This window comes from Humulus lupulus, chromosome 1 (assembly GCF_963169125.1).
Source record: "Humulus lupulus chromosome 1, drHumLupu1.1, whole genome shotgun sequence".
Lineage (NCBI taxonomy): Eukaryota > Viridiplantae > Streptophyta > Magnoliopsida > Rosales > Cannabaceae > Humulus > Humulus lupulus.
This window is the reverse complement of record NC_084793.1, coordinates 144,638,644-144,710,732: the sequence shown is the minus strand read 5'-3', so window position 1 is coordinate 144,710,732 and position 72,089 is coordinate 144,638,644. Positions and strand designations below refer to the sequence as shown.

The window sequence follows — 72,089 nt, the reverse complement described above, 5'->3', positions numbered from 1 at the left end:
TGTGTTGACTTCTCAAAGAGTCATAGCTCCATACCCAGCTCGTATCGCGAGCTGCACACTGGACTCGACCTTTGGCCTTCAGGGGGCCTCCTCCAGTCTTGGACAATGGAGGCGAGCCCTTGGGGCTTCCTCGAACTAACGACAGAAGCTCCGGTCTTAGGGGAATCCATGAGATAATCATAATTAGTCTGCAGCTCGGCTTGCTAATCAGCCCGTGGGAAAATCAGGGCGTACATCTGCCCCCCAAGCTCCTGCTCGTGGTATACCACGTCGTATATAAGACCACAGTAGGGGCTTTTAGACTTCCCCATGAACTCTTCATATTCCACTTTTTACGCAGGCGCCTGATACGTGGAACATCGTGGGTGGTGACGGTACGTCTTACGAGAACCGCATTTAATGGCCTAGCCTATGCCCAGCCGTCGTTTCGTATTTCGAGTGGAAGGCCTCGGATCCCTCAACAGGGTCATCCAACGGCCATACATACGTGATCCTTTATGCATATAAAAAGGGGTGGCCACCCTACGCACGGGCCACCCTTTCATTCAAAAATTTTCAAGCTTCAAATTCCTCTTCTTCTTCTCTCTTTCTTTCAAAAGAACGAAACCCTCGACTCTGTTACTGCCACTTTCAGCGTTCAAGAAGCTTAGGCGCACGGATTTCCCCGAAGTTTTGGAAGTTACTACACCGACGAAATTCTTACCAACGCAACACCTTCGTCCACCTCCCAGCCACATACTGTAAGTTTCTTGACCCTGTGTGTTTTGAGAATGTCACTGTAGCTTAGGTAAAAAAATTTACTGTAGCCGCATGCAAGGCTTTACTGGATTTTGTGGATACGGGGGGTGACATCCTTTTTAAGTCAGGGTATATTTGTTGTAGGAAATCGCTTTAGAGTATGGGTTTCAGGGTGCTTTTTCTGGGGAAAATTTCTGGGTAGGCGTTTTGGGAATTTTGGATGCAAAACCGGGTATCTTAGGGAACACGCCTCACAAGCAGTTTTGTAATTTTCTGCCTACTGAAACTTTTTCCCCCAAGGAAAATTCTATCTTGACCCTCCTGACACACGAATCCCGAGTAATCGGGGATCGGTTGGGAGCACAGGCGCGTGTTCCCATTCTCCACGGGCTGGGCTTACCTCAGCTCGTGCAAATAATAATTGCCTTTTCCTCATGCTTGGGTCGGCTTTTTTGAAATGTTTTCTTTTGTTCGTTAGGCGGCCAGATGGCTCCCAAGAAGAATCCTCCACAGAAGAACGTCAGCAGCTCGGCCTCCCAGCAGGATAGAGGAAAGGCGGCGATGCCTAGCTCCCTGATCCCTCGATTCGGGCCGGCGGTGGAGAAGGAGGTCGAGGTGGCTCCAGACGCATTCTTTGAGGTGGAGAGGATCGTCTCAAAGATCACCGACCAAACGAAGATTAACAAAATCTTCCTTTCCCACAACATCGCCCTGGGGAAAGCATCCGTAGTGGCCCGACCTGATTCAGAAGACGAGCGGAGCTGTGCGCCGCTCGACGAGTCGTTCGCGGCCTGGAGCGGTGAACATTTTAAGGCAGGGGCCTTCCTTCCACTGGATCAGTATTTTGCTGATTTCCTTAACTATGTGGGGTTGGTCCCATTTCAGCTCCCTCCCAACTCCTACCGTCTGCTGGCAGGGTTGAGGTATTTGTTCCAGAAGCACGAGTGGGAGGTCCCCACTCCTGCAGATATTTTATATTTCTTCTGCCTCAAAGCCAACCCGGACCAGCGGGGGCGAGGCGACGGGTTCTACTATTTAACCCGGTTTCCCAATACGGCGGCGTTCATCGAGCTGCCCAGCCACCCCAATGACTTTAAGGACCAGTTCTTCATGTCAACTGGGTTCCGGAACTGCGAGAACCACAACTTCAATCGTCCTCGTAAGTTTTCCCCGACCTTAGCTCGTACTTTAGGTGTCATTTTAGCTCCTCCGTACCCCATTTTAACTCAGACTAATCTTGCAGCCATTTTTGCGAGGACAGAGAAATCTGTGACCCTCGGGGCTCAATATGAAACGCTGGCAGGCTTGCCCCCCAGTGAGAAGGATTATCGCGTGCTCGTGACGGATGAGACGATGGTGTTCTGCAAGCTGATTTTTCCAAATCAGACCCTGAACCTAAAGAGGCCCCGGGGGCTGCCCCCAGCTCGTTACACCAGACCTATCATCGTGGAGGAGGTCGCGGGAGAAGAGGATGAGGAGGACGAGGGCGACAAAGTTCCGCTCGTGAGGAATAGGAAGAGGACCTTGGAGGTCGCCCAGGGGATGGGCGAGGAGAGGATCCAATCAGGAGCAGCCGCAGGTCCTTCTGGCCAAGGTAACCCTTACTTGTTTAGGAATTTAGATAGGGCCACCGCAGACACTCCTGCTCCATTGTGTCGACCGGCTCGTGCTGGATCACCAAGAGAGCCGACCTAGGGGTACCGTAGTAGTAGATAACACCCTAGCATTTAGGTCGATCCTATTTGAGGAATATGGGACCACCCTCTGCACATGGCCATCACTCCTGAGGGGTACCTTAGCTCCGGGGCTTAGGCAGTATGTAGGAGAATCTAGCCCTGAGTCAGAACCGGACCCAGAACTTGCACCAGTTTGGGAAGTAATCGTCCTAGGTTCCTCCAGCTCGGGGGGTAGGACTCCCTTAGTATCTGCATATTTTTTTATATATAACTCTTTGTCCTTGTCTGTATGGATGCTAACTTGTACTAACCATGTTTTTGTTTTGACAGAAGAGATGTCTCAGCCCGAGGATAGCTTGAGAGGCGCAGTCTTCGGAGGAAACCCCTCAGCCGGGCCAAGACTGAAAAGGCTCCAGGGGTCCAAGAGCCCCGCTGGGGCCTCCACCAAGTCTCCGACAAAGGAGAAGGAGAAAACCCCGGCAGCCCAGGACACGAGAGCAATTTTTCCTGCTGCAGGAGCAGGCCAAATGCCTCCACCACCTCCGCGAGCTCCAGCCGCCACTCAGGATGCGGGAACGGAGTTCGGGACTCCCGCCGAGGTGGCCTCCGACGTACGCATCCCAGTTAATCCCCAGGACCTGGAGAAGATCCCAGAGGCCTTCCGGGGAACGGTGTACGAGTCGGCGAACTACGCCATCAACCATATTTATAAGTTCACCGAGAAGGAACTTCGGGCCATTGAGACAATGAGCCCGGTTGGGGTAATGGAGTCTTCAGTGGGCATGACCCTAACGATAAGTAGCCCTGTTTTCTTTTTAAAGCTTTTTCCCTTACACTTTGCCCTATTTTTTCTAAGGCAATTTATCTTTCATTTCTCACAGGGCGTCGTCGCTCTTCACCGGAGCATCATCAAGGCCAAAACTCAGCTCGAGGACATGAGGGCCGAGCACCAGGCCTCCCTTCAGGAGGCTAAGGCGACTGAAGATGCCTTGGCGACCGCGAAGGCCGAGCTGGAGAAAACCCTCTCGAAGGTCCAAGAGCTCGAGACCTCCCTTGCCACCTCGCGGACAGACCTCGAGGCTGCGAAGACTGAGATCCAGGCCGCCCAGGCTGCCCTGGAGGCCGAACGGACCACTTCGGAGCAGTCCATGCAGGATCTGTTCTATCACTGCTGGGCTTACAATCCGGAGGCTGACTTCTCCTTCATGTCACCGAGCCTTTGGGCGCGCTTGCTGGTGAAGTTCCAAGCTCGCCTTGAGAAAGAGGCACCGCCTTCGGAGACTGGGGAAGCCTCTGGCGCGGTGGAGCAGGATGAGACAGCGACTTCCCGGGGGCCGTCTGGTGGAGCTTAGGGCGTTTTTCTCTGTTGCCTTTGAATATTTTCAAGTATATATTTTTTTGTAACCTTTGCATGAGGTGTTTTCACCTCAAGACAATTTGCTTTGACATTTTTAATTTATGCCTTTTTTATGCCTTTAAGCATTTCAGTGATAATTTATTAAAAAACCTAGTTCGCGTTAACTTTAACCCATATTTCAAGCTCTTTAGGAAGAACAACGATCAATAGATTTAAATCAACTTCTAAGTTTTATGACCCGGTTAGAACCAGGAACTTAATTTGAAAACTTAGTTCGTGTTAACTCTTATCCATATTTCGAGCTCTTTAAGAAGAACAACGATCAATAGATTTAAATCAACTTCTAAGTTTTATGACCCGGTTAGAACCAGGAACTTAATTTGAAAACTTAGTTTGTGTTAACTCTTATCCATATCTCGAGCTCTTTAAGAAGAACAACGATCAATAGATTTAAATCAACTTCTAAGTTTTATGACTCGGTTAGAACCAGGAACTTAATTTGAAAACTTAGTTCGTGTTAACTCTTATCCATATCTCGAGCTCTTTAAGAAGAACAACGATCAATAGATTTAAATCAACTTCTAAGTTTTATGACCCGGTTAGAACCAGGAACTTAATTTGAAAACTTAGTTCGTGTTAACTTTTATCTATGTCTCGAGCTCTTTAAGAAGAACAACGATCAATAGATTTAAATCAACTTCTAAGTTTTGTGACCCGGTTAAAACCAGGATAGGACTTAGTTAGCGTTAACCCTTATCAATATCTCGCATTTTTAAGAAAACAATGGTCAATCGATAAAAATCAACATCTAAGTCGTTAAGGAGACCTGGTTATATCCAGGTACCATATGCCCCCCAAGTAACTTAAAAATGGTCTTTCGTGGTTACTTTAAGATTACACTTGCAAATATGCGTAAAAAGCTGATTTTCATTGATACATAAAAAGTGGCCTTCCAGGCCTTACAAGTGGATCATTGATAATATTTCTTTAAGTGGATGGCGTTCCAAGTCCGCGGGACCGCCCCTCCATCAAGTCGAGCTAACTTGTAAGTTCCTTCCTTGATGACTTCGATGACCTAGTATGGTCCTTCCCAGTTCAGTCCCAAAACTCCATCTTTGGGATCTTTTCCAGTGAGGAAAACTCTCCTCAGGACCAAGTCTCCCACGCTAAAGGCGCATTTTTTTACCTTGGTGTTGAAGTAGCGGATGATTTTCTGCTGATAATGGGCGAGCTGGAGTTGCGAATCTTCTCGCCTTTCATCAACTAGGTCGAGGGAATGGCACAGGAGCTCGTGGTTTCGATCTTGGTCATAAGATTGGATTCTATGCGAGAGAACCTTTATCTCCACGGGGAGGACTTCTTCACTCCCAAAAGTGAGAGAAAAGGGAGTATGACCCGTAGGAGTCCGATGCGAGGCTCGGTATGCCCATAGGACCTGGGGGAGCTGTTCTGGCCAGACCCCCTTCGCTTCACCTAATCTTTTCTTGAGGCTCTCCTTTAAGGTCTTGTTGACAGCTTCGACCTGGCCATTAGCCTGAGGATAGGCCACGGAGGAGAAACTTTTTACAATCCCATGTCTTTCACAGAACTCGGTGAACAGGTCGCTGTCGAACTGGGTGCCGTTATCGGAGACGATCTTCTTGGGCAGGCCGAAGCGACAGATGATGCTTTTAACCACGAAGTCAAGCACCTTTTTAGACGTGATTGTTGCCAACGACTCTGCCTCAGCCCACTTAGTAAAGTATTCAATGGCTACCACGGCATAACGGACCCCGCCCTTTCCAATGGGGAGGGCGCCAACCAAGTCTATCCCCCAAACGGAAAACGGCCATGGGGATGAGATCATCTTCAACTCGAATGGAGGAGTTCGGGCAACTGCAGCGAATCGCTGGCACTTGTCGCACTTCTTCACGTATGAGATCGAGTCTTTGGATAGAGTCGGCCAGTAATACCCTTGCCTGAGAACCTTTAAGGCCAGGCTCTGCCCCCCAGTGTGGTCTCCGCAGAATCCTTCGTGAACTTCCTGCAGGATTGCCTTCGCTTCACTTGGAAGAACGCACCGGAGGAGAGGTAGGGAATGCCCACGTCGGTACAACACCCCCATCGACCATTGTATATCTCGGAGCTTGATACAGGATTCGCCGTGCGTCGTTACGTCCTTCAGGCAGCTTGCCCTCGACGAGATACTCAAGAATGGGGGTCATCCAGGTCGGCCTAGCGTCAATCATCTCGACCTCCGCCCAATCTCCTATACTTGGTTTTTCCAAGAATTCTATTGGCACCAAACCCAAGGTCTCCGTCTCTCCCGAGGTGGCGATCTTGGCAAGAGCATCTGCATTAGCGTTCTGTTCTCGAGGTATCTGTTCAATCGATCCTTGCTCAAATGCGGAGAGCTCGGCTTTGACCTTTGCCAAATAGGCGGCCATCTTGGGTCCCCGCGCTTGATATTCGCCCAGAACCTGGTTTACCACGAGCTGGGAGTCACTGAAGCACTGGACGGAGCTCGCCTTTAACTCCTTGGCTATCCTCAGCCCGGCCAACAAAGCTTCGTACTCTGCCTCGTTGTTGGAGGCCTTGAATCCGAACCTTAGTGCCGAGTGGAATCTATGTCCCTCGGGGGATATCAGAATGATTCCGGTCCCGGAGCCGTTCTCATTGGAAGAACCATCCACAAAGATCCTCCACAACGATTAGGGCGAGGTGACCTAGGACGAGCCCTCTGTTGGATCCTTCTGGAATCCCGTGCATTCTGCCACAAAATCGGCGAGGCCCTGACTTTTCATTGCAGTTCGGGGAGTGTAGAAAATCTCGAACAGACTGAGCTCAACCGCCCATTTTAACAAACATCCTGATGCTTTAGGTTTTTGCAAAACCTGCCTTAAAGGCTGATCGGTCATGACATGTACTGAGTGAGATTGGAAGTACGGCCTGAGCTTTCACGAGGCCGTGATTAGGCAGAACGCCAATTTTTCCATCAATGGGTATCGTGATTCTGCCCCGAGAAGTCTCTTGCTGATGTAGTAGATTGGCTTCTGGACTTGGTCTTCTTCTTGTACCAGTACGGCACTAGATGCATCCTCAGTGACAACCAGGTAGAGAAAAAGAGGCTCTCCTGCCTTGGGCTTGGATAGCACGGGCGGTTAAGCCAGATGGGCCTTCAGGTCGAGGAATGCGTTTTCGCATTCTACTGTCCATTCAAACTTCTTGTTTCCTCGGAGCAGGTTGTAGAAGGGAAAACACTTATCGGTTGATTTGGAGATAAACCGGTTGAGCGCTGCCACTCTTCCTGTTAGGCCTTGGACATCTTTCCGCGACCTGGGTGAAGGAAGCTCGAGCAGAGACCTGATCTTACTGGGGTTTGCCTCGATTCCTCGGGTATTGACTATGAACCCCAGGAATTTCCCTAACGCGACTCCAAAAGTGCATTTCTGGGGATTGAGCCTCATGCCGTATTCTCGTAGTATTTTAAAACATTCTTCCAGGTCGGAAACATGGTTATCGGCAGTCTTTGACTTGACCAGCATGTCATCAACGTACACTTCCATGTTTTTACCAATCTGGTCCGCGAACATTCTATTTACTAGCCTTTGGTAGGTAGCTCCGGCGTTCTTCAGTCCGAACGGCATGACCTTATAGCAATAGACATTAGTCGGGGTCATGAAGCTGGTGTGTTCCTGGTCCGCCGGATTCATCGCGATCTGATTGTAGCCTGAGTACGCGTCCATAAAGGACATGAGCTCGTGCCCCGCCGTGGCATCCACCAGCTGGTCAATCCTTGGCAATGGGAAACAATCCTTAGGGCAGGCTTTATTCAGGTCGGAGAAGTCGATGCAGGTTCGCCATTTTCCGTTGGGCTTTGGAAATAGCATGGGGTTGGCGACCCAAATTGGAAACTTGGCTTCGCGGATAAAGCCACATTTTTTGAGCCGGGCTACTTCTTCTTCTAGGGCTTCAGCCCGGGTTGTTCCTAAACGTCTTTGCTTCTGAGACTTGGCGGGAATGCTTTTGTCCAGATGAAGCGTGTGCATGATGACACTCGGTCTAATCCCCACCATGACCTCGTGGGACCAGGAAAATACGTCTAAGTTAGCCCGCAGAAACGTAGTCAGCTCCGCCTTCCTCTTGCCGCATAGGTTTTTCCCGAGCTTGACCATTCATGATGGATTTTGTGGATCAAGGTTCACCTCCTCGAGCTCCTCAATAGCCTGGAGCTCGGATCTGTCTTCGCCTACTCGGGGGTCAATATCCTCACTCAAAGCGACATTTCCCCCTTTGGCGCTTTGAGGTTTTTCAATCTCAGGGTCCGCTGAGGGTTCCTAAGATTCCTCTTCAGTCAGAATGGCCATAGCCAGCTGCCCGGGTTTAGATTTTCCCTTCATGGAAATGCTGTAGCATTCCCTGGCAGCGAGCTGGTCGCCATGGATAGTGCAGGTTCCCGTTGAAGTAGGGAACTTCACGGCGAGGTGTCGAATGGAAGTGATAGCCTCGAAAGCTATAAGCGTAGGTCGGCCCAAAATGGCGTTGTAAGCAGTGGGGCAGTCTATGACCACGAACTCGAGTAGTTTGGAGACTGTCCGAGATTCTTCCCCTAGGGTGATCACCAGCTCGATCGTCCCTATCGCCGCTGATCCTTCTCCCGAAAAACCATACAGCATCATGGAGGTTTCCTTTAGCTCGGCGACGGTCAAACCCATCTTCTCTAAGGTGGATCGGAATAGGACGTTCACCGAGCTCCCGTTGTCTATCAATACCCTCCTCACTCTTCGGTTGGCGAGCTAGACCGCTACAACCAAGGGGTCATTGTGAGGGAACTGGACACGGCCTGCATCTTCCTCCGTAAAAATGATTGGGTTCCTCTCCAATCGCTACTGCTTCGATTGGCGCTGTTCCGGGACGAAATCCACCCCGTTGTGAGCCTTTAGCTCATTCACGTATCTCTTCTGGGCGCCTCTGCTCATGCCAGCCATGTGCGGACCTCCAGAGATGGTGGATATCTCTCCTCCAACCACGGGGGGAAGGACATCCTGATCTACCCGAGACCCGGGCTGACCGGCTGGGATTTCTGGAGCAGGTCGACTCGCTGGGACCCTATTCCGCGAGTATTGAGCCAAGGGACCAGCTCGGATGAGAGTCTCGATCTCATCTTTCAAATGCCTGCAATCATCGGTATTGTGGGCGATGTCGTTATGAAAACGGCAAAATTTGGAAGTGTCTCTCTTTCCCTTGTGGTGCTTCAATGGCTCCGGCCTCTTCCAAGGGACCCGAGTAGAGTTGACCAAGAAGATACTTTCTCTGGACTGGGTGAGCTCAGTATACGTCGTGAAAACGGGCTTAAACTTATCTACGGACTTATTCTTCTTTTGGCTGTGCTGACCGTTTTCACCATTGCCCTTTCTTTTTCCTCCACCGGGATGGTTGCTCTGCATGACATCGGGGGTTGCTGCCATGAACTCTGTCCCAACGGGCTGATCGGGAACCTGGCTGGTTCCCGCCGCTGAGGCTTCAGCTTCTTCCAAGTTTATCCATTCTTGGGCCCTGTTAAGGAATTCGTTGACCGAGCTGACTCCCTTCCTCTGTATATCCTTCCATAGGTCTCCTCCGACAAGGATTCCAGTTCTCATGGCCATGAGCTTGGAGCTATCATCTGCGTCTCTAGCCCGAGCAGCGACGTTCGCGAATTTGCTCAAGTAGGCCTTCAAAGTCTCACCGGGCTGCTGTCTCACGTTAGCCAGGGAGTCGGCCTGAACACGGGCGACCTGGGAGGCTCGGAATGCCCTTTTGAAGTCGGCTGAGAAGGTCTTCCAGGAACTGATTGATTGTTTTTTACTTTGCTTGAACCACTGCCTGGCAGGTCCAGTCAGTGTGGAGGGGAAGTTCAAGCATCTCAGCTCTGGGCCAATGTTATGGGCCATCATTAGGGTGTTGAACATCCCTAAATGGTCCGACGGGTCTCCATCCCCGTTGAACTTTGACAAGTGAGGCATACGGAAACCAGATGGGTATGCCGTTGATGCTATGTTGGGGGCGAAGAGTTCTTCCAAATGAATCATACTCGTCTTTTTCTTTCTCAGACAGGAGCTTCCTCATCAGATCCTCCATCTGGGTCAGGCGATCGAGGGTTTCGTTATGAGGTCCTTAGTTATTCCGGGGCTATTCAACAGCTCCGGATCCATTGTACATATTAGGTGGGTTATTGCCCCTCCTATCTTGAGATAGGTTATTTGGGACATTCCCTCTGTTACGTACTTTGGACCGGGCCCCCCCTGAGCGAGCCTGGCTACCATCTCTAGCTCGGTCCTCTCTATGAGAGTTGAGGCGATCTCGAAGGTCGCCTCCCTGGCTGGTTTGGTGACTTTGTGCCGAACTTAACCGCTGACGCAGGTCTCCCCCAGAGAGATCACTCCGGCGACTGCCGGTCCAGTGGCTCCTGCTGGATAGGCTTGGAGTCCGCCTTTGGTGGTTACGACCCGAGCTTTCCCCTGGCGCCCTGCTACGCCAGGAAGGTCCAGTTGATGGAAGGTTTCTCCTACTACTCCCATAGGCTGGGATGTCCCGGACGGGCCGAGGAGGAGACGGATATCTGATCGGAGATGGAGGATGCCTGACTGGGGAGGCGATCCTAGTTCCGTCTGGATGGATCAAGTTTGGTGGGAGCCTCTCGGCCCTGCCAACCTATTGGTCCCGCGTCGGGCGATCTGGACGAGGCGCAGGATGGTCGTCAGGGACGGGCTGACGTCGCGAGCCTTCCCCGGATCTCCTTCGGGAATTTCCTGGAGCTCCCCTGGGCGTTCTCGAGGATGGTTAGGAGCTAGGAGTCGACGTCCTGACCGAACGGTTGTATTACTGTTGTCCGGTCCTAAGAATTTCCTCGAAGTTTGCCTCTAGATGGTGTGATGAAGGGGTGGAGTTGGCTGCCGGAAGTCTATCCGAACGGCTATGCCTGGACCGGTTACCCCGGCGAGACTTAGGAGCCTCGCCTTGCCTCTCTCCGACGTTAACGCCGGTTGTGAGAGGGGGTAATCGGCCCAGGATATCCTGGATTTGCTGGCTAGCTGTTGCTAACTGACTCTTCAGTTGAGCGTTCTCCATCTCCACCGCAGTATAATAACATGGGTTCGGATTAGGTGGCCGAGGCACCGAACTACCGGTATCATCTTGGCCCACCGGCTGTTTTCCTGGCCGCTGTTGGACTTCAGGAACTTGTTCATCAGGGATGGTAGTATGATGAGCCTCCTGCCCATCATGTTGTTCTGTCTCGTTTCCATGCCTGGATCGAGTAGTCACCATAGTTGGATGTTTGCAGCAGCACTAATCGAAAAAGCTCTCAATGAAAGCACCAAACTGTTGACGCGGTTCTTCGCCAACAGGTAATTAAGAGAAGAAGAGAAAGGGATTAGTGCCAAATATAGAACCGAAACAGATATATGATCTTAGAGGATGAAAGAGGTGACTCAAGACACATTTTTTAAGTGGTTCGAAGGTTAAAATCCTTCTACTCCACTAGTCAATATTATTGATCTATACTGAGTATTTGGTTACAGAGTATTTCTTACAATAGGTTATTTTTTTCCAACCCCTATCAACTCCCAGGGTCTCCATATTTATAGGAGAAGGCACCTGGAAGTTGGTAGGGAGGTCATCCCGTGACCTTCTTACTTGTCGTATCAATTCTGTGACATTCATGATTAATTCCTAAACCTGACACATAAGTGTGGTCAAATCAATAGGTAATGAAGTAATGGGCCGCACGGCCCAACCCAATCGTGGGTGTCTGAACACGCACGTTCCTGGTGCGTGTCCGAGAAGTCAGGGGGATATCAGACACGTGATGCCTGATATATGCACGTTTACCTTGCGTGTGTTGACTTCTCAAAGAGTCATAGCTCCATACCCAGCTCGTATCGCGAGCTGCACACTGGATTCGACCTTTGGCCTTCAGGGGGCCTCCTCCAGTCTTGGACAATGGAGGTGAGCCCTTGGGGCTTCCTCAAACTAACGACAGAAGCTCCGGTCTTAGGGGAATCGATGAGATAATCATGATTAGTCTACAGCTCGGCTTGCTAATCAGCCCGTGGGAAAATCAGGGCGTACACACATAATTAAACAATAATTATGTTTGATACATAGAAAAATATTTTACTTATCACATAAGTCCTTTTTGCCCATTTTTGTATTTGCCTTTGACAGTGATTGTTTGAGCCATTTTGGGGACTATGGACCTATAACATTAAGCTCCAATAAATTGAAACTAAATAATTAAACTCTTTAATTATAATAGTTAATTTATTAATTCTGATATTACTCCACTATAAATTCAGAATTGCACTCTTTATGTTATAGATATACTTTTACAGAAATCTTTTTCTTAAGTCGTCCATTGATATAATCATCTTACAATAGTTCAACCCTCTAATTAATTAGTTCATAAATTAGAATGGGAGAATTACCATTTAACCTTTCTAATTTACTTCTTATTCCTTAAGTACCATTAATTCACTAGTAAATAATTAATCTATAATCTAATTATAGATCTAAGCTCAAAATCATTCAGTTCCAGAATTAACCGTTAAGGGAACTAATATACGATCCGTTAGGAAATATTAGATTCTGTATTGTTGATACATGTTCCCAGCCATCCATGATATTAAATCTCCAAAACAAAAGTCATTAGCCTCATACTTTTGTAAGAGACCTTAACGAATGAATCAAAAGATTTAATAAACATGAACAGGAGTTCATGAACACTCAGGATTTAGGTTGATCTATAAATGATCATCAGTTATGATATGAATTACAAGTCTTTATTGTTAAATGGTTTTTGGATAAAGACTTTAATTCATATCGGTCCATGTCATATATAATCATATTATATAAAGCACATTTACCAATATGTCTTACCACATCAATAATCCGAATCTAGATTATTTGTATCATTATGATACTCAGTAAACCGTACTTACAACTCCAATTAAAGAATTCCATAACTTTAATTTGTTGTTGTTGACTATTTTTATTCATTCATGTGATCTTAATTCTCTCGTACTAATACAAGATCACATCCTCAATAATGAATATGGAATTTTTCTGATATTTACAAAATTATTCAAACAATAATTTAACAATCTAAATATGACAATAATAATAAACCATTGTATTTATTTATTCACAGAAAAAAAAATGTCTTTACATGCTTTTAGGACACACTCCTAACATGATGGACAGTCTGAGAGGACAATTTAGGTGTTGGAGGACATGCTTAGGGCGTGTGTGATCGATTTCGAGGGATCTTGGAGTAAGTATCTACCATTGATTGAGTTCTCGTATAACAATAGTTAGCAATCCACGATTGGAGTGGCTCCTTATGAAATGTTATATGCGAGAAAGTGTAGATCACCCATTCATTGGGATGAGATGGGTGAGAGAAGGTACTTAGGGCCAAATATGGTTCAGAAGACTAATGAGGCTATTGAGAAGATTCGAGCCAGAATGCTCGCTTCGCAGAATAGATAGAAAAGCTACGCTGATCCAAAGCGTAAGAATGTGGAGTTCCAAGTTGGGGACCTGTGAGTCTCACCGTTGAGAGGGGTGAGGAGATTTGGAGTAAAGGGCAAGTTGAGCCCCCGGTTTGTTGGACCTTTTAGGATCCTAGAGAGGATTGGACAGGTGGCTTACAGGTTGGCCTTGCCACCGTCACTGTCAGGAGTTCATGATGTATTCCATGTCTCCATGTTGCGAAAGTATGTTTCAGATACAACTCATGTGCTAAAACATGACGACTTAGAGTTACAGACAGATTTTTCCTATGAAGAGCGACCAGTTCAGATTTTGGATCAGAAGGAGAAAGTTTTACAGAATAAGACAATTCTGTTAGTTAAAGTGTTGTGGAGAAATAACAAGGTCGAGGAAGCGACCTGGGAGTTAGAAATAGCGATGCGGGATCAGTATCCCGAGCTATTCAGGTAAATTTCGAGGACAAAATTCTCAGTAGGAGGGGATAGTTGTAACGACCCAAAATCACTAATATGGCTTAAGAGCCTTGATTAGTGCGCCGGGAAGGCATAATTGGCTTATGTGTGAATTTATTGATTTAATGCATGATTATATGATAAGCATGTTTGTATGATTATATGAATATAAATGAGGTTAAATGTTATATATGTGAGAACCACATTATTATGTGGGTATATTAGCAGTGCGCGACTTGATGCGATCCTAGGGAGCTAGATGGCGGGAAAAGTCATAACGGGGCTTAATATTTGACTTTGGATAAGTCAGGGTATTTTAGGTATCGAGTGGTTATTTAGACTATTGGGTTATGGAAATAAATATATGGAGATATATTTGAGGTTAGGAGACTTAGGCGGGAATATTGGGAAATTTTACCGTTTTGCCCTCGGGGACGTTTCCGGTACCCCGAGCCTCGGGATTGACTTAACAGACTAAGATTAGACTAAGTTAATGAAAGCAGTAGAACAAAAAGACCCAAACCGACCTATTGAGCTCTTCTCTTCTCTTCTCTTCTCCTCTCTTCTCATTTCTCTCCCAAGAAAACTACAGAAAATCTAAAGGAAATCAACTGGAAAATTATGTGTTTGAGCTGGATTCATGAAGGTTTAGCTTAGTTCAGACTAAGGATCATTCAACCAAGATTAAGGTAAGAGTTGAGTTGTGTTATGGGTGTTAGAACTCTGAGTATTTTGCTGAATATTAAGGTGTTTATGATTTTGATGTTTAAGGGCTAAATTGAAGCTGAGTGCTTGGGTTTTAGCTCAGAGGTGGTCAAGGAAGTGGTTCAACAAAGGAGGTAAGCTTCAACTCGTAATTTAGAGGTTAAAATCTGAGTTTTGCATGACTGGTTTTGGTGTTTTGAGTTGCTGGGTTTTAGGAATCAAAATGGAATTTTAGTAGGTTTTTAAGCTGGATTTCTGTTGGATTATGTTGTTAGAAACATGTTAAAGGTTTTGAGATTAATGAGTTTTAAGTTAGGGTGCTTTGGGATGGTTTTGGATGAGGTTAGGATGCTAGAAATGGTGGATTTTCTGGGCATGAATGGTAGGGTCGCGACTCTGTTCTAGAGCGCTGCGGCCTTACGAAGCAAGAGAGCCAGGGAGGCTCGACCATGGGAGAGCGTCGCAACGCCATTGGGCAGGGCTGCGGTGCGTGTCTGCTTACTGGGGGCCTTGGGCTCTATTTTAGGGGCGGGTCGCGGCTAGGTTTCAAGGGCCGCAACCCTTAGGTACATTCTTGATCATTTGGGGATTTTAAGCACGGGAATCTAGTCTAGGGTGCTCGGGATCGATGTCGCCACCGTGCTTGGTGGAATTCGATGTCCCGGAAGCTAGTATTGTACCCGGAAACCTTTATTTGAATATTAATGGAATCCATTACATTGGTTGTGGCTAGGTGTTAAGCTAGGGCTCGGGAAACGGATCGTGCTCGAGGGACATCGCTCGTAATCTGTGAACGTAGAAATTAAAGGTAAGAAAACTGCACCCGGTTGTGTATTTGTAATGGGACTAAGGGCTCCCTAATTTGTATGCTTGAAAGGATGGTATTATGCCATGTAGACAGTAAACCAACAGCGTAAGGGTGCCGAGGGTTACACTAGCGCACAGGGCGCGGCTTGGCCACTGGTAGCCGAGGACAACTTATTATGCACTGAGATCGGTTTAAGCGGGCCGAAGTCAGTGGGGTAAACAGAGGGTGCGGCCTAAGTTGTCGGCCCTGACTATTATGTGACTTGATTGTTATTAGTAATTAGTTGCATTGTTGGTTCTAAATGTGTGTTGAGTGGCTAATGTGGAGTATTAAGTGCTTGATCATGCTTATAGGATTGATTACCTATTGTTGTTGTTTGTGTTGCATATTATGTTTTCTTGCTGGGCCTTGGCTCACGGGTGCTACGTAGTGCAGGTAAGGGCAAGGGCAAGCTCGATCAGCCCTGACTTGGAGAGCTCTGCGAGCTGAATGTACATGACCAGCTGCTCAGCTGCCACAGTTGAGGGGAAGGTAGGAACAAAGGAACCAGAAATGTCTGTTTTGCCTTAGAATGGCTGATGGTTGCCTGTATTTTGGAAATTCTGTAAACCAACTTTTAAACACTGTTTCTTTTTAGGATCCCATGTGTAAAACTGTTTAATTGTATAAAATTGTATCTTTTGAAACCAAAACCCTTTTTAACCCTAGCACATTCATGGTTAGTGGCACGTTTTTAATTAAATGACTTGATTAGCGAGTCATGCACCTTTATAAGTACACAGTGTAGCGGTCTTGGCTATACATGGTGTTACAGATTATGCCCTGAAGTTTGACAGATTAGCAAAGTTTTCCAAGGATCTGGTGCCCACTGATGGGACCAGAAGAGAAAGGTTTCTCCAGGAGCTACAAATATTTTTTTATTATGCCTTAAACATAAATATTTTTTGGATAAAGTTTTGAAAACCTAATTGATAGAGTAATTCAAATACTTTAATATGAAATTTAAAACATATGCGATGAAAAATTATTATGGCTTGAATTTTTTTATTTATCTTATTTAAATGACTTTATTATTATTTTATTTATTTTGACTTATTCAGATTCCTTTAAAAGTAATTGTGTTAGAAAACAAATATTAAATTTAGCCAAAATAATACAATAAATTTATGTTAAAAATATATTTATAATATATAATAAAGATATAATTCTTATATTAATAGTATCTTGTGACTAAAGTGTTTTTTAGTTATATATAGTAAAATTTTGGTTGTGACTAATAATAGTAATTTATTAAAAAAAGAAATTGTGTTCTCTCTAAATAATGGCATTTTTTTTAGTGGTGCTCATTTCATTTTGGCACTTAATTTCTAATTTGTCAAATTTGGTAAATTGTTTTCTTAGTTGAAGTTCGGAAATATTATTGATCAATAGATATCTTATTGCGGTGTGTTCATTTGGATTGCATCTTAATTTTGTTGGTCATAGTTATCACCACATTTTACTTGTTAATGCTGAAGACAAAGCCAAAGTGTGGGAGATTGGGTTTTTTGAATCTCAAAGTGGGGTATATGCTTTGAAAGATAGAATTTCAGTGTCACTATAAGAAAATAACAAATAATAAGACCATTTTTTTTTTTTTTCAGTAGTTTCATGTCGAACTATCGATAATTGTATAAAAACAATTATTAGCAACTATACAATCAACTGTTAAAGGAAAATCGAATCGAGAATTGTATTTTAAAAATCATTCCTCGGCCTTTTTAATTAAAGGAAGCGAATATTTAAAAAAAATTGACAACCTTTCTCCACAGCATTAAATTATGGGAAATTTCAGTTCATATGTTTAATAATATCTTCTATTAAATAGACATCCCAAATGTATACAATTTTGTATAATTTTGACTATAATACATCTTTCATTAAATTTCACACCCTCTCTCACATTAATGTGCACTCATGATTAATTTTTGTATTATACATCAAAAGTTTAAGACTATAAATATATTAAACATGTAGATCTAAAAAAAAAATACTAAGAAAAAAAAAATCTAAAACGAACATCTAAGCAAAAAGTTATAGTTCACCAAAATTTTCGTCAAATTTCAGCGCAGAGCATCGATATAGCATTGATGTACCATCAATTTTGCATCATTTTGGCCAAAAATTAAGTTTTCATGATTGAATCGTAAGAGAATAAAAAAACCATCGAAACAACATCGATTTACATCGAAAAAGTATTGTTTTGGCAAAAATAAAAACCAAGTTTTCAATATTGCATCGAATTTGCACAATTTTATAATTGCATCGAAGAAGCATCGTTTTCATTATTTTTTTTGTACAAAAACGATGTAATTTCGATGCATTCACAAAATTTGTTTTTTTGCCAAAACTGTGCAAATTCGATGGAAAATTGATGCAATCTTGAAAACTTGGTTTTTTTTGCTGCCAAAATAATGTTTTTTCGATGTAAAATCGATGCTGTTTCGATATTTTTTCGATGTTCTTGCGATGCAATCATGAAAACTTGATTTTTGGCGAAAATGATACAAAATCGATGGTACATCAATGCTCTACGCTGAAATTTGACGAAAATTTTAGTGAGCTATAACTTTTTGCTTAAATGTCCGTTTTAGTTGATATTTTGTAATCTTATTATTTTTTTCGAGATCTACATGTTCAACATATTTAAAGCAATAAATTTTTTATGTAGAACACAAAAATTAATCATGGGTGCACATTAAAGGGAGGAGTGTTTATGAAAGGGATATTTTTGTCCAAAATATGATTGGGGGCACATTAATATGAGTGTTTAAGTTGTTATATTATAAAAATTTCCTATGCTGTGATGCATAGAACCTAAAATTTCTATAAATTATTTGCATTGAATGGAAATAGGTACCTTTCTTTGGGAGTTATTATATATATATATATATATATGACAATTATTTTATATGGGCTACACTTTAAGCCTTATTGGTGGGACTCTCAGAATTTTGTCGACCCGTGAATAGTTTTCGGCGCGGTTTTTTTTTATGACCGTGTATATTGTAGCTATTTAGAGCATCCTGCAAATTTTCAGAATATTCTGAATAGTTTACAATACCGAAAACTAGGTTCAAACATGTTGTTTTCTACGCGCATAAAAAAATTAGTCACGCGTGCAATAATATGCTTGAACTTAGTTTTCGATACTGTAAACTATTCATAATTTTTTAAAAATTTGCAGGATGCTCTAAATAACTACAATATACATAGTTATAAAAAAATTGTGCCAAAAATTATTCACGAGTCGAGAACACTGAGAGTCCCACTAATAGAGCTTAAAGTGAAGTCATATGGGAGAATTCTCAAATATATATATATATATATTCAAATGCATATATACTCCTCATATTCCTGAAAATAGAAAATATAATAATAAATTAACTTAATTGAAACATTTTGGTTGCTCAATGAAAAGGATTTTAATGGTGATTACAGCATTCTAATTTTGATCACGTCTCTGTGTACATTAATTAATTTAAGTAGTAAAACGTAACGGCCATATTATTCTACATTTTTTCCCTTCTAAATATTATTAGCTAGGAATAGGAATCTTGTGTTTATGTGTATCGATCTGTGGACATGAAAAGGATTAATATAATATTAAACTGATGAATACACCTAACACTTGTTTTTTTTTCCTTTGAAATGTTACACCGTACACTTGTTAATAACATCGCTAAATTATTAAACTTCTATCCTTATAAACTGCACCAACAGATGCGAGGCACATACCTGCATGTTTGCATACGTGCCCTACAAAATATGATCCCCATCCATTAATTACAATCTGTAGAGCTAGCTCAAACTCAAGAGACAACTTAAGAAAAAGTTTTTTTTTCTTTTTGCTCCTTTTTTCCTTTTCGTTCTTTAGTATTCGATTTTTATGAGTAGAGTATAATAAAACCGATATACATATGTATAAATATTTGTATAATGATATCCAAATATATACGTACATAAGAGGTAATAATTAATAAATAAAAACCTGGCAGCCATTATTATTAAGGGAAGAAAAATCGAATAAAGACAATTGACTAGTTTATCGTATTGTGCACATACGACTGGGGAGTGGCTTTAGTGTTAACTGGATCAAAACTTCAAAGATACAACGTCATTCAACCAAGAATATTAATCCATTTTTCTGTTTCTTTGGAGAACGGATAGCTGGATTGTTTGACTTATTTGAGTAAACAATTGAGACAATTGACCCCAGAGAGAGATCTAGAGAGAGAGAGAGAGAGAGAGAGAGTGGGTCGTTAGCTAGGACAGATTGGCTAACGTGCTCCTTTGAATAGATAAGTCATATATATATATAATATCATATTCAAAATAAATACTTCAATATATTATAAGCTAGCTAAGAAGATTAATATTATTAATATATAGACTCATATATATAAAGGTGATTTATAAATTATCTTTAGCAGTCTCATTTGTTTTATGTGGGTTGAAGATCTTTAGTTGGGAGGATAGGCAGCGCAGAGAGATTCATTGGACCAAGCCTCTGCTCTATCTTTTATAACATTACCGATTGGAAAATTATTTTCTCATCAGAAAGCATCATATATATATATATATATATATATATATCTTCTATCTATCTCTTCTATATAATAAGTGTTAGGAAATTTTTGGTTTTAATTGTTTTTTATGTTAACTTTAACAAAATATTTTTATATTTAATGGTAATTTGTAAACTTAAATAAAATAAAATAAAAAATTAAAATAAGATATTTTAAAGATATTTTACCGTGATAACAAAAATAAATAAATTATTTAATTAAAATATAATATTTATTTCAAAATTTATATGACATTAATATAAATTTAATAAATTTTATAAATAAAATTAAGCAAACATGCATATTGCACGTTGTTTGTATCTAGTATATATAAATATACTAGTTACAAGCAACATGCACATTTGCTTAGTTTTATTTATAGAATTTATTAATTATTTTTATTAAATTTATATTAATATTATATAAATTTTGAAATAAATATTATATTTTAATTAAATAATTTATTTAGTTTTGTTTAAGTTTATGTTTGTTCTAGTTTTTGAATTTGAGAGTGACAACAACAGATTATATATTATATGTTTAATGTAATATTAAATATTATACGTAGATTTTAAATTTAAGTTTATTGTTAATTTAAAAAAAGTATTATTGCTAATTCACAATAGATTATATTATATGTTTAATATGATATTATTATAATAAGTGAGTTTAAGTTTAAGTTTAATTAAATTTTATTTATGTTATAAAATGTATGATTTTATTATTTTTAAATAATTATCATTGTAAAATATCTCAAAAATATTATATTTTAATTTTTTTAATTATTTATTATTTTAAAATAATCATCATTGTAAAATATTTGAATAATATTTTATTTTAATTTATTTAATTATTTATTATTTTTAAATAATTATTATTATAAAATATTTCAAAAATATCCTATTTTAATTTTTTTAATTATTTATTTTATTTTATTTGAGTTTAAATATTTACAAACTGCTATTAAATATAAGAATATTTCTTTAAAATTAACATTAAAAAAAATAAAAAACTGTTAAAATAAAAAATTTCTATTATCTACACACTTGTTATTATATAAAAGAGATATATATTAAATAGTTTATTTGAATACTTAATAATAAAAGGATAAATTTAATTCTGAAGAAATAACAGGCTGAAAGTCTTTTAAGTTTGGAAAATTAATACTAAAATACAATATAGAGCAATATTAATAACCTGCTGGCAAATAGTTCTTTATAAATAATCATATACAGTCACGTCTCTCTGAATGGCTTGTATGATCTTACAACACAAATTAAGATCCAAATTTAACGTTGGCCCTCTATTTATCAACGTAAATCCTAGCTATATATCTGAGTTAAGACAAACGTATATAGAGTTGAGATCACGATTGAATAAATATTTGCAAAGAAAACAATAATACATTTAAAAAGAAAAAAGAAAAAAGCTCGCCATTTAGTCACAACAAATACGAGAAAGATCATAATGGTATATTTTCAAAATGTTGTATTTTTATACTCAATTTTTTTTTTTTTTGCAGTAAGTCTAGAAAATGTTATATTTTTATACCCAATTTTTTTTGTGGTAAATATATCTAATTAATGTTTTTAAAATATTGCACTTTTATATATATTTTTTAAAATTATTTTGATAAATAATAAAAAAGTGAAGGAAAAATATAAGGTTTTAGTTATTTTTAAAATTTTAAATTATTTTCATTTTCAAAATAATAAAAAAAAATTAGTAAAATTAATCAAAATAATTAAACTTATATTTTTTCTTTACTTTTTTTTAAAAAAACTTATATTTTAAATTGATGAAAATATATAAGTTTTTAATTATTTTAAAATATTTTTATTAATTTTAATAAAATATTTATTAATGTTTAATTTTAAAATAGTTGTTTTGAGAAAGAATAAGAAAGAGAAAATAATTTAAATTTAAAAAATAATTAAAATTTTATATTTTTCCTTCATATTTTTATTATTTATCAAAATAATAGAAAATACGTATAAACATGCAACATTTTAAAAATATTGAGTATATTTAAGACAAAAAATTTTTTTGAATATAAAAGTGTAATATTTTAAAAACATTAAGTATATTTACTCAAAAAAAAAAAAAAGTATAAAAATATAACTTTTTGAAGAGATGTATTTTAGCCACTATTTACTCAATACTCTTATTTAATTAGATTCTAAATAATACTATTTGATATATAATTAACTAGTCCTATGATTTGTTAGAAAAAAAATAATCGAAAATCGTAATATTTTAAGTATAATTTTTTAGCTTCTCAATATCTCTAAGTACACTAGGTAGATTATTTTAAGTATAGCTTGCCGGAGTCATCGCACATGAATTGAAAAGTCACTTTAAAAATAGAATAATAATGGTAAAAGATTCACGAGATGAGTTCGTGATTGCTACGACATCTCCTCTGTATATGCGTTGTCGGGACAGCTTAACATTGTTATGAGTACTTCATCCATGTATTTTATATATTGTATTAGGCTAATGGTTAAAAATTATTATACAATTAAAATTTTTGTCAATCATTTAAATTTTAGTTTGAACGAATGTGTCACAGTTAGTCATTCATTAATTACATTTTAAAAAAATACTAAAAATATCAGTAAACAAAACTATAGGAAATTAATTACTACTCGTAATAACAAGTTGTTTATAATTTAATCATCTAATTGTTAATCTACTATATATATTTATCTGACTAGGCAGAACTACTCTAATCAACTAGCTAGCTAGTTAGAATTTAATAGATCATCAATTGACCTTTATATGACAATCAGATGAATCTAAATTTTCAATCACAAAATTACATGTTTTATCTTTGTCCTATTACTAAAATTTAAGACTTATTTACTTAAATTTATTATCTCACATATTTATCTAAATACACATTTTTTACATACTAGATACAAACAACGTGCAATATGCACGTTTGTTTAGTTTTATTTATGAAATTTATTAATTATTTTTATTAAATTTATATTAATGTCATATAAATTTTGAAATAAATATCTTATTTTAATTAAATAATTTATTTATTTTTATTTTAGTTTTTGAATTTGGGAAGAACAATAAGAGATTATATATGATATGTTTAATCTAATATTAAATATTATACGTGAATTTTAAATTTAAGTTTTGCTGATGCCGTTTTTCGTCAACAGTGAAATAAGAGCACGAAAACAATAATCAGTAATGACCAATAAAAATATGATAACACAAACGAGATTTTTTACGTGGTTCAGCAGTTAAATCTGCCTAGTCCACGAGCCTTTGTTATTAAACTTAAGATGATCTCTGAAAATTCTTCAAGGATGAATTCTCCAGAATTTCTCTCAAGATCACAAAAATTCAGTCCTTTACAATGGTGCATGACCTCTCTATTTATAGAGAAGATTTCAGAATACTATCCCACATATTTCGGGAAGTTATTCTGTATATGCAAATAAATTTAATGGCATTCAAAGCCTGTAATCCTATATACAAGGAACCGTCCCCTGAAGATGAGGGGGCGTATAACTGAACAATTAATATCCCTTGATTTATAGTAATCAATGTAGACCGTGTCTCTCATTGATGATTCACTAAGATACTCAAAGTTATTATCTTATATCGCCAAGGCCCTATTCACCCAGGTCTCTTATCGATTTTCGAGCTATAGCATCTTCCCGAGATCACATGACTTCGAGCTCATACTTGTGTCAGGCTCGGAGTCCCTGATTCGAGGCCCTCCTGAGAACAGACGTACTTCGGTGTCTGTCTTTCGAGCTCGTGAGGATCTCGAGGCTACCATCTTCGAAGTCGTCTCTGCTTCGCAGGGTTGATGCCTAGGCTGCGGACACGTTCCAAACATTACGAGTCCATTCATTGCGAATCCAGCTTTCGAGATCACAATCCTAATGGCTCGAAATCTAGGTGTAACATTTTGCCCCCTCAAAAGTATTTGTTCGAATCCTATGAGAAGGAAACTTTTGAACTACTTTCTTCGGGAACCGCACCGCCACACACTTGAAAATGGACACGTGTCAGTTGGGTATTGCTCATTCAAGGTACTCGAGTACCTTGGAAATTCGCCCATGATCGTTCGTCTGCCACCTTTTCGGTACCATCATGTCATCAATCCCTGACCGTTGGATTTTATGAGGATTCTGGCCAATGGCTCAGATCAATCCTTTTTTACAATCTATATATAAGACCCCAGTCATCATCTTCCTCTTATTTTACACGCATCAGAGACAAAAGAAAAGAGACGAAACCAGAAGCCATTTCAGAGAGCTTTTTGCTTGTGTATGTTTTCCCAGCCGAAGAAACAAAGGACCACTAGTTTGCTCGAGACCGTAAGGTTATACCTGCAGCCTCTCCTTCAATCAACGATTTCTCTGTAATCGCCATCAGTGTGTAAGTATCCGATGATCTTTTTGTTTTCCTTTATGCCAGTTTCTGTCTATGCTGTTCTTTTATTTCTGTGAATGCACTAGTTTATTTTCTTAGTTTGTCACGCTAGGAGATTTTTGACTAATAGGCTTTCACGTTTAAGTCTCCATGCTAGGTTTAAATCACTGGTTCTAAATCCAGTTTTTGTGTAGAACAAGGTCTTTTTTTTTTTTTTTTTCTGGGTTTCAAAATTTAAAAGACATATCTTGCACACCAAGATATCGGGTACAAAATCTTGGTTTTAAAGAACGCACGATACCCAAGATTACCATTTCTGAATAACTGCCACCCTTTTTCCCTGATATTTTAGGATTTTCAAAAAAAAAATTATCCACTCTCCTCCTTTTTCTCGTAGAATTCACGTTCCGACTCTCAATCGGAGTCTTAGTATCGAGCTCGTTTCGTTCTTAAGCATTCTTCGAGCTTGTCTTCTCAAGCTCGCAATTCTTGAACCCTTGCATGCATGGCCCTCACCATTTTTTCTTTCTCGCTAGATGTCACATAATCTGGAAAGATGGTGGGGGTCGTTGCTGGCAATCCCTTACTCGCCAAAAACCCCGAGCCCAGAATCGCTGTTTGCTTGGAATCAACGTTTGATTCGCGAGTACGATCTCGCGCGCGAATAGGAGGAGACCCGAGCTCACTATAGCTGCCAAATCGTTGAGGTCATAGAAAAGAAGAGGAGAACTCTTCGGGAGGCTCTTTATCCGGAATCATATTTAGGACCCAGGCCGATCCCCCTCGACTCTAAATTTAAAATCACCATCGCATACAGTCCGGGAGAGCTCCAATTCTCGTTGATGGGTGAGCCTTCTACCTCGCAACCGAGGAGAGAATTCTTCGAGGCCGAGCACTACTGGAGCTCGGTTACCTCACTAGGCCAGATAACTGATATCCTGGCCTTCCACGGTCTTAGGCTGTCAAGCACCCTAAGGTGTCGAGCCCCTACCTCCAGTGAGCGAAGCTGTCGTGCCCCAGGAGATGGAAATCCTGATAACAAGCTGAGGTACGCGGCTTGGAGCCAGGAGCATATGAAGGCAGGAGCGTTACTGCCTTTGAAGTCATTTTTCAAGGACTTCACGGACTTTGTTGGGCTGGCTCCATTCTAGCTCAACACCAATTCTTATAGGGTTCTGTCTGCCCTGAGGTCGTTATATCACGAGCTGAAGTGGAAAGGACCTTCACCACAGGAGATTTTATATCTCTTCTGTCTGAAAAGCAATCCCTCCCGAGCTCGGGGAGGAGACGGCTTCTACTATCTCTCGAGCTACCCCAAAGAGAAAAAGATGTTTGAGGACCTTCCTAATCATCCACCTGACTTCAAGAAGGCCTTCTTCTGGACAGATGGCCTGTCCCAGTCTCGATATTACTCATTCAGACGGATCCGTAAGTATCCCAACCTTCTTTATCTCTGTGCTCGAACTTTTGTTTGTAGGTTCACACTTAGTTGAAATGTGTCTTATTTTCCAGCCAACTTTCATCGTCCTACTCCTGACGACGCGATGAAGGAGCGTAGAGAGACTCTGCTCCAAACTCCCTTATGGCAGGAGGTCTCTCTCATATCTTTTGCATGAGAGTAAGCTCCGAGCTTATGGGCTTTTGGGAGATGGCCAATCCACCTCGGATTGGTCCAATAAAAAGTACCACCTTTGGGAGCTCGTGCCACTGCCAACTGGCATCCTCCCTCCGAGGAGAGAGGTGAGGCCCCCGCCTCCGGTTCGCCGGCGGAGCCCGCAGTCGGGGAACAAGGCCAACGATGAAGCTTCAAGCTCAGGCTCGGATGATCAAGGTACAGTCATCCTTAGCTCGAAAATGTGGTCCCCCACCTTATTAAAACACAAACCCGATAGGTTAGTTTTATGCCCAGATGATAGGGACCACTTCTATATATGGACTTGGGTAGATGATCGAGTTCATAGGTTTGATAGTTGGCTCGGGAAGTATGACATTGTGTACAGTCTGAACGAGGTGTGGGACGGGATAGCCGTCCAATATGGGACCAATGACTATAGGGACCTTTCGAAGTTGACGTCCACCTATAGGGAAGGTACTCCCCCCGCCTCTTCTGAAGATGGGGGAATTTCATGGTCTCCGAGTTCGAGCTCGGAGGAGAGTTCCAGTTAGGTTTCTTCTATCATTATTTTGTATATCTACGCGATGCTGAATCACTTTATATACTTTTTCTTTTTGTTATGATTCACATTGTGGCGTGATTGTGTAGGCAAGATGGATTCCAAACTTGACAACATCCTCGAGAGTGGCGGTGCCAAGAGGAGCAAGCGTCCCAGGGCGGGGTCGCGAAAGGTTGACCGGCCTGCCAAAGTCCCCAAGAGGACCGAGAAAACACCTCCTCCCCCAACTCCGCCTGTTACGAGCTCCATCGTGGCGTTGACTTCGCAGGTCGGTGCCTCCATCGTGGCGCCGACTTCGCAGGTCGGTGCCTCCATTATGGCCGAGCCCCAACTTCCTGTAGTGGTCCAACTGACACTTGGTCCACCTCCCGGAAAGCCTTCTGCTTCTCGAACTCACAAGCTGTCAGTTTCTACTCATGTTGAGGAGTATGTAATTGACAATGCGGCTGGATCCCATGGGTCTATGCTGGGCTCAGATGTTATGTCCCGCATCGGCCAAAGCTTTAGCAGTTTCGACGCTCCTCAATGGAAATTTTTGAACAATGCCCGAGACTGCACTACCCTCTATGAGAAGAGTATCGAGCTTGCCGCCACGGTAATTTTTCTTCTACCTCTTAGTTATATTTATACAGTCCTGGTGTTAATGACGATTCTTTCTTTTGTCAGACTCTTGCTGTTACTGCCCAGCTCAACTATAAGTTGAACAACGAGATCCATTCGAGCAAGTCTTATGCTCAGGAGATGAAGGATCTTCAACTCAAAGCAAGTGATGACCTGAAGGCAGCAAATGAAAGCTTGAGGCAGGAGCCGAGGAGCTAAAGGCCAAGGCATCCGAGCTTGAGAAGCAGAATGCTAGGCTCGCGGAGCTCGAGAAAGAGAATGCCAGGCTCGCGGAGCTTGAGAAGGAGAACACTCGGCTCCAAGAGGCTAACAAAAAGCTTGAAGAAGACCAGGCCACTACTTTTGATATAATTGAGGGTGAAAAGGCTCACCTCCTTGCTGAGTATAAAGAGAAGAAGGACCAGGCGGTTGATTTGGCCATGTACAGAATGTGGGCCAACAACGAAGACCTCGATACCAGCTTCCTAGGTCCTCATGAGGCGAAGCTTCTGGATAAGTGGAATCCTCGGCTTGAGGCGGAAGAGGCTGCTCGGGAGGCCGCCTCCGAAGGTGCTCAGAAGGATAGTCATGCTATTTGTCCTGAGGGGTCCAGTGCTGCAGATGCTGAGAAGGCCAAGGAGACTGCTCCTTCTTGAATCTGATCTCGGGGAAATCTTATCTTGGGGCTGTGTCCCCTTATTTTTGTAATTACTTTAATTTATGCCCATAGGGCTGATACAATATATTAATACATATGCTTTACATTTCTTGGTTTAAAATATTTTTCACATTTTATATTAATGAATAGTTTATGTTTATTTATTCATACAAACATAGTTTAGGCTCGAGACTCAATGCATTCATGCATCGTTTGCTCGAATTATCCACTTCCGATCTCGTTATTTATCAAGGTCGGATATTACTTTAACCATGAACCCGAAAGTACTTGTATGGTGTGTAATACAAACGGTTTAGTTATATCCTATTGCTTAGTTGCTTTTTCTCGTCCTCGGTTATTTCTCCGAGGTTATGAGTTCGAAACTATTTTCCCATAAGATATTCCAGCCTCGATCTCGACTTATCTCGAAGTAGGTTCAGGATCCAACTTATCGTCGATTAGTTTTAGCTGGTTTGCTCCAAACCTATTAAGGTCGTGTTTGCTTTGTAATCCATACACTTATATTTTTAACCTGGTTCGTATATTTGGTTATATCCAAACATTTTTATCTTTTGATAATTTGGTTACGTCCAATCTATCTAAGCTCGCGCATCTGGTTACATCCAAACACTTGTATGTATTTTGTGCATGTTATTTTATTTTTCAAGCTGATGGTATATATACCAATGATGCCCCCTTAATATCCTATGAGTGTGACCATAGGCTATTAAATTAAGAGAGATTGCAAAAATAAAGAGAAATATAACATGTTGAACGAAATAGATCTTTATTTGATGGAATTCAAAAGTAGACAAAGTAGTACAGATAAATAATCATGGTTACAGGCAACACTCTTCCTATACTATTGGTAGTAAGGTCTTAGGTGTTCGCCATTCCATGCTCGCGGTACCAGGCTCCCATCCAATCTCGCTAGCTTGAAAACACCGGGCCGGATGACTGACTCTATCTGGTATGGTCCTTCCCAATTTGGCCCGAGCACACTAGCTGCTGGATCTCGTGTTGCCAAAAATACGCGTCTCAACACCAGATCTCCCACACCGAACTTTCGATCTCGAACCCTTTTGTTGAAATACCTGGTAGCTCGTTGCTGGTAGGCAGCGTTCCTCAACTAAGCTTCGTTTCTATTTTCTTCAATCATGTCTAAGGTTTCTTCGAGCTGAGTGTGGTTTGAGTTTTGGTCGTAAATATGAGTGCGGATTGTTGGAATTTCGACCTCGATAGGCAACATTGCCTCGCAACCGTATGCTAGAGAGAACGGGGTATGCCCCGTTGATGTTCGAGCTGTGGTCCTATATCCCCATAAGACTTGGGGCAATTCTTCGGGCCATCGTCCCTTTGCTTCCTCCAACTTTTTCTTTAGTGAACTTGTAACGACCCAAATTAGCTAATAAGGCTTAAGGGCCTTGATTAGTGTGCCTGGAGGGCAGGTTGGGATTTATGCGTGATTTTATGAGTTAAATGCATGGTTATGATTTAAAGCATGTTATTTGGCTATGTGTTTATCTGAGATGCATGACTATGTATATTAGTATGCATGTAGGCCCGGATCGTGTTAGAAGGGCGTAATTGTAACTTTGGCCATGTTGGGCATAACTGTATTGATATGTGATAATTGTATTCTGTGAATTGTACCACGTGAGTGTGGTTTTATTATTGTGATGCATGTGCCGAGACGGTCCTAGAGAGCTAGTTAACTCAAGAGTCGCAACGGGATTTCTATACCCGGCTCGGGAGGAGCCTAGGGGTACCTCGGGAATTTTATGGTTAAGTTGAGATTTAGCGGGTAATGGTTATTGGAGATTTAGTAACCTGGGTAACCATTAGTTACTGCTGAGAGTAACAATTTTTAGAAAGAAAATGGTAGATATGAAATAGAAATGAAAGGACTTAAGTGCCCTTGAGGTTTAGGTAGGAAAGGTTAGGCAAGGAGGGGCAAAATGGTCATTTGGTTGGGAATTAGATAAATGGCAGCTGGGTTATATGGGGTACACGGTTTGGGGCTTAGTCATTTTGGTCTTGAAAGATTTTGAAGAGAAGAAAAGCTAAAGAAAAGCTAGAAGAAGAAGAAGAAGAAGAAGAAGAAGAAGAGGGGAAGGAGCTGGATTTGGAGAGGGCTCAAAGTTGAATTCTTGATTGAGGTAAGAGTTTTAAGCATCCTTGGGTTTTCTTTTCTGTTGTGGTTTAAGATTTTGGAGCCATGGTTTAGGATTTTCAAGCTTGGGTTGTGTTTTTGACCTTTGGGTTTGAGTTTTCTGAAAGTTGAAATCAAATGGGTGATTTTGAGTGTGATTGTGTTATTGAGTTGGGTTATGATGTTTATGGGTTGATGTATGGTCTATATGAAGTTTGGATTTGAGTTTTGGGGTTTAGGTATTGGTTTGGGGTGATTTGGAGAGGTTGAAGCTCGGGAAAACGCGAAGGAGAAACCCAGAATTCTGGGTCTGCGAAGGCGTGCCGCGACACAGGTTTTTCGTGCCGCGGCGAGGGAGCCCCTGACTGATGGGTGCCGCGGCACAAGAAAGTTGTGCCGCGGCACAAGGCAAATTTCAGGTTGACATTTTTGGCAATTTTAGGCCTTTGCTTCGGGGGTTCGGGGGATGTCTCCGGGGTGTTGTTTTAAGGTTTTAGAGGTCCCGAGAGTGCGGGATTGGTCCCGGGAAGTGGTTTTGGGTTGATTAGTATTGAGGGATGTTTCTTGTGTGTTGTGACTAGGTTGTTGGTGAGGCTCGTGCTAGAGGACCGTGCTCGCGGCTTTAGTGCATCCGGAGGCTCGGAATATAGGTAAGAAAACTATAACACCCGTAGGATAGGGCGTGGGCCCATAGTGTGATTGCCGGGCATGGCCCTATATTGCATTACATGTTAGGGTGCAGATTTAAATAAATTGGCATTTGTTTGAATGTTGCTTGATTTATGCTATATATGATTATAATGAAATGAACGGCAAGGGCCGAGTGCGGCGTAGGCCGGGTACGGCAGCGGAGCCGGAAGTAACACTAAGCACATGGGATGCTTATGGTCAGGGCAGGGCCCGGGACCCAGAGGATATGTGTGAGATCCTTGCGGTGAGGACCGAGACCCCAGGCTTCGGTAAGGCTTCGGGGGCGGCATGGCCGTGTTTGCTTAGTCTAATGGTTGACTTGTTTGTATGTGGATTATCTGTTATGATAAACTGTATGAATTGCATATGTTATGTTATGCATGAGTTTTCTTGCTGGGCTTCGGCTCACGGGTGCTCCGTGTTGCAGGTAGGGCAATGGCTAAGTCAACCAACCATGAGTACGGAGAGCGTGAAGCGACGCGTACATGTTTGGCCTGCCCGACTGCTTTGGTTGGGGGTTTATTTGAAAATGGCTGTGATAATCTATGATTTTGTAACTGATCAACTGTAAACTTATTTCAAGATGTAAATAGTTTTCAAACCTTATTTTTGGGATCCCAATTGTTTAATACTAGAAGTTTTTATTGAGTCAACGCATTTTCAAAGATTACAGCCTTAACTTTTATTAGTCACACTTTTGCTTCAAAACCTCGGTTAGCGAGTTCATTGCACTGTTTTGTCTTAAAACTCACTTAGTAACGGCTCTAAGGAAGTAGGGCGTTACAGAACTCTTGAGAGTTTTGTTTACAGCCTCGACCTGGCCATTCGCCTGAGGATGAGCTACTGACGAAAAACTCTTTATTATTCCATTCTTTTCACAAAAGTTGGTAAACAAGTCGCTATCGAACTGGGTTCCGTTGTCGAATACAATCTTCCTCGGCATCCCATATCGGCATACGATGTTTTTTACCACGAAGTCAAGGACCTTTTTGGAAGTTATTGTTGCCAATGGTTCAGCATCCGTCCACTTCGTGAAGTAATCCACAGCGACGACAGCATATTTCACACCGCCCTTGCCAGTTGGGAGAGAGCCTATGATGTCGATTCCCCATACCGCGAATGGCCATGGGGAAGTCAACATGGTCAGCTCGGATGGTGGAGCTCGAGGAATCGTGGTGAATCTCTGGCATTTGTCGCATTTCTTCACGTACTCGAAAGAATCCGTTTTTAAGGTAGGCCAGAAATATCCTTGGCGTATGATTTTCTTGGATAGGCTATGCCCCCCGATGTGATCTCCGCAGAACCCTTCATGAATTTCTTCAATGATCTTCTTAGCTTCGGGTGGAGTTACACACCGAAGTAATGGCATGGAAAACCCCCTTCTGTACAGCTTTCCGTCCAAAATGGTGTAACGGGGAAGTTGATACATTAACTTTCGAGCCTGGTTCCGGTCTTTTGGAAGGACTCCGGTCTCGAGATATTCAACTATCGGGGTCATCCAGGTAGGCTCGGACTCGATCATACACACGTCTTCCTCCTCTGGCTCATTAATGCTAGGTGCCGAGAGGTGTTCTATGGGCACAACGTTTAGTTAATCATTCTCAGCAGAGGTGGCGAGCCGAGCTAAGGCATCTGCATTTGAATTCCGTTCTCGGGGAACCTGTTCGATTGCATAAAATTCGAAATGTTCCAATGTGGACTTTGCCTTCTCTAAATAAGCTGCCATTCTCGTGCCACGAGCTGAGAGTCGCTGTAGCAATGTATTGCTTTGGCTTTGAGCTTTTTGGCTATACGAAGTCCCGCCAGTAAAGCCTCGTATTCGGCCTCATTATTCGATGCCTTGAAGTCAAATCTTAAGGCAGAATGAAATCTGCTCCCTGCGGGGGTAACCAAAATGACCCCTGCCCCCGATCCATTTTCATTAGATGAGCCATCGACGTAAAGTTTCCACAGCTCATGGGCTGGGGTTATAACTTCATCATTAGTCATGCCAGTACATTCCACTATAAAGTCTGCCAATGCCTGTGCCCTAATGGTCGTCCTCGGGTGGTAGGTGATCTCGAACTGTCTGAGTTCAACTGCCCATTTAAGAAGTCGACCAGAAGCCTCTGTTTAGACAAGACTTGCCTAAGTGGTTGATCAGTCAACACATGGATGGGATGCGCCTGAAAGTAGGGTCGAAGTGTACGAGATGAATGAATTAAGCTGAGAGCCAGCTTCTCCATCAAGGGGTATCTCGATTCTGCCCCCAGTAACCTTTTACTGATGTAATAAACGGGTCTCTGTACCTTCTCTTCTTCTCGCACGAGCACTGCACTTATCGCGTGTTCGGTGGTGGAAAGGTATAGGTACAGTACTTCTCCCGTAACAGGTTTTGATAAGATGGGGGGTTCTGTGAGGTGCTTTTTAAGCTCCTGGAAAGCCATCTCGCACTCCTCCGTCCATTCAAATTTCTTACCTCCCCTCAAAAGGTTGAAAAATGGAAGACAACGGTCTGTAGATTTTGAAATGAACCTACTTAGGGCTGCCATCCCGCCGGTCAAACTTTGGACATCCTTGTGTCTTCGAGGTGAGGGCATGTCAATCAGAGCCTGGATCTTGTCGGGGTTGGCTTCTATTCCACGAGCGTTCACGATAAAGCCCAGGAATTTTCCTGAAGATACTCCGAAAGTACACTTCTGGGGATTTAGTTTCATGTTATACTTTCGGAGCACGCCAAAGCACTCTTCGAGGTCATCAACATGGTTATTGTTAAGTTGAGACTTGACAAGCATGTCGTCAGCATAAACTTCCATGCTGTTCCCTATCTGTTCTAAAAACATCATGTTCACGAGCCGCTGGTATGTGGCCCCAGCATTTTTGAGCCCGAATGGCATGATATTATAGCAGTATAGCACCTTATCTGTTATGAAGCTCGTATGTTCCTGGTCGGGGGCATGCATGGGAATCTGGTTATATCCAGAATAGGCATCCATGAATGACATCAGGCCATGCCGCGCCGTGGCATCCGCGAGCTGGTCAATCCTTGGCCATGGAAAACAGTCTTTCGGGCAAGCTTTGTTGAGGTCCGAATAGTCAATACAGGTCCACCACGTCCCATTAGGTTTTGTGACCACCACCGGATTGGCTACCCAGTCAGGGTAAAAGGCATCCCTAATGAATCGGTTTGCTTTTAACCTGTCAACCTCCTCCTTCAGTGCCTTCTTTCTGTCGTCATCCAGCTGTCTTCGCTTTTGTTGCTTCGGAGGGAAGCTTTTGTCTATATTTAGCGCGTGGCTTGCTATATTCGGACTTATCCCTACCATGTCCGAATGTGACCATGCGAATACATCCTAGTTTTTCTTTAAAAAGCAAATTAGTTGCTATTTTGTATCTTCCTGGAGGTGTTTTCCAACCTTTACCTTTTTCGAGGAATCGGTTTCCTCGAGCTGAATTTCTTCGAGCTCTTCTAAGGGTTCGAGGTCAGCTTTCTCCTCAACCCTTGGATCAATATCTTCATCAATCTCTAAAACCGTCCCGTCTTTACTTTGAATAATGACGAGTGCTTGTGCGCTCGTCTGTTTCTTTCCTCTTAAGGAAATGCTGTAGCATTCCCTCCCAGCTAACTGATCTCCCTTCAATGTCTCGACGCTGCTTGGGGTTGGGAACTTAATGGCCAGATGCCTTACTGATGAGATTGCCCCCAGCCTGACCAGTGCGGGTCTCCCGAGCAGCACATTGTAGGCTGAAGGTGGATCCACTACCACGAACTCCATCATCTTGGTTGCCGAGACCGGGGAGTCTCCCAAGGTTACGGGGAGCTTGATGGATCCCATGCAGGCGGTCCCTTCCCCTGAAAAGCCGTATAAAGTAGTCGCACATGCTTTCAGGTCGCGAAGGGAGAGTCCCATCTTTTCGAGGGTTACTCTATAGAGAATGTTAACTGAGCTCCCATTGTCTATGAGAACTCGGTGGACCCTTTTATTAGCCAACTGGAGAGTGATGACCAGCGGATCATGGTGAGGAAACTGAACATGGGATGCGTCTTCCTCAGTGAAGGATATTGGTTGGGATTCAATCCTCTGACTTTTTGGAGCTCTAGGTTCGGGTTCATAGGGAGACCCGTCCCCAGTCTTCAGCTCGTTAACGTATCTCTTTTGGGCATTTCTGCCCATGCCTCCAGGATGAGGCCCTCCCGAGATGGTTATCACATCTTCTCCATCTATCGGCGGGGGCCTATCTTCTTCCCGAGCTCGGGAATTATTATTTTGTGTGGGCTGCGACGCGGCTGCATTCTGGCTCGCGGTCGCCTGATTAGTACTCTAGTTCTTGACATATTGTCTGAAGTAACCCCTCGAGATCAATCCTTCGATCTCGTCTTTCAGCTGTCGACATTCATTAGTAGTTTGCCCTGTGTCTCTGTGAAATCGGCAATACTTGCTGGAGTCCCTCTTGGACTTCTGATTTCTCATTGGGTCTGGACGCCTAAAGGGGACTTGGTTTTCATTAGCCAAGTATATGTTCTCCCAAGACTCGTTGAGCTCGGTGTACACTCTGTACACGGAGAAATATCTCTCCCCCTTCTTTTTCTTTCCTCCTTCGGCCTCGGGGTTACTCCCTTCGTTATTTTTTCTCTTGGAAGGGTTTTCCGCAGCGGGCTTTGAAGCTGGTGGGTCCGCCGAGGTTGAGGCAGAGTTTACATTTATCGTTGTAGTTGCGGGTTGGGAAGTCACATTAAGTGCCGACCTCGCTTCCTCTACATTTACAAACCTCTGTGCCCGCTTGTTAAACTCAGTTAGGGACCTCACAGGTTTCCTCTGCATGTCGTCCCAGAGAGCACTCCCTGGCATAACTCCAGCTTGGACAGCCATTAGGTGACCGCTGTCATCCACGTTCCGAGCTCGGGCAACTTCCAAATTGAACCTTGTAAGGTAACTTTTCAATGTTTCTCCTGGCTGCTACCGAACGTTAGTCAGGGTTGACGCCTCAGGTCTAACCCCCATCATGGCTCTGAACTGCTTCTTGAAGTCTTTAGACAGCTGCTCCCATGAAGTTATTGAGTGTCTTTTATATTTTTCGAACCAGCTTTTGCCTGGTCCTGTAAAAGATGCTGGAAATAACATGCATCTGAGCTCGTAACCCACGTTGCTTGCTCTCATTATGGTGTTGAACGTACTTAAATGGCTGCATGGGTCGGACTTTCCCTCAAACATTGGGATGTGAGGGATCCGAAATCCTTGGGGAAATGGAGTGTTAGAAATATGGGGAGTAAATGGTTCAAGCTCCTCATCAGAATCTTCATATCGATCCTGACCTTGCTCGTTTTTCAAAAGCATAAAGGCCTTTTCCAACTGATCAATTCTTTCCTGGACTGGGTCTGCGAGGGGTACTATCTGGAATCGGTTGTCGTCGATCACAATTCCAGGCTCGCGCCTCCGTAGGGGATCTTTACGCCTATTCAAGCGATCCCTCAGGTCCGGGTTTATCGGGTTAACATTACCCCGACTTTGATTCAAATGTTCTCGTAGGTCGGAGCGATTCCTGCGGCTCCCAGTATTCTTACGACCTCGATCATGCATGCTGACTGATCTGGTATCTCCAGAGTCGTCACTAGTAAAACTTGTCGCATGGTTATTTCAAGATGGGTCTTTTCCACGCCGCCTCCTTTCCACCGTGCGAGACCGAGATGTTTGACTCCTTTCAGATAGGGCACCTCTCCGCTCCTAAAAAGCATCCCTATTTTCTTGTCTCCTCTCCGCATGCCTTTCGTTCTGATCTCGAACTAGTTGAGCATTCCTGCGAGGAGGTGAAGGATATCTTATAGGTGATGGAGGGAACCGTATGGGTGACGGTGGCTGCCACCCATTTCGCGACCTAGACGGTCTGGAGTTTGCCCGAGATGGGTTGGTTGCATTTGGTGCGCTCCCAGGGACTTAAGTCCGAGCCTCTGCAGGGGCTCGGTTGTTCTCAATTCCCGCAGGTACTTCCACAGGTGGATTAACCGGGGCCCTAGCCCGGGTACTTCTCTAGGGCCTAGGGGGAGCGGATGGCTCTGCTGGCGCCGGAGGTTGTGCCGGCCTTCTTGTGGCAGTATTCTTTCGTGGACGCCCACGGGGCCTGCGGGGAGGAACATGCACGTCCCTAGGAGGAGGAGCTTGGTTTTCACGCGGAGGTGAGGGCTGAGCCACCTGCGCCTCTGCGGCTATCCTTGCTAACTCCTCATTCCACTTGTTGGCTTCTGCCAACTGCTGTTTCAGCTGCCGGTTCTCAAGTTCCACGATGGGAACATATCGCTCAGGATTGTAATACATATCCTCATCTCTTGGTGGAGCGGGTGGTCCCCGAGAATCGGAGGATCCACTTATTTCTTCAACATCTGGGTTTTCCATCGGCTGTTTCCCAGGACGTCTTGGATAATTTTCTTCAGGAAAATTCTGATTATTATCGGCCATAACTTGTTCAGGGACTGAATGCTTAAGGCTCTCAATGAAAGCACCAAACTGTTGACGCCGTTTTTCGTCAACAGTGAAATAAGAGCACGAAAAAAATAATCAGTAATGACCAATAAAAATATGATAACACAAACAAGATTTTTTACGTGGTTCAACAGTTAAATCTGCCTAGTCCACGAGCCTTTGTTATTAAACTTAAGATGATCTTTGAAAATTCTTCAAGGATGAATTCTCCAGAGTTTCTCTCAAGATCACAAAAATTCGGTCCTTTACAATGGTGCATGACCTCTCTATTTATAGAGAAGATTTCAGAATACTATCCCACATATTTCGGGAAGTTATTCTGTATATGCAAATAAATTTAATGGCATTCAAAGCCTGTAATCCTATATACAAGGAAACGTCCCCTGAAGATGAGGGGGCGTATAACTGAACAATTAATATCCCTTGATTATAGGGGATTTATAGTAATCAATGTAGACCGTGTCTCTCATTGATGATTCACTAAGATACTCAAAGTTATTATCTTATATCGCCAAGGCCCTATTCACCCAGGTCTCTTATCGATTTTCGAGCTATAGCATCTTCCCGAGATCACATGACTTCGAGCTCATACTTGTGTCAGGCTCGGAGTCCCTGATCCGAGGCCCTCCTGAGAACAGACGTACTTCGGTGTCTGTCTTTCGAGCTCGTGAGGATCTCGAGGCTACCATCTTCGAAGTCGTCTCTACTTCGCAGGGTTGATGCCTAGGCTGCGAACACGTTCCAAACATTATGAGTCCATTCATTGCGAATCCAGCTTTCGAGATCACAATCCTAATGGCTCGAAATCTAGGTGTAACAAGTTTCTTGCTTGTTTTTTTAAAAAAAAAATAATTTGTTGCTAATTCATAGTAGATTATATTATATGTTTAATATGATATTATTCTAATAAGTGATTTTACGTTTAATTAAATTTTATTTAAGTTATAAAACATATGATTTTATTATTTTTAAATAATTATCATTGTAAAATATCTCAAAAAATATTATATTTTAATTTGTTTAATTAATTATTATTTAAAAATAATTATCATTGTATGATATCTGAAAACTATCATATTTTAATTTGTTTAATTATTTATTATTTTTAAATAATTATCATTGTAAAATATCTCAAAAATATCATTTTTTTTAATTATTTATTTAATTTTATTTAGGTTTAAGTGTTTAGAAACTACCGTTAAATATAAGAATATTCTGTTAAATATAATAATATTCTGTTAAAGTTAACATTAAAAAATAAATAAAAAATCGTTAAAACTAAAAATTTCCGTTATCTACACACTTATTATATAGAAGAGAAATGATGATTACTTGTCAAATTTTTAGTAGTGTGAAAGAGAAAAAAATTGTGTGATTTAATGATAGAAGACTTTTATTCTTTTTTTTTTGATCAAGAAAGATGAATTTCATTAATCACAAGCCAAAATATACAAGGCAAAGTCCAAGGACTCAGACAAACAACCAGACAAAAGGCAGCTTTCCTTCAATAGCTCAGCTTAATGCCTCTAACAAACTTATGGTTAAAATAACTAAGTCTAAACATAATGTCTTTTTTGATCAATTCTATGACAGATTTACCACTTAGAGAATAGTGCTGAAAATGACAAATATTCCTGTTATGCCAAAGGTAATACACGGTTGCTGAGAAAACAGCAGCCACTAGCGAGGCATGAGTACCCCCCTTCATATCTTCAATCCAAGCAGTCCAAGTCGTGAAAATAAGAGGCCAATTGCAACGGACCCATCCTTGAATCAGTCGAACCACCTGCTAAGAAAATAGGCACTCAAAGAACAAGTGATTGTGGTTCTCAGCTGCCAGCTCACAGACTGGGCAAGAAACAGATTCAATAACCATAGAAACTCTAATAAGATGATCTCTAGTTAAAAGCTTGCCAAGTGATAAATTTATGCTTATGAATGCTCATTCGATTCCAAACAAATTGATGATGCTTGGCCGGAACTTGGTGGATAAGCTTAGCATACAACAGCCCAATCCTAAACTTCCCATGACTACTCGCATTATCAATGTCCTCCTGAGCAAACAAGTTACGTAATTGACAGAGTTTTTTCCAATACTAGCTAGTGTCTGTTTTGAGCTGGTAGAGCCAGAAATCAGTCCCTTTTAAGTACACCGTATGAATCCATTTGACCCTCAAAGTCTCTTGTTGATGGTTTATTGCCCAGATATACTTCCCAAGCATGGCCTTGTTCCATTTAGAACCTTCACCAAACCCCAATCCTCCAAGGGTTTTCGGCAAACACACTGTAGACCAAGCAGTGAGGTGAAAATTACTCCTAGTCCCATTGTGTCCCCAAAGAAACCACATACATAACTTGTCAACTTCTTTAATGACACTTTGGGGCAATAAAAAGATATTCATCCAATAGTTACGCAGCCCAAGAAGAACAGAGGTAATAAGTTGAACCCTTCCTGCATAAGATAGATGTCTACTAGACCAAGTGTGAAGACGGAGCTTAATTTTTTTCAAAATTTCACCACAGTCAGCCTCTTTCCATTTAGTAGGCCGCATAGGGATCCCCAGATATTTGAGAGGGAATGAGCCTTCCTCAAGATGAAGCACTTCCTGTAACTGAGATTTGTCTTGAGCCGAGATGCCACCAAAGAAAACTTGAGACTTGTTGAGATTAGCCTTCATTCCCGAACTATTACAAAATTCATCAAACATCTGCTTAATAATCTGAACAGAATCATAGTTTGCTTTGCAAAAAATCACTAAATCATCAGCAAAGCATAAATTGATGATTTTGAGACTTTTACACATTGGGTGGAACCGAAATGCAGGTTGCATCGCTCCAAATTGAAGCAGCCTAGACAGATATTCCATTACTAAAACGAACAGTAAAGGTGATATTGGGTCCCCTTGATGAAGGCCCTTAACCCCTTGAAAGCCCCCCTGCAGCCGCCAGTTCAACATAAGTATATATGAGGTACCCTTGAGGCAAACCATTACCCAATTTATAAATCTGGTGGGAAATCTAAGGCAGGTCAACAATCTTTCCAAAAATGCCCAATCAACTGTATCATAAGCCTTGCTAAGGTCAATCTTCAAAACACATCTCGGGGAGGTGTTCTTCCTATTATAGTTCTTGATCAAGTCCTGAAAGATGAGTATATTATGAGCTAATGATCTCCCACAAATAAACACTCCCTGATTAGGACTGATTATAAACGGTAGAACTTCTGAAAGTCTACTGCAGAGCATTTTGGAGATGCATTTATACAGAGTGTTGCAGCAAGCTATGGGACGGTAGTCTACTGCTCTACTAGGAGCATCACTTTTAGGGACCAAGGTTATTACTGTTTTATTAATCTCAGTAGGCAACCAAGGTTATTACTGTTTTATTCACAATCAAAGATGAGCTGTATTATTCCCATTGTTTGAAAAAAAGGATATATTAATTTAAGTAGGGAAATTTCAAGCTCTATGCATCATAATATAAATAAATTAAAAAATATAACAATATTATTAGGCATTCCCAAAATAAGTCTTTTTGTAAAATTTTGACAATAGTAACCATGCCATTAATTCTTCTTCTCTCTCTATCATAACCTATCTTTTACATTCTCTCTCTACCAAAGAGGTGTTGGGTTTTATGCCCTTATAAAACCACATTTCTTATGTAATTCATTCATTATCAATAAAGTGGTAGAAATCATTTTGTTCAATCAAATTGCGTTGTTTACATGTTTTATTTCATGATTAATTATTATTAATACAAACGTTTATAAAATCTCAAACATATGTATAGTTACAAATATAGTGATTTAGTTACAGTGGATTATAATGATAATTATATGTTCAAAAGTATTTTGTCCTAAGATTAAATTAGTACACTGGATTTTTACAGATTGAGTAATCTACGATAAGATCTAGTTACACATTTGGTGTGATGTAATATCCAAGACATTGACCAACACTACAAGAAAAAGAGTCTACAGCGACAACTTTTGTTGTCACTGTAGATCAAGAAATCGTCAATGTAGGTCTACAGAGACGACCTGTCGTCGCAAAAATGACGTCGTTGTAGGTCCGTATGTGTAGCAATCTACAGCGATGACAAAACCCAGTCGTCGCAGTAGTGGTTTACTACAGCGACGACATGTGGTCGCTATAAGGGTGACAAAAGGGAATCCTTCTTCGGTCGCTATAGTGACGACATGTTGTCGTAGTAGCGGTCGCAGTAGGGAATCCTTTTTTTCGGTTAGACTGGGATATTGCAACGACATGTCGTCGCTGTTGGTGGTTGCAAAATTTGAAAATTTGAATTTAAAAAATTCCTACAATGACGACATGTGATCGCTATAGGTTCGTCGATCGCCTCATCTACATCAACAATACGTTGTTGCTGAAGAGTGCGTGGGTTTATATGCCTTCAGCGACGCCATGTCGTTGTCGTAGTGTCACGAAAACTGAGATTTTCGTATTCAGCATGCATCGTCGTCGTAGGTATACATTTTAAAAAAAAATTAATTGATTATACTGATTAAAATTAATTTAATAAAATATTAAATGTTAATTAAATAAATAAATAAAACCAACTTATTTAATTAAATAAAAAAACCAATTTAACAATATCTATAGTCTCCAAAATATAAGATAACAAAACATAAGTAGTATTGTCTCCAAAATAAAAAAAACAACACAAAATATTAATAAGTTCAAAATAGTAATATAATAAAACTAATTGTCATCAAAATTAACTCCAAAGTCATTATCGTCGGGCTGTTGTGGTGGTTGCCGTTGTGGTGGCTGTGGTGGTTGTGGCTGCTGTGGTTGTTGTGGTTGAAAGCTTGCCATCATGGACTGTATCATATTCATGTCCAAGTTAACAGGTTGAAATTGTGGATCGTGGATGTTCGGATTTGTTGCTTGCAAAAATTGTTGCATTTGCTGAAAGTTGTTGTTTTGGGTCATAAAGGCTTGACTGAAGTGATGAATCATGGACTAGAAAGCCTCAGGTGGTAACGTTGGAGGGCCAAATGTGGTGGACAGAAATAGTGATGCCTCTGATTGTGAAGAGGATCCGGTGGTGCTTGAGGCAAAGGTACTAGTGCCCTTCAACTTGCGTCCAATACCTCGGTTGTGGCCACGATGTTGACCAAGTACCTTTAAGACGACTTGTGTCTCATTGACAGTGGCACTTCCTGCTTCAGATTGAGATTGAGATTGGAATTGGGATTGGGATTGTGTCTGGGCTTCTTGCTGCAAGGCATCGTGCAGTTTAGAAACAAGACAGTTGATAAATGATATAATTGAATAATATACATATATACAAAACTTAGAAAGTTACTTACATATGCATCCTTAGCATTCGTGTTCACCCTTCCACGTGTCGGATGATTGTGCACGTCATGGAACGTATCGATAATGATGGACAGTACCTTAGTCTAAAGATTCATCTTTAGAAAATAAAATTTAACAAAATCTCAGTTAAATATTGAAATTATTATTAAGATAACTTAAAATATTTCAAATTATATATATATTTTTATTTACCTTCTTAAATCGAGCAGAAGCATAAGAAGTCGATCCACGAAGACTTGGATATTTCTGTTTTACTCTGTTGGCAGCATTTGCCTTTGAGCATGCCATGAACTGTGGAGTGGTGAAAAGGTCAACCAACTTCTGTCAATTCTCGTTGTCCATGTCCTCCAGTGGATTCTTTCTGGCTTTCTTGATATCATCATACCCTCCATGTTCATCGAAGTGTCTTTTCTTGCGACCTTTTCTATCCTTGTAGACTCTCGCTCAATCCCAGTCTCTATCAGTCACCACTCAGGGAGAGCTTGGAGAAGAATGAAAAAATCCTTCAAAAACAAATGGTGAAATTTTTTAAATTATATAAAAAAAAACATTACATGTGAATAAGTAGATAAATTTACCTCAAGCTTTTGCATCAATCCAATTATGTGTTCATCTAGAACACTCTGCCACGAGTCATAATATAACGGGACATAGTGACCAATAAGGTTACCAATAAGTCTTGTGAACAATGTCCCAAAATCACCAATTGTTTTGTAGGTTCCCTCCTTCAGATCAAATTGTAGAGCCAACAGACCTTTATTGTCGTTGATGAGCTGATGCAAATTTTTGGATCGAGACCGACCTCTTCTTTTTGCGGCAGTTGCTACATATGTTAATTAAACAATAAATTAAATTGAATAAAATAATAACAATTTGTCATTTATTGATAAAATATAGACTAATTATAGTATATTACCTGTCTCACAAGAAGTAGGAACTCGCGTGGGATCTGGAGGAGGAGGATCCGCTCCATCACCGCCATGAGAATGAGCAACAGTAGCAGACATATCTTTGCAGTTTAAATAAATATTAACTTAAATTCAGTTATAGTTTGAGGTTAATTACATAACTTAAATAATTCTGGTAATGCAGTTGAAACTATTGAAAAACAAACATTATTGAGTAAAGTCATATATCGATTGAAAAGTCTTCAAATTAAAACATACACATTAAACATACAAATATGAATTTTCATAAGAAAATATTATTTCTCATCAATGTCGATTCCTACATCATCATCTGTACTTTCTAAATCATCTTCACTAATTTCGTCATCATAATCGTCATTAATGAAATCATCATCCACATCCGGAACAGATCGGGACATTTCCCCAATTATGCTGGTGTAACTAGGTCGATCCAAATGCATAATCTCTGTTGACACTGTTTTTCACCAACTTAAAAAGGAGAGCAATTAAACAAGAAGATATTGGAGCAAATAAACAAAAAATAACACAGGAGGATTTTTACGTGGTTCAGCAGTTAACTCTGCCTTGTCCACGAGTCTATATTATTAAGACTTGGGAGTTTTCTGGAAACTTTTCAGAGAATAGTTGCCCAGAATTTTCTCTCTAGAATTAGTATCCCCCCTTTACAAATGGTGCTTCCTTCTCTATTTATAGAGAAAGTTGCAGAATTCATTCCCACATATCTCGGGGAAGATATTCTGCAAATCAATTAATATAATGCTATTTAATGCATTATTTCCTACCTACACGAAAATGTCCCATGAGGAACGGGATCAGATAACAGATTAAATGATATCCCTTAAATATTGGGATTGTTCAACAATAAACATATTCACACATAATATAGTAATTCGGATACGGGATTCATCAAACACTCGAGATCAACAACTAGCATTGAACTCGCCGAGACTATCACTTGATCACGAGCACGCCGCCTAGCTTCGCCTATGCACAGAACAAGTAGATGTTGATGATGTTGCCACATTCGTGCTTACACTTCCCGAGCTCGAGCCATTTTGCCTAAAGGCAATCAGGGAGAAATATATACAAGTGTCATACTATGGCCATTGCGAGCTCAGAGCATATTCGAGGCTATACATCCTCGAGGTTGTTGTTTACTTCAAAGAGGTCCGACGGTTGGGTCATATGATGGCCGCATATATTTTGAGCTCACACTTGATGAGCCCAGTTTTTGGGGTCATAACTTCTTATCTTGAAATCTGGGTGTAACATTTTGCCCCCTCAAAAGTATCAGTTCGAATCCTATGAGAAGGAAACTTTTGAACTGCCCTTCTTGGAACTGTAGCATCAATTGCACTCGAGTGTGGACACGCGTCAGCTAGGTACTGGATGATCAGAGTACTTGAGTGTCTTTTGCACCATGCGCACGTCCGTCCGCCTGCCAACTTTATGGTGCCATCCTTTCATTTGTTCCTGTCCGTTCGATCAGATAGCGAAATTGGCCAACGGTCCAGATCATTTCGACGTTTGGCATCCTTTGGGGCCTATAAATACGCCCATCGTCTTCCTCATTTCAGTTTTATGTCTTCGAGTTTTTCAGTGAAAAGAGAAGGAAAAAGAAAACCAGAACCCGATTTGCCCAGTTCTTGCATGTTCTCCAAACCAAGAAAACAAAACACCATTGGCTTGTTCGACTCCGTGAGATCGTTTTTGCAACCTCTCCTTTGGTCATCCATTTCTCTGTATCCACCACCTACATTGTGTAAGTATTTGTTCTTGACCCCGTATGTTCATGTATATATATATTTTTTCCATGCATGTTTATGTTGTTGCACTTTAGGCACATTTACTAGTTTTGTACTAGAATGCTTTAGTCAATATCGTGTAGTTTTTAGGCTCATCTGGTGTTATGGATTTCCAAGCCCAGATTTTCCATAAAAAATGAAAATATGGCTTTTACTATGTTATTTAGATTTCAGATATCATATTGTGTAGACAAAGAAACGAGGTATAGAATTAGGGTTTTCAAATTGGACGTTTTCCAAAAATATTTCTTTTTTGAGTAACCACCAACTTTTTTCCTGAAAATCCGGGATTCTAAAAAATAAATCCACTTTTCTCCTTTTATGTGGAATACACGCTACGAGCCTGATCTCGTTCTTTTGATCGAGCTTGTTCCATGGTCTTAAGCATTCGAGCTCAGGCCATCTTGATTTTTATCCTTAATCTCTTGTACGCCTGGCCCTCACCCTTTTTCTTTCTTGCTAGATGTTGTAGAATTTGGAAAAGCGGTGGGGGTCAATACTTGCGATTCCTTATTCACCGACAACTCTGAGCCCAGAGTCACCCTTTACTCGGAACCAGCAGATGATCCGTGAGCACGAATTGAAGTGTGAGAAAGAGGATATTCAAGCTCATTTTCGACGCCAGATCGACGAGGTCGAAGAGAGAAAGAGGAAGAAACTTAAGGTCGTAATCTATCCAGACCCGAACCCCGAGCCCAGACCTATTCCTCTCGACCCTGCTCTTAAAGTGACAATTGCTTTCAAACCAGGCGAACTCAAATATTCATTGATGGAAGAATCAGCAAATCGTCCATCCACCTCGTAGCCAACCGCCATTCCCACCTCGACGGGAGAGTTTTTCGAGGCCGAGCATTATTGGAGCTCAGTCTCCTCATTGGGGCAGATAACCAACATCCTAGCTCGCCACGACCTAGGATTGTCAGGCTTGCTAAGGTGTCAAGCACCGACCTCCAATGAACGTAGCTATTACGCCCTGGGAGATGGCAATCCCAAAAATAAGTTGAAGCTCGCGGCCTGGAGCCACGAGCATATGAGGGCAGGGGCCCTATTTCCCTTGAAGTCCTTTTTTAAGGACTTTCTATATTTCGTTGGGCTCGCGCCCTTCCAACTCCAGACCAACTCATACAGGGTCTTGTCAGCCCTGAGGTCGCTTTACCACGAACTGAAGTGGGAAGGACCTTCACCAAAAGAGATTTTGTATCTCTTTTGCTTGAAAAGCAATCCATCCCGAGCTCTGGGAGGAGATGGCTTCTACTACCTCTCGAGCTATCCCAGGGAGAAGAAGATCTTCGAGGATATGCCCAACCATCCACTCAACTTCAAGCTGGCCTTGTTTGGACGGACGGCCTGGCTCCTTCCAGAACAAACAAAAGTCATACTTGCAAGCATGAATTGATTGATAACCTAACCCTAACTTCCTCATTTTTTTTCTTAGACTCATAGAATGAAGCCGAAATCTTATTCTTCTTTGGGAATGAGAATTTCGTAAACTTCAAAAGTTCATCAAATGAACTATTTGTCCATTTATTCATAACCTTCATGTGCACCATCTTTGCCAAGAAGTTCAAGGAAGACAACCAGGGTATAACTCAGCTTCGACCTCTTGAAACAGGTCATTAAATTGATTCTCCGCACTATTGCCACCACCATCTGAAATTCCTTCATTTACGCCTTCTTCGTTAGTGTCTTGTTCACCAATAACATCATTGATGATATCAATGATCTCATCAGTCACTGGAGCCTTGTCGTCCACTACTGGAGGCATATCAACTTCACCGTGGTAGGTCCACTTCACGTATCGTTGCAGAAACCCATATGTGTGTATGTGAGTGATTAGTGCTCAAAAATATCATTTTATTAGTTTTAAAGTTTAAAATAAATTAAGTTTTAATTAATATTTTCATGGATTTATTGTAATATATTTTATATTTGAGAATATTAATTTTGATTTAATTTGTATTTAATTTTTAGGAAATAAAATGTGTTTTTGACACAAACAAAAAGAAAGAAGAAAGAAAGAAATTTAATTGAAAAAATGATGATAAAGTGGCATTTTTGAAGGTGACTTAGGCCCAAAACCAAGCCCATCCCAACTTTCAGCAGGTGCCCACACTGCCACATGGCAACAGGCCATTTGTCTAGCTGAGCAACGCCAGCAGCCGAGCCATCTGCCATGCGCCTGACACCGTCTGACAAAGCCGAGCCGAGCCACCGTGCCTTACGTCTGCCATCTGCCTGACGCACTCCACTGCCAAGCCAACCAACGCGCGCTACGTCGCCCAGATGGTCCCCACTCGCTTAGCATTTGTCCCCCATGACCGAACAATCCACCAGTCGAGCCAATCGGTGCGTGACATGTGGCCAACGTGTCTCCTTTACTGCTGCAACTTGTCTCCCACTTGTCCCATTTTGCACCAATTTTACAGCCATTTTTCCCACTCTTTTGTACACAATTTTAACACATTTTGGGTCATATTTCCACTATAAATAGAGAGCCAAATGTAAGAAATAATCATCACATTATGGAATTAAGTGTAGAGAGTATAGTTAGAGAGAAAAACATTTTTTTTTTCTTATTTTTCTTTCATTTATTTTACATTTATTTGAGTGAAAACAATGCCTATTTAGGCTAAATTCTCTATTGGAAAGGCTAGAGTGAAGTTCATGTTTTACATTATATTTTTAATATATTGATTCTTTATTTTGTTCTTCATTTCTATATATTTCTTACAATTAAATTTATTTGCTTCTTATTTTTATTATGAATTTATTAGTGTCTTTTATATAAGTCTAGTCTTGCTCTTCTTATGTAATTTAGGCTATTAATTTAATTTATGATATTTTTATATTATATATTTTTTATTGCATTCTGCCATTGGTATTTTGTTGCTCGAAGGTATATAACATGATAGGTTTTAAAATTAGAAGTTAGTATAATTTAATTAAGAATATATTTTAAGGTGAACTTTATTATATATATTTTCCAACTATAATTAATGGTGTAGAATTATAGTTGAGTAGAATGAATCAATTTTATTAATATATATATATATATTTGCATGAATGAAACTTATGCCTTCCATATTTTCTTTTTGATTCAAATTCCTCAATTTTGTTTATTTAGTGTTAAAAATATATATATATTCTTTTTCAAAGTTACATTATTTTAAACTTTATTATTTCTAATTTACTAATATTTTTTTTACTTGTATTTTATCTCTTTGTGGATATGACATAGCCTGATTAATACTGCGACCGCTTAGGAATTTATTGGGTGATATCAATTTTTGGCGCCATTGCCGGGGAGGTATTTCTACAATTAATGGTTTGAATAGTAAATTAATTTTTTTGTTATTTAAAAAAAAGTAGTATATATATTTTTTTAATTTCTCTTTTATTTATTTTTTTTCCTTAGTAATTTTTATTTTTAGTTTTTTTTTTATTTATTCATTTTACTTTTAGGTTTAGAATTTTATTTTCTAGATTTAGGTTTTTTCCGGAAAAAAAAAAAATCATAAAATTTTAAAGCATAAAAAAAGTATTGAAGAACATTTGTGTAATTTTGGAAATCAGTAAAAACAAAACTTATTCTGTCTTAGAAATATTTGTTCTTAAATAAGGTCTGTGTCAGCGTTACCCTCCAACGTTTTCTAAGAACCTCGGGGAGTTCTAGAAAAGCTCTTGCGCCTAAAGTGGTACCTTGGCAGCCTTCACAATTGGCCTGGGAACAGTTTTGGTGTTTACTTATTACATTATTACATACTTGCAATACTTATAAAAATAATAATAAATAAATATAATAAAAACAAAAATTTATGCCACGAAATAGAGACGCACTAAGGAGATTCGTGAGACAATAAGTAGAAGCTTTAGAAAACTCTCCTAGTTCGTCGTTTTCTTCAATTTGTTCAAATTCTTCTAATTCATCGAGACTTCCTGAACCACCCATGATGGCTCATCAAGATGAAGTCCAACCAAGAACGCTACAGGATTATTTACATCCTATGCGTACAACCACACCTTCATGCATAATGTATCCCAACAATATGCCAAATTTTGATTTCAAACCCGTCATGATTAACCTCTTACCAACATTGTGAGATTGAAATTTTTTCCTTTCTCTCTCAAAGACAAAGCAAAAAGCTGGTTGTATTCCTTAAGGCCTAGATCTATCAGAACATGGGATGAAATGACAAAAGCATTCTTTGCCAAATATTTTTCGCCTCATAAGACTAGCAGCCTTAAGAGGAAAATCTCTACCTTCACCCAGAAAGACCATGAAACTTTCCATCAGGTCTGGGAGAGGTTTAGAGATTTGATAAATCAATGCCCACATCATGGATACGAAAGCTGGCGTCTGATCAGCTATTTCTATGACGGTCTCCCAACCGGACAAAGACAATTCGTGCAAATGATGTGCAATGGAGAATTCCTTCAAAAAGATCTCGATGAAGCTTTCGGGTACCTCGACGATCTCGCTGAAAAGTCCTACACATGGAATGGACCGAGTCCTATGGACAAGCCACGATCAACTGGAATCTACCAATTAAGGGAAGATGACAACGTCAAAAGCCAAATTGAATCATTGAGACAACAATTCGAGGCTTTCAAATCTCAAGAAGGTAGAGGAATCCACATGGCTGCAAAGGAAGAGACACGAGATCCATGCTTCATCTATTGAGGGGCGGAACATCAACCACAAGAGTGCCCAACTCTTGGTGAGTTAAGAGGAGGAAATGAGGAACAATGAAATGCTTTAGTGGATTAGAAGAAGCCTTATAACCCTTTCTCAAACACTTACAATCCCAGTTGGCGCAACCATCCAAATTTTAGCTGGAAGGAATCAAACCAAGCATCTGGGAGCCAATGGAGGCCTGAGCAAGAACAACCGCCAAAAGCATACATTGCTCCTCAAAATAACATGCAGTCAAGTAATTCTCTTGAGAATACTTTGCAAATGCTCGTCCAAACACAAATAGTCTCAACTTAAGAGCTCAAATCTTGTTTCACACAAATGATACAGGAAATGAAAGACATAAAAATCCAAATGACAAAGCTAAACACTACTTTGGCAATTCAAGAGCATGGTAGACTTCCCGATCAACCTATAATCCATCAAAAAGGGCAACATATGGCACAAACCTCCTTCTCTCTAGATACAAATTTCAAAGAGGTTAATGCCATCTCTACTCGAAGTGGTCAAAGTACGGTTTCACCGTTAACTAACACAACGAGTACGTCAATGCCCACTCTAGATGATGATACGCCAATAAGCATTTCAGTAAAGGCACCCTTTCCTCAAGCTTTGAAATCCACTAGAAAGGTACTGGAAAATTGTAATGCCCCAAAATCCCTAATAAGGTTTAGGACCTTGATTAGGAGGCCGGGAGGGACATAATTGATTTATTATGTTTTTAAATGATTATATGCATGGTTATGTGAATTATATTATAATATGATGATAAATGCATGCATATGGGTCAATTTTTAATTATAAGGGCATTTTGGTAATTTGGCCCATTGAGGGCGTAATTGTGTATTTTCACGCATGATGGAGAATTATGAGTAATACCACATTATATGTGGATTTTTTTGAGTCATTCGGCATGAGACGATCTTTGAATGCAAGTTATCGGTCTGGTCATAGCGGGGTTAGTTTCGGGGTTAGTTTCGGGGCTCGGGGTAATTTGGTGATTAGAACATTACCCGGAATTAAAGGGTATTGGGATATAATTTATTTGCATTTGAGAATATTGGAAATAACGAGAATTGGACGGTGTTGATTATGATTAACAAGACAGGCGAGAAAGGACGGTTTTGCCCTTGGTGGCCTTAAGAAAACATTAAATGACCTAGGGGTATTTTAGTCTTTTCACCCTAAGGTTATATTTAGCCATTAGAAGGCTGTGGAAATTGTAGAAAATAGAGCATCTCCTTCGCCTTCTTCCTCTTCATTCGTTCATCATTTTCTTCTTCATTTCCCCTTGGATTTTGAAGCTCTTTTGAGGAACCAAGCTAAGGAACCAAGCCTTGAGGGTTTTGGGTTGTGTTCCACTATTGAATAAGGTTCTAAGCTAAGATTGAGGTGAGTTTCTAGCCATTAAAATTATGTTTCTTGCTCTGTTTTCATTTTGAGTTTCAGCTGGATTTTGAGTTGGTTAAGGGGAATTTATGGGAGTTTTTGGCTAGGGTTACTTGGGTTATGATGCCTAGGTCATGTGTAGATAGTATTTGGGTTCATTTGGGGGTTTGGATGGAGTTTGGGATCTCATTTTTTAGTTTTGAAATGGAAGAGTGAAAGGAGGGAAGAACCAGGGCAGTTCTGCCTGGCCCTAGCGCTACAACGCCTAAAGGGTGGCGTTACAGCGCTAGCCAAGGAAAAACTTCTATGCCTGTAGTGCTGTGGCGCTAAGGCGGCAGCGCTGTAGCGCTACCCTACTTTTCTTGATGCATATTTTAGGCACTTTTGAGGGTTTTTGGCTCGGGGTTTCAATTCCTAAGGCTTGGGATCGAATCTACTCACCGTTTGGGTATAATTCGGGGTCCCGGGAGTGAGGTTTAGGTTGAGACCCTTTTATTGTATATTTTCATTAATGGAGATTGTAATTGGTTATGACTAGGTGACCGCTAAGGGATTAAAGGATCTATCATTCTCAAGGGTCATTCAATTGTTATTTCTCGCTCGAACCAGAGGTAAGAAAACTCCACCCAGTATGTGATGCATGAGAAACATGTGATTAGGGCATGCCATGAATGTTGAATATGAGTTTGATCAGAGCTTGAGTCTCTCCATTTGTGCATGATAAAAAGTATGCTAGCAGTTGTTAAGTAAGCATGCTGAATGCCCTACATTTGGATATTTGACATATGATATATGGCTGGTTGCATTGCTTACTTGTGCGTGGCATTGACTTATTAGTCAGAATCGACAATGGTGTTAGAACTGACTGTGAAGCTATGACTTACTAGTCAAGTTCGACAATAGTATCGAGCACTGGTCGTATGTTATTGACCTATGAGTCAGGAGCGACATAAGCGTCATGAACCCAGAGCCGAAAAGATTAGATCTAATTGACATCTGCATTGAATGACTCATCATGAGCAATAATTCCGGACCGACCTCAAGTTCAATGAAAACTAAAAGTGCTTGTCTAGCCTATGGCTAGTCACTTAGAGCCAGGGCCAGAAGGTCCAGGTGACTGCATCGTCACATGGCTATGGGTGTTCAGCCCACATAGTGACTCCCTCATCAGTCACTCATCTGAGGGTGTGGAACCCACGTTAGTGACTTGATCATTAGTCACTCATCTGGACTTGCTCATCAGTCACTCATCTGAGGGTGCAGAACCCACGTAGTGACTCCCTCATCAGTCACTCATCTGAGGGTGCGAAACCCATGTTAGTGACTTGCTCATTAGTCACTCATCTGGTTTAAGTTAGTGACTTTCTCATTAGTCACTTATCTGAGAGTGCGGAACCCATTTTAGTGACTTAATCCTCTGTCACTCACCTTATTAGGGCTATAAGCCCCATTATGGTTAATAGAACCTCAAGTGTTAAACCACTTATCTGATTAGGGCTATAAGCCTCATCATGGTTAACAGAACCTCTAAGTGTTAAATCACTCATCTGTTTAGGATTGACTTGATAGTCATCCATACAAGAGGGCATGGCCCACAATCATTATTAATTGGATTTATTTGCATGCATGAATAGGGCTATTATTACTAGGCATGCCTGTTATGATTTGGTAACATGTTATTACTGTTCATGAGCATATTGAGTTTTCTTGTTGAGCTTCGGATCACGGGTGCTATGTGGTGCAGGTAAAGGCAAAAGAAAGCTGGACCATCCTTGAGTTGGAGATCTTAGGTGACGATGTGTACATATGCGGCAGCTCGACCGCCATGACCGAGGTTTGAAAGAAGAACTAGGGTTAAACCCTATTTTGCTGCTTAGGTCGGCTAGTTGTAAATCTTTTGTTGTAATTAACCTTTAAATTATATTTTTGGGATCCCAATGTATACAGTAAACATTTTAGTGTAACATTATATCTTAGCCAAAAAATTTAACCCTAAACCGCTAATCATACTTTGTTACACGATTATGGCCAAATGACTCGATTAGTGAGTTTAGCACTGTTTAAAATGCACACCGTAATGGCCCCTAGAGTTTAGGGCGTTACAAAAATCAAGGTGAAATCCTAGACCTTTTAACACAAGTGAAGATCAACTTGCCATTGTTGCATGTGATCAAACAAGTGCCAGCTTATACCAAGGTTATCAAGGATTTGTGCACCGTTAAAAGAAAGCACCATGTCAAGAAAACTGCATTCTTGGTAGATCAAGCTAGCGCAGTAATTGACTGCAAGACACCTCCTAAGTACAAAGATCCTAGTTGTCCCACCTTCTCATGCCAAATTGGGGAACAGGAATTCGGTCAAGCCCTTCTAGACTTAGGAGCAAGTGTAAATCTCATGCCATATTCAATATACTTGCAATTAGGTCTAGGAGAACTCAGGCCCACATCTGTGGTGCTACAACTGGCCAATTGATCAGTTAAGAAACCTCGGAGAATAGTAGAAGATGTTCTGATTCAAATTGAAAAATTCTATTATGCTGTTGATTTTCTCATCTTGGACACTCAATCTGAAGTAAGTATAGAGTCCAAAATTCCCATCATTCTCGGTAGACCTTTCCTCGCAATAGAAAATGCACTCATTAACTGTAGGAATGGTCTCATGAAAATCTCTTTCGGGAACATGACTCTGAAGTGAATATTTTCCACATCGGCAAACAACCACCTGATAACGATGAGTGTTTCCAATCATATTTGATCGATACACTTATTTCGAAAGAGGTCAAAGCGAAATACACATCTAATCATAAATAATCACCGCTTCCAAATTTCAGAAAGTTCTGAGCCCGATGAGTCTAAAATCGACCCTGAAATCTTCAAACACTCACAGGCTAGAAGAACCATGTTTTGGAATCCAATCTTGGAGGAACTCCCTCAAGATCCTCAAGATTGAGAAGCACCAAAACCCTCCATTGAAAAAGCTCCTCAGCCAAAGTTGACCCAACTTCCCGACGGTCTTAAGCATGTTTTCCTGGGAGCTGACAGCATTTTTCCTATCATAATATCCTCCAAAATCAATGCCACACAAGAGCGCCAACTCATCAATGTGTTGCAAGAACAAAGAGATGCATTACAATGGACGATAACAGACATCAAATGTATTATTCCTTTAATTTTCTCCCATCACATTCAATTGGAAGACGGGGCTATACCACTTTGTGACCCTCAAAGAAGATTGAACCCAACGATGAAGGAAGTAGTTAAGACTGAATTCTTGAAACTTCTTGATTCTTGCATAATCTATTGTAACGACCTGGTTACCCCAGAACAGTTACAGTGAACAGTGAATCAGAAATTTGACCCGCTACCCGAGTCCTTTGGTTAAAAACGTCTTCTAAGTGTTATTAACAGGCTAAGGTGGAAAATCAATAAAAAGGAAAGGACATATTTCATTAAATACATAAAGTTGTTCATGGGCCCATCAAAACTTTTACAAGTTATTTACAACTCAAAATGGTCATTACTGTTTCAAATTTACAAACCCGCCGACCAAAGCGGCAAAAATAGGGTAAACCCCCTAGTTCCTCTGAGAAATCCTTGGCCGTGGTGGTCAAGCGGCCACATATGTACACATCACCACCTAAGCTCTCCACTCAAGGTTGGGTGAGCTTTTCTTTCCCTTTACCTGCACCACATAGCACCCATGAGCCAAAGCCCAACAAGAAAACACGGTAATGCATAAAGATATTAACAACTGATTATAATTATAATCACACAGAGCTTATAGCTCTTAAACAGATGAGTGATTCAACACTTGAGGTTCTGGTAAACCATAATGAGTCACTGACAAGCAAGTCACTAATTTAAGCAGATGAGTGACTTGCTGGGTAAGTCACTAGCCTTAACAGATGAGTGACTGCTGGGTAAGTCACTAGCTTAAACAGATGAGAGACTGATGGATAAGTCTCTAACTTAACAGATGAGTGACTAATGGGTAAGTCACACAAGCGCTTATAGTATTCATCGAACTTGAGGTCAGTTCGGCATTAATGCTCTTTGAGTCATCCACTGCAGATATCGATTAGATCTAATCTTTATTGGCTTGCATTAAACATGCTAAGTCTGTCCTGACTTATGAGTCAGCACTGTGTGACCAGTACCAATGCCGAACTTGACTAATAAGTCCCAGCTTCACAGTTGATACTGACACCTTTTCCAAATCTGACTAGTTAGTCAGTACCATGCACAAGTGAGCAAGATTTGCTAAGCATTCAATAATCAATCCATGTCCACATTTACACAATCAACATGCCTCATGAACAACCATCCATGTCACATATGGGATGCAATTTTCTTACCTCTGGTTCGAGCGAGAATTAATATAAGAACGACCCTTTAGAATGACCTGTCTTTTTGTCCCTTAGTGGTTACCTGGTCATAACCAATTGTGGGATTCCATCAATAAAATGAATAACGAAGGTTCCCAAACCAAAACCTAGCCTCCGAGACATCGAATCCTACTAAACCGGGTAGTAGGATCGATCTCGAGGCCTAAGGCTAGAATCCCCGAGCCAAAAACTCATTTCTGGCCAAAATGCCACTAAGGGTCGCGACCCTCCCTGGCCATGCCGCGGCCCAACCTAAACTTCAGCCAAATCTCTGGTTTTTCCTCCCTAACGATTTTCCTTGACACCAACCCTTCAAACCAAACCAAAACACCACCCAAACATCCAATACAACCCCTAAACTTGATCTACATCACACCCTCATCAAAACCCAAGTTAAACACCAACCAAAACTTCCATTAATTCCAACTATCCACAACAAAACTACAAGCTGAAACGAAAAACCAAAACAGAGCAAACTAGGGAACTAGTGGCTAGAAACTTACCTCAAACTCAAATTGTGATGCTCTTCAATGGTAGAACACTCTCCCAAACTCCCAAGGTTTACTTCCCAAGCTTGAATCCTCAACAATGGCTCAAAAATCACAAAGGAAATGGAGGAGAAAGAGGTACGGGAAAGCTTCAAGAACTTACTCTGTTTTTCCTCTTCTTCACAGCCTAAGATAGTTTATACCAATCCTAGGGGCGAAAATACCATTATACCCCTAGGTCAATTAAGCATTTCTAAAGACTCCCAAGGGAAAAATTGGTATTTCCCACCTATCTTGTTAATCATAATTAACACTCTCCAATCCTCGCTATTCTTGATAGTCTCAAACACCAATAATTTATATCTCGTTACCCTTTAATTCCCGGCAACGCTCTAGTCATTAAATTCACCTCGAGACTCATCCCGAGCCCCGAACTTAAAACTGTTATGACTAGACCGCTAATCAATATTCCAAGATCGCCTCATGCCGAATAGCTCGAACAAACCCACATTATAATGTGGTCTCAACAATATAGCACCGACATGCATACAAATATACAATTATGCCCTCAACGGGCCAAATGTGAACCCACACGCATGCATTTAACATCATATTATAATATAATTCACATAAACATGCATGTATTCATTTAGTGGCATAATTAAACAATTATGGCCCTCCCGGCCTACTAATTCCGCCATTAAACCACATTAGGAATTTTGGGGCATTACATCTATCCTGTTGCTGACAGTAAATGGGTTAGCCCAACTCAAGTTGTTCCCAAGAAATCAGGGGTAACAGTTGTAATGCCCCGAATTCTCCGATGAGTTTAGCGGCATGAATAGTAGGTCGGGAGGGCCATACTTGCTTAATTATGTTATTAATTGATTAAATGCATGTATATGTTGATTATATTATGATATGATGTGAAATACATGCATATGAGTCCATATTTACAATTACAGGGGTATGATGATAATTTGGCCCGTTGAGGGTAATTTGTGTACTTTGGTGCATGATATGATTTGTGAATGAAATTCCATTGTTATGGAGATATATTCGAGCTAAGCAACATGAGACGGTTATTTTTAGTGGATTAGCGGTTTTACCATAACGGGGTCAATTTTGGGGTAATAGAAATGTTCATTTGATGATAAATTGGGAATATTTGAGATCAGGGTGAAATTTTGGAGGTTTTGACTATAATGTCCTCGGGGGTGTTTTCAGGACCCCGAGCATTAGGTTTTATTTGAGGTTACTTAAGGTTGAAGTAGCTTATCAGATAGAACATACGATAGAAAACCTTCCGTTCTCCCTTTTCAAAGTCCGTTTTACCGTTTAAGCCTTTTTGACGAAATCTTGAGTTCTAGGAGTCGGAATCGAGTGAGGATTGAGGCATAGCGATCCTAGGGAAGATTAGAAGCTTCTTGACCAGAGGATTCGACGGAAAACAACCCAATTGAAGGTAATCGAAGTTTAAGTTTTGAGTTTTTCCGAGTTTCTAAGCTTTGAATTGATTTTGTGATTGTTGAGTTTTTGGCTCGTTCGAGCCTTGGGTTTTGTGGGTTTTGATGCATGGGGAAGCTTGGGAACTTTGTCTTGATGATTGGGGGATGTTTAGGTATGTTTTTGGAGGCTTTGGAGTGTTAGAAACGCGGTTGGGAATGGCCCAGGGTGGAGCGCCGCGGCCCTGTTCTTGAGGCGCCGCGGCCCTTCTTTGAAGAAGCAGGTGGGGAAACTTGTGCCTGCTGGGCGCCGCGGCCCTTGATGAAGGGCGCCATGGCCCTAGCCTCTGGGAACCCTGGGGGCCGCGGCCCAAGGTGCTAGGGCCGCAGCCCTTGCCCTGTTTTCGCCCCGTTTGCTCGTTTGGACCCCGGAAACCTAGTTTTAGGCCTCGGGAGTGTCCTTACTACTTGGATTAGTTTGGATTGATCTCTTGGAGGCTAGATAATGGTTTGAGACCCTTGATTATCTTGATTATTGATGGTATCCCATATGTGTTGTGTTTAGGTAACCGCTAAAGGACTAAAAGCTAAATCGTTCTCCAAGGTTGTTCTTTTGCTCATTCTAGCTCGAATCAAAGGTAAGAAAACTGCACCCAAAGTGTGACATGCATGGATATTTGTGAGGCATGTTGATTGTATAAATATGGACATGGATTGAATACAGAATCGACAAAAGTGTTAGTATCAGCTGTGAGGCTGTGGCTTATTTGTCAGGCTCAGCAGTGTTACTGGACATAGGTCAGGAAGCGCTGACTTATTTTTCAGAACGGCCTTAGCGTGAATCACACAAGCCAACAGAGATTAGATCTAATCGATTACTAGCATTGAATGACTCAAGGAGCATTAATGCCAAATAGAGCTTGAAGGCTAGTGGCTTACCTATCAGCCACTCTCCCGCTACAAAACAGAGCTTGAAGGCTAGTGGCTTACCTATCAGCCACTCTCTCGCTAGAAAACAGAGCTTGGAGGCTAGTGGCTTACTTAACAGCCACTCTCCCGCTAAAAAACAGAGCTTGGAGGCCGGTGGCTTACCTAACAGCCACTCTCCCGCTAAAATCATGTGATGTTCATTTGCTGGTTTGAAAGCTTTATGATTCAGTGTGATTATAATGATAATCATTTGATAATGTTTATGAAAAGTATTATGTTTTCTTGCTGGGCTTTGGCTCATGGGTGCTATGTGGTGCAGGTAAAGGGAAAGAAAAGCTCACCTAGCCTTGAGTGGAGAGCTGATGTGGTGGTGTGTACATATGCGGCCGCTTGACCACCACGGTCAAGGTGTTCTCAGAGGAACTAGGGGGTTTACCCTACTTTTGTTTCTTAGGTCGGCGGGATTGTAAATTTAAAACTGTAATGACCATTTTGTACTGAGAACCACTTGCAAATGTTTTGTTTAGCTCTGAAGAGCAGTTTGTAATAAAATCTCCATTTCCTTTTTATTGGTTTTATACCTTAACCTGTTAATTACATTTAGAGCACGTTTTTGACCAAAGGACTCAGGCAATGAGTCAAATTTCCGGTCCACCGTTCACCGTAACTGTTCTGGGGTAGCCAGGGCGTTACAACAGTGATACAAAATGAAAAATGGGAACTTGTGCCTACCAAGGTTACAACTGGTGGCGCATGTGCATTGATTATAGAAAATTTAATGCAGCCACCCGCAAAGACCATTTTCCACTTCCATTCATCGATCAAATATTGGAACGTGTGGCGGGTCATCCTTTCTATAGTTTTCTCGATGGTTATTCAGGGTATTACCAAATCGAGATTTCCTTTGAAGATCAGGATAAGACCACATTCACTTGTCCTTTTGGTACTTTTGCCTTCCGGCGTATGCCATTTGGCCGATGCAATGCTCCAGCCACTTTCCAGCGATGCATGATGAGCATATTTAGTGATATGATCGAGAAATGTATGGAAGTAGTCATGGATGATTTGACCATCTTTGGAGATTCTTTTGAATCAAGCCTTCTCAATTTAGAATCTATGCTTAAGCGTTGCAAAGAGAAAGACTTGGTACTCAATTGTGAAAAGTGTCATTTCATTGTGCCATCAGGCATAGTCTTGGGGCATGTCGTGTCAGAACGAGGAATTGAGGTTGATCAATCAAAGATTGAACTCATATCAAAGCTGCCCACCCCCAAGACTATTAAAGACATTCGATCTTTTCTTGGGCATGCAGGATTCTATAGGAGGTTCATACAAAATTTCTCGACGATTGCTCGCCCTTTGTGAAACCTCCTAGCAAAAGATGTTGTGTTCAGTTGGACACCTGAGTGTGAGGAATATTTCTGAACGCTCGTTGCAAAACTCACTTCTACCCCTATCATTCAGCCACCAGTTTGGAACTTACCGTTTGAAGTCATGTGTGATGCTAGCAATTATGTTATAGGGGTCGTCTTCGGTCAAAGAAGGGAAGGGAAGCCCTTCATTGTCTATTACACAAGTAGAACTCTTAACAGTGCTCACATGAACTATTCTACTACTGAAAAAGAGTTACTTGCTATAGTATTCGCACTTGACAAGTTTCGTTCCTACCTGATTGGTTCACCTATCAAAGTCTTTACAGACCATTCTGCCTTAAAATATCTCCTTTCCAAAAAGGATGCTAAGGCACGTTTAATTAGGTGGATCCTTCTGTTACAAGAATTTGATCTGACCATAAAGGACAAGAAAGGAGTTGAAAACGTGGTAGCAAACCACTTATCTCGTCATGAATTTTCTGATTCCGCTGATGGCCCAGCAATTCGAGATGACTTCCCTGATGAACATCTCTTCAGAGTCACTAAGTTGCCATGGTACACTCATATTGTTAATTACTTAGTGACTGGCGAACTTCCAACCACATGGAGTGCACAAGATAAACGTAAATTTTTGGTCGAGGTTCGTAACTTCTATTGGGACAATCCATATATTTTCAAGTATTGCCCAGACCAAATTATGAGACGTTGCATTCCAGATGATTAAATTTTTAGTGTCCTGAAATTTTGTCATAATGAAGCTTGTGGTGGTAATTTTTCTATAAAAAAGACTGATGCAAAAATCTTACAGCGTGGTCTTTATTGGCCCACTTTGTTCAAAGACATTAATAATTTCTGTCGATCATGTGAAAGGTGTCAGAAATTAGGTGCTTTGTTCCGACGACATATGATGCCATTAAACCTAATTCTTGTAATACAAATATTCGATTGTTGGGGGATAGACTTTATGGGACCATTTCAACCTTCTTCTGGCTACCTTTACATTCTCCTCGTCATAGAATATGTCTCAAAATGGGTGGAAGTTGTGCCTTGTCGAAATAATGATAACACAACTGTTGTGAAATTCTTAAAGGAAAATATGTTATCTAGGCTTGGCACACCATGAGCTATCATAAGTGATCAAGTCACTCATTTTTGCAACTATTCTTTCGAGACCTTAATGCAAAATTATGGTGTAATTCATAAGGTTGCATTGCCTTATCACCCACAGACAAATGGCCAAGCTGAGTTAGCCAACCGAGAAATTAAGCCAATCTTAGAAAAGACGGTTAATCTTGAACACAAAGATTGGTCCTCACAACTTCTCGATGCTCTCTGGGCATACCGCACTGCTTACAAAACTCAACTTGGTATGTCTCCTTATAGACTATTCTATGGTAAAGCCTGCCACATTCCTATTGAGCTAGAACACAAAGCTTATTGGGCAATTAAAAGCCTGAATTTTGATCTCAAGGCGGCAGAACTCAATCGTAAGCTTCAGTTGTCAGATTTTGAAGAGTTAAGGAACGATGCTTTTATGACAATTCTAGGATCTACAAGGCTAAAATGAAAGCGGCCCATGACAGGCATATCCTAAGAAAAGAATTTGAGCCAAACCAACAAGTGCATCTTTATGACTCTCGTCTGCATATCCACCCTGGCAAGCTGAGATCAAGGTGGACTAGCCCATATGTTGTGAAATTCATCTTAGGTCACAGACCCAACAAATGGGAGAGAATTCAAAGTAAATGGCCAATGACTGAAACACTACATAGAGAGGGTGACACAGCCTAAAGAAGTCACTCTCGTGGAACCGGTTTACCAACTCTGAATAGTGTTCCAAATTGTTTGTACATAGGTTTGTTTTCTGTTTATTTCCCTTTTGTCATTTTATTTTATTTGTTATCATTTTGTGTTTTCAATTTTTCATGTTTTAGAGAATCAATATTTGCTCTATCACTTGACGCTCGCTATACAGATGTTCTCTTTCCCTGCTCTTTTACATTTATTATATATTGAGACATTGAGGACACTGTCAAATTTTGGTTGGGGGTGGTGAGCATATTCATGCACGTTCATGTTGATTTTTGTCATATTAATATTTTCACGGTCAAATTTTTTAAAAATTACTTATTTAGTTTTGGAAAATGTTAGTTTTGAGTCAATTGTTATTATCTGTATTACTAATAGTTTCTCTAGAGTTACCTAATGCACATGCCAAACGTTGTGGTAAGATGGTTGTTAGCACATATTTGCTTAGAAATTTTCCATGTTTAAGAATTCATTTTTTTCTGTGAAAGGTGAGACTTGAGAAAACAACTTAAAATTTTTTATTGATTCTTAGAAATTGTTATAATTATTTGGACAATGTATTGTGGTATGAATGGATGATGTTTTAGAGATAATATTTTCTATAGACAAATCTTATTAGAGAGCCTTTTATTATGTTCTTCATAAAAAAAAAAGAGACGAAAAAAAAGAAAAAGAAAAAAAAAGAGCAATAGTTCTGTCATTTTCAATTATGTTGTCTCTTCTGTTAAAAAAAGTGTGTTTATTAATTTCATGTTTTACTTTATGGCTCTTAGAATAAATGTAAAGATTGTCTATTTAACTTAGAATTTCTGAAAAACTGGTTTTGTGGTACTCTTTATGGTGGTTGTTCAAATAGTTTATTTCCTATCTTCATTTCAATGATTGTTTAAAAGTTTGTCCTAAATATGTATGTTAGGAAAAGCTTATACATGATCTTTATTTATTTTCATGTATATCTAATATTAAACAAATTAATACGAGATAGCCTAAAACATGTTTCTAAAATTGAATTCAAAGAGAAACAAAGAATAGAATACTAACAGTATACGCAGTGGAATGAAATAGTTATTCCTTCAGTTTCTCTAACTCTTGTATCCTCTCTGTCGCAGAGTATTATCAAGAAACTGAACCGATCTTCTATTTTCTTCACAGCCTTCCAATGTATCCTTAGAACCACCTAGACTAGTGTGGGCAATTCTCAACACATGAGATAGATATAGAGAGAAGAAGAGAAAATAACAAAGAAGCTTAGAAAAAGACTTGTGTTTAGAGAGAATCTAAAACTATCAGAAAACCAGTGATTAAACTTATCTGTCGTCTCAGAAATCTGAACTCGTGACTTCTGTCTAAGCAATCTTTTTATAGACTCAATTAGGCCATTTAATTTAATTAAAAAATGAATAAAATAACAGCCAATTTAAAGCCCTAGGTCGAAATTATCATGGGCTTTAGGCCCGTGAAATTTCTCATTTGATTATAAGCCCATTGGACTTAAAATCAAGGCCTGTATTATTTTCTATCGATTTAATTAATTAAATAATTATTTAAATCCTTTATCAAATTAATTATTTATAATTTGGACCTTGATGTAAACTTATTTATTAATTTAGATACCAATTTATCTTAATTAATAAATCTGCCATAATTTCTCTTTTCTTCTCAAAATTACACAACTCTGTGAAACTATAAAAAATTGACCTGGTCAACTTTGATAATTCTAATTGATAATTAAATCAATTAATTGAGACTATCTAGATGATTTTATCCAAGGTACAATGGGGACCATGGGCCTATGAAATCAAGCTCCAATAAGTTATCATAAATCTAACAAATAAATTTACTAACTTATTAATTCCTCGTGACTCCACTATAGACTCGGAATTGCACTCTTGAATTCATAGAACGCTCTATAACAAATATAGATACGCTATTAATTATCCATTGTTACAATCATAATTGTCACTCAATCCTCTATAGACGGTCTACAATGAGATAGGACTAAAATACTGTTTTACCCTTCATTGTATTTTATCCTTAAAACACTTAGTGCCTTGTAAATGATATTTTAGGAAACTAATTTAATTACTAAAATGAGATCTCTATCATTTAACACCTTGAACCAAACTAAAAGGAAACCATCGTTTCACTTATTCATCAGAAGCTATAGATGTTCATATCTATGATTAACACTCCCACTCAATTATACTACCGAGTTCCCAAGATGTAAGTATGGGCTAGTCCGTAGGGTAAGATGGTAACGAACAAGTCAAAGAACTCAAATAATACAATCAGTTAGAATACTAACCACTCAGAATTGAGATTGAATTGACCTATGGTCAACTATATGATATGACTAGAATAGATAATAACGGTATGTTTACTTATCTCATCAACTATCAATATCGGTCCAGTCTGATGTAATAAATACATCCGATCTTATCTACTTTGCTAATGTTCTAGAAAGAACATAACACTGTAATGCTTAAGTAGATCATATCGTAGATTGGTAAGTCAGTGTAAATCTGGTGCACTAACTAATCTTAGGACTAACTTATTTTGAACATATCATCATATTTATATTCCACTGTGATTACGTCACTATAAATAAGATTAGCTATATGCTCGGGATTTAATTGAAGTTTATATTAAACAAATAATCATGAAAATAAAACATGTGAGAAAAGTGATTAACCAAGTCAAAAAATGATTTCAATTCTTTTATTGATAATAAAATGAGATTACAAAGAATTTGAGTTTTAATTAGGGCGTAAAGCCCCAACAATGTATCCATTTGATGAGTGCTTACTTCTTTATTTCCAACTCCATGAGCGAAACTCTTAACTTTAAATATTTTCAATTACATGAGAGGTTAATGGAGTTGAGACTTTTACTTGGCATAATTTTGAAGGTTTTACGTGCTATGGTTTGTGGTAAGAAGGTTCAAGTTTGGTGCACACACTCACAACTCTAGATTTGTTCAAAGTAATTTTGATAACTCTTGTTGACTTGTTACTAATATTTTGTGTTAATACTTAAGTTCTTTTATAATTTTTGACCTGAAATATAACATTTTGACATTTATCATTTCGCTTGAATTGCTAGAGACTAGCAATAAGCTGGTTGGGGGTTGTGATTAGTGCTCAAAAATATCATTTTATTATTTTTAATGTTGAAAATTAATTAATATTTTCATAGATTTATTGTAATATATTTTATATTTGAAAATATCAATTTTTATTTAATTTGTGTTTAATTTTCAGGAAATAAAATGTATTTTTGACACAAACAAAAAGAAAGAAGAAAGAAAGAAATTTAAATGAAAAAATGATGATAAAGTGGCATTTTTGAAGGTGACTTAGGCCCAAAATCGAGCCCAGCCCACGCTGCCACATGGGAGTAGGCCATTTGTCTAGCTGAGCCATGCCAGCAGCCGAGCCGTCTGCCACACGCCTGACATCGTCTGACAGAGCCGAGCCGAACCACCAGTGCTTATCGCCTGCCATCCGCCTGACGCACTCCACTGCCAAGCCAACCAACGCGCGCCATGTTGCCCAGATGCTCCCCACTCGCCTGGCATTTGTCCCCCACGGCCCAACAATCCACCAGTCGAGCCAATCGGTGTGTGACACGTGGCCAACGTGTCTCCTTTACTGCTGCAACTTGTCTCCCACTTTGCACCAATTTTGTAGCCATTTTTCCCACTCTTTTGTACACGATTTTAACACATTTTGGGTCATATTTCCACTATAAATAGAGAGCCAAATGTAGGAAAAAATCATCAGAGTGTGGAATTAAGTGTGTAGAGTATAGTTAGAGAGAAAAACATTTTTTGTTCTTATTTTTCTTTCATTTCTTTTACATTTCTTTGAGTGAAAACAATGTCTATTTTAGGCTAAATTCTCCTGTGGAAAGACTAGAGTGAAGTTCATGTTTTACATTATATTTTTAATATATTGATTCTTTATTTTGTTCTTCATTTCTATATATTTGTTACAATTAAATTTATTTGCTTCTAATTTTTATTCTAAATTTATTAGTGTCTTTTACATAAGTCTAGTATTGCTCTTCTTATGTAATTTAGGCTCTTGATTTAATTTAGGATATTTCTTATATTATATGATTTTTACTACATTCTGCCATCGGTATTTTGTCGATCTATGGTATATAATATGGTAAGTTTTAAAATTAGAAGTTAGTATAATTTAATTAAGAACTTATTTTAAGGTGAGCTTTATTATATGTATTTTCCAACTATAATTAATGGTGTATAATTATATTTGAGAAGAATGAATCAATTTTATTAAAATATATATATGTTTGCATGAATGAAACTTATGCCTTCCATATTATTTTTTTTTATTCTTATTCCTCAATTTTGTTTATTTAGTGTTAAAATATCTATATATATATTCTTTTTTAAAGTTACATTATTTCTAATTTACTAATCTTTCTTTTTTACTTTCATTTTACCTCTATGTAGATACGACATAGCCTGATTATATATATTTTCCAACTATAATTAATGGTGTAGAATTATATTTGAGAAGAATGAATCAATTTTATTAAAATATATATGTTTGCATGAATGAAACTTATGCCTTCCATATTATTTTTTTTATTCTTATTCCTCAATTTTGTTTATTTAGTGTTAAAATATATATATATATATATTCTTTTTTAAAGTTACATTATTTCTAATTTACTAATCTTTCTTTTTTACTTTCATTTTACCTCTCTGTGGATACGACATAGCCTGATTACTACTGCGACTGTTTAAGAGTTTATTGGGCGATATTAGTGAGCCTCCACCACATCTAGTTTCTCATTCAGCATCTGACTTCTCCCGAAGCATTCACATGATTCTTGGCCGTTTGTATAAATGATTGAAGACCATTCCAAAACTCATTAGAGTTACATCGTCTATTAGTTATCCAACTCTTGTCAATCGTCATAACTAATTCAATTGGAAAATAAATTATCACAATGTGATAATCATAAAAAAACTACTTTTATTTGCTAATAAATTTTTTATCACCAAAACACTAATTTTTTCAAGTAAATTGTGAAATCCTATTGAATCTTTTGAATAAATTATTGAATTTTATGAATATATATTATTGTTAGTTATGAATGTATTGTAAAGTTTCGTTATATAATAAAATATTTAATTATAATTATTATTATGTCATTTGATAATTATCAAATTCTTAATATAATTTTCACTTTTTATTTAGAAAAAACAACAATAAAGTTTTATTATTTCAATTTAACTTAATTTTAAGAATAAAGTTAACTTAATTACATATTTTATCTACATATATTTTCAAATTTTATGAATATATTATAAAATTAATTAAATAAAATATTTAATTATAAATTTATTAAATTATTACCATTAAAGATTATTATTTTAATTTCTACTTATTTTACAAAAAAAATATCAATAAAGTTTTATACTTGTAAAAATATTTTTCTAATTTATAATTTATACTTTTTTAATTAATTTTTGTTAATTTCTTTGAAATTTATTAATTAAAATTTTTAAACACACTAACTTTAAAACGATTTTTTAATGTTTAGTTTTTCTAAATCTACAAAAATATCGGCAGCATAACGGCTGTAATCTGGCCTATCCCAAAATTTAAAATCTGCATAAAAATATATAAACGAGTCCCAGAACATACATAAAATTTAATACAATCATTTGAATTCACAAATAATAACTACAAAAGCATATTGTAAACATATCCCCAAATCAACATAATATTTATCTAACCTATCATATATATAATTCAAAACACAAATTTTATTTAACCTAACATATATACAATTGAAAACAAAAAATTAATCTAACCTAACAATTTTTCATAACTTAATGTCAAATTAACTACATGCAAATTTAATTTAAAAACTATTTATGTATACAAATTAACTATCATTATTTATCAATACACTAATAATCACAAAACAAAACAAAAAATATTAAAAATTGGAAAAAATACCCATAAGCTAGAGATGATATCCAAAGAGTACTCCAATGCAATCTGAAAAAACAAAATAACAACAAAAAATTTAACAAACATTTATCAATTAATATACTAATCAATCACAAAAAAAAATTAAATAAATATTACAAACAATACCCAAAGACTCGGGATGATATTAATGAATTGGGCAAAGGCTTGGGATGCTCCAATACAATCTGAAAACAAAAAGAAAATCAATAAAAACGTAAACAAACCCATTACAATAACATACAAACTACACACACATAATCATAAAACAACTAAATTTAAAACAAATAACTAGATTATTAGGGAATATAACAACTAACCTTAACAATGGAGGGCCAAAATAGTGCTGGGCAGCGCTGGGCGGTGGAGAGAAACAGAGAGAAAACGTCTTTGTTTTGAGAAAAATAATCAGAAATGAGGAAGAAAGGCTCTACCTGGGGGGTTATATTGCCAGGACCTATAGCGACGACATGTCGTCGCTATAGGTAATAAAATGTCGTCGCAAAGGTTGAACGCACCATTTCACTCAAATGGTGAGACCCTAAAGCGACGACAAGTGAATAATACATGAATCCCCTAGTGTGCTACGCGTCTACCCTACAGCAACGACCTGTCATCACTATAGGTAGTAAAAATTTGACTTAGGGTGCAAATAGGCAACCAACTCTGGGCGGTTGAGTTCCCTGAGCATCATACAGCGACGACAGGTCGTCGCTATAGAAAAATATATTTCCTTCTTTTTTTATTACGAAGACCCTATAGTGACAACATTTCGTCACCGAAGAGTCAGTTCCCGCCTCATGTTCCCTTCAATTCCTGGAACCGTACAACGACGACATGTCATCACTGTTAGGTCGTCAACAACACAAGACCAGTCCCTCCAAATTCCTGATACCCTACAGCGAGTTGTCGATGTAGCTTATTTTTTTAAATTAATTAAGAAAAAAAATAATTTTTTGTGGATTTTTCCAACATACAGCGAAGGCTTTGGAGTCGTCACAATAGATGTCATCGCTATAGAGTCTTTTTCTTGTAGTGCAAGTACATAAGATCAGATGTATTTTGTTACATTGGACTGGACCAATATTGATTATTGACAAGATAAGTAAGTATCGTTGTTATCTAATATAATCATATTACAACGTTGACAATATCTCAATTCAATCATAATTCTGAGTGATTAATATTCTGCTAATTATATTATTCAAGTCTTTTGATTTGTTCGTTACTAGTTTACCCTACAGACTAGCTCATACTTACATATTGGAGATTTGGTAGTATAATTGAGTGGGAGTATTTATCATAGATATGAAATCTATACCTTCTATTTAAGAAGTGAAACGATGATTTCCTTATAGCTTGGTCCAAGTGTTAAATGATAGAGTACTCAACTCTGTAATTAAATTTACGAAAATATCATTTACAAGGAACTTAGTGGGAGTTAAGGATAAAATACCAATGAGGGGTAAAATGGTAATTTGCACCCGTCTCATTAGTAGATCATCTATAGATGATTGAATGATGGTTATGGTTATAAAAATGAATAACGTATTTACATTTGGTGTAAAACATTCTATGAATTCAAGAGTGCAATTCTGAGTCTATAGTGGAGTCACGAGGAATTAATAAGGTTGCGATTATTTGTTATAAATAAACTCACGGTAACTTAATTATTGGAGCTTGATTTCATGGATCCATGGTCCTCATGTCATCTTTTATCATAATGAACCTAGTAATCTTGAATAATTAATTTAATTATTAATTATAAAAATATCATATTGACTAGGTCAATGAAAATAAATAATGTTAATTATTTATTGATATTTTGTGAGAAAAAAAAAAGAAAAAACTTTGAGATTTTTATTGCAAAGTCTCAAAAAGAGAGTATTAGAGCCAATTGAGATAATTTTGTTAATATTGATAAATTGGTATTAATATTAATAAAATGAATTAAATAAAGGTCAAACTTATAATTGGTTAATTTTGACAAATATTTAATTAATTATAATTATTAAATAATGACACAAAATGGGTAACTAAAACATATTTTATGTCCTAGCTAATTGTCTATATATACTAGTGTTATAGAATGCATTAGGTAAGCTGAATTCGACAAGGTAAAAATTCACTACTAATATTCTATACCTAGCCGCCCACTCTCTCTTAGTTTTTTTCTCTAGGAATTCTCTTCTCATGTGTTGAGACTTGCCCACACAAACACTAGGTTGTTTTAGAGAAAGACTTGGAAGACCGTGGTCTTTTTTCAAAGCGGTTTGAATTCATTGCAGTACCTAGCATAATTCAAAAAGGACAAAAGGTTAGGGAATTCAAATGGTGTAGTCATTGTTTCGCTACGCATCTCGTAAGTACTCTAATAGTTTTATTGTTGTATAAATGAATCTCTGTATGAAAATCACTTCTATACATGTATTTATGTTTTCTATTGTATGTTATTTTGTGCAATATGGAGCATACATATAGACTTATATAAATGGGATATATACATATAGCATACATACAACTGGCTTCAGAGCCAATGGTTGCTAATTTATATGTTTATATACATATATGTGATTTTTTTATATGTTAGGTTAATTGGATGGTAGCATAATTGTTTGCATGTTTAAGTTTTTTGTATGTGTGATACTAAAAGAATATTGCTCATGATTTTCGTATGTTTATGAATATTTATGTGTGTTTTATTTTGTTGTATAAAACCCTTAAATTATGCACATAAAATCAAAGTTTGAAAATTGCACAAAAAGTTTTTATTTTTATTTTGGGGTTCTTTTTAATTTAGCCTATGATAATATGTATATTTGTTTAATAATTATTATTAATTATATATATAATTGTATATATATATGATTATATAAAAAAAAAACGTGGCTGCCACACTTTTTGGCATTTTTTTTTATTGAATCAATATATATTACAATATATACGGTCATAAAAAAATCGCAGCGAAAACTGTTCACGGGTCGAGAACACTGAAGAGCTCTACCGGTAGGGCTTAAAGTGAAGCCCCTATATAAAAATTGTCATATATATATGTATCTTTAATTCCTTAATAAATTGTATATTTTGTGCAAGTAAATATATTTTTGGTATTTTAAAAAAAAAAGAATAAAAAAAATATCTTTTTTCAAATGGGAACAATTGATTTAATTTTAATTTGATTAATATTTTGAAGATTGATTGAATTAAAATTGATAGTGATTAATTAATTGATTGATTTCATGAAATTGATTGATTAATTATTTTTTTAGCTATTCATTTATTTTGGTAATAAATGTGTACATGCATATTAGTAACATGCCATATAGATTATATATTAGACCAATCCAATTAATTAACATGTCATGCATCATTATAATTGTCATTTTTGCATATTTGTGCTTAGATGATGGACTTATAGGGATGACCCATTATTTTAGATAATGGGAAAAAGATCAAATAAAACAGGTCATAATCTTGATAGGTTTTGTTTGGGCCAAATTGAACATATAATGTTTAAATTTCTCTCTTATGGGTGGTTCTACTTGTGAATGCTCATTTACTTTGTATTACTATATTGGACCTAATTAATTGAATAACAATCAATAAAACAAAGATTTAAATTCCTGTCTTTTGCGTTATGTATGGAAGTTAGGGAGCCTTGTAGTGGGAACGACATACTGGACTAATTGATTAGTAACATAGTAATTCTAAATCTTTAAAGTAGATTTAAATGAGTATTTTAGATTTAAAAGGAATTTATACTAAGGCTTATAATTATTTTAAATAATATAAAAAACTTAGTTTTATAAATTCACAAGGAAAATACTAAATTAAAATAATAAGCTTTAATTTTTTAAATTCGATCTCCACCGTTAATTTAACAAGCTTAGAGTTTAGTGGGGCCTTATGGCGCTTTGATTACGTCTCCATACGAATGGTTTTTATAACGCCCTGGTTACTCCAAGACCGTTACTATGAGCTTTGAACCGTGCTTAACTCGCTAATCGAGTCATTTGGTTATAAACGTGCATCTACGTGTTATTAATAGGCTAAGGTGAAAAAAACTCGATCAAAAAGGAAAGATTATATTTTATTTAAAACATAAAACTGTACATGGGCCCATAAAAGTGTTTACAAGTTATTTACAATCCAAAATGGTCATTACAGTGTAAAAATAACAACCCGCTGACCTAAGCGGCAAAATAGGGTTAACCCCTAGTTCCTCCAAGAAACTCCTTGGCCGTGGTGGTCAAGCGGCCGCATATGTACACATCGCCACCTAAGCTCTCCACTCAAGACTGGGTGAGCTTTTCTTTCACTTTACCTGCACCACATAGCACTCGTGAGCCAAGGCTCGGCAAGAAAACTCATTACTACATGTATATAATTTCAGATGATGATTATGATAATCATCCAGAGCTTATAGCCCTAAACAGATGAGTGACTGATCTGTAAGTCACTAATGTGGGTTCCGCACCCTTAGCAAATGAGTG

General features: G+C 39.2%; 1 protein-coding gene and 1 non-coding gene across 2 annotated transcripts; both read right to left on the bottom strand.

The window, feature by feature from the left end:
* Positions 1-39,085: 39,085 nt before the first annotated feature.
* LOC133823078 (uncharacterized) lies at positions 39,086-39,856 on the bottom strand. The gene has a single exon (XM_062255668.1). It carries the CDS (start codon positions 39,854-39,856, stop codon positions 39,086-39,088), a length of 771 nt encoding a protein of 256 aa, XP_062111652.1.
* Positions 39,857-49,308: 9,452 nt separating this feature from the next.
* On the bottom strand, positions 49,309-49,415 carry LOC133813464 (small nucleolar RNA R71). The gene has a single exon (XR_009884474.1). It is a non-coding gene; the product is annotated as a small nucleolar RNA R71 (small nucleolar RNA).
* Positions 49,416-72,089: the final 22,674 nt, after the last annotated feature.

What these genes read in the sequence shown, in the direction of transcription:
- LOC133823078 (XM_062255668.1), bottom strand. Translation starts at nt 39,856, where the DNA reads ATGGAATATCTGTCTAGGCTGCTTCAATTTGGAGCGATGCAACCTGCA.